General features: G+C 36.5%; 1 protein-coding gene and 1 pseudogene across 2 annotated transcripts; both read left to right on the top strand.

Annotated features, from left to right (window-relative positions):
• Nucleotides 1-25795: 25795 nt before the first annotated feature.
• LOC143533611 (AP2-like ethylene-responsive transcription factor At2g41710) lies at nt 25796-29980 on the top strand. Its single transcript, XM_077028328.1, has 10 exons — nt 25796-25982; nt 26054-26300; nt 27236-27318; nt 27468-27476; nt 27572-27660; nt 27754-27827; nt 27919-27969; nt 28188-28252; nt 28920-29539; nt 29625-29980. The coding sequence occupies exons 1-10, from the start codon at nt 25871-25873 to the stop codon at nt 29688-29690; spliced, it is 1416 nt and encodes a 471-aa protein (XP_076884443.1). The 5' UTR covers nt 25796-25870; the 3' UTR covers nt 29691-29980.
• A 9730-nt stretch (nt 29981-39710) lies between these two features.
• LOC143533610 (ABC transporter A family member 1-like) lies at nt 39711-50068 on the top strand (annotated as a pseudogene). Its single transcript, XR_013135390.1, has 38 exons — nt 39711-39908; nt 40553-40632; nt 40851-41022; nt 41195-41277; nt 41420-41636; nt 41736-41912; nt 41990-42049; nt 42134-42220; nt 42294-42526; nt 42601-42715; nt 42793-42882; nt 42970-43169; nt 43261-43373; nt 43444-43550; nt 43623-43685; nt 43835-43921; nt 44011-44109; nt 44179-44363; nt 44454-44508; nt 44605-44676; nt 44771-45654; nt 45732-45942; nt 46016-46099; nt 46180-46318; nt 46409-46536; nt 46623-46728; nt 46812-46958; nt 47041-47295; nt 47382-47517; nt 47604-47683; nt 47774-47881; nt 47981-48131; nt 48226-48362; nt 48918-48992; nt 49072-49372; nt 49451-49584; nt 49664-49721; nt 49795-50068. The product of XR_013135390.1 is annotated as an ABC transporter A family member 1-like (transcript).
• Nucleotides 50069-58752: the final 8684 nt, after the last annotated feature.

The raw sequence follows: 58752 nt of genomic DNA, 5'->3' as shown, positions 1-58752 counted from the left end.
TGCCTTTTCATATGCTTCCTCAAGTGTCTTTGGTCTCAACAAGTTAACCCACCATTCAATTTCAGGTTTGAGACCCTCCACGAATAGCCTTACAGCATAATCCTCACTTAGCAACACCTTAGTAATGAGGAAATCAAATGAATTACAGTATTCTTGAAATGAGCCTGTTTGTTGTAAGTTCTTGATGTCATCCATGGATGATGCAGTATTTAGAATTCTTGTTTCTTTATATTTGGTTTTGAATAAGCGAGGACTTCGTTTTCCCCACGTTGATGATCCCATCCATTCATCAACACATCTATAACCACTGTAAAGTTCCCAATCAGTTGGTGGTTTTGAATAATCTGGTATGTAACCACGACAATGGCCCCTGCCTTCGTATTGTAACCAACCACAAGAACACCTACGAGTCACACAAACATGAACCTTGTTCTCCCATATCAAACCCCCACATGAACACAAGAACACCATTGTTACCTTGATTGTTGCCGTCAAGAACCTGTTTTGCCCTAATTGCAGGTCAATGAGCCACCCGCTGTGAACTGATGATGTTGATGTTGATTGTTGAATTGCTTGTTAAATTGTCGCCTGTATTACCCTTTCAATTGTTGAATCGTCAACAATCGATGGTTGCTCAATCAATTGTTGCCTGTTGTTCTTGAATCGCTGCCCAGAACGAATCGAATTGTTGCTGTAAATTGTTGATCTCTAATTGATCGCGCTGTGAATTGATTGACGGAAGAGCATCCGAGAGGTTCGAACTGCTCTGATACCACTTGCTACGTATCAAATGGTAATATGATCGATTATGAGAAGAAGAACACAAGAGAAGAAGAAGTTTTACTCAAATCATCGATACCATTCTCATTCACGACTCATGTATATGTATAGTAACATATTACAATTCTAACCCTAAACTAATAGACATATACACTTTAGTCCTATACTATTTAATACCTAACATAGTTGTTTGTTAGGCCTTCGTTGTGAATGCTGCAATCTAAGCTATTGTGTATCTAAAGGAACAAAGAAGAGTTACCCTATCTGAACAACATATTATTAACTGTGACACAAGCAGTAAGTTCAACCAAGGTTTTGCTCCGGACAATCCCTACAAAGCGGTGAAGTTTATTTTAGAACACGACAATTACTTATACCTTCAAATAAACCATCTACAATTATTATATCACATATGCACTTATAAGACAAGAAGACAACATCTACCAAATAAAGACAAAGGATAAAATTGTACATGGCAGCTGGAAGATCGTGCATGGACCACCACAATGAAACAACTAGAATATATATGATAGCGACACTACATGGTCCCCCGGGGACCACTAAAGCATAGTACGATTAGGTAGATGCGATACATCCTCAATAAATAGAAAGTTTTATATAGTAATGCGATATGAAATATCAGACTTTACACCTTTTATTGTGCATTCTTACATTTACTCAATATCTTTCATAAATCTCATAATTAATTATAACCTAGAAGTCAATCAAAAATCCAATGTATACCGGGTCAGAATTGCTTTAACACTCGAATAAACTATATCCCTATGTACACCACCAAGAGAAATGTGCTTCGTAAAGATAAATTTTTAATAGCTTGAATTTGATTTAAGTTCAGTTTATTATTATGATTTTGATTAAGTCATGTAATAATTTCTTTGAAGATCTGAAAGCATTAAAAGCTTAAAAACGAATACATGTAACGAGCACTTACGAGGGCTCGAGCGCAAGCTCGACTTGTTTCGAGTTGGACTCGTGAGTTGGTTTTTCAAGCTCAAGCTTGGCTTTTGTTTACTTTGAGAAAAACCTTAAGCGAGTCCAAGCTTGGCTCTAGGTCGTTTAGTACCTTAAATGGGCCAAAAATCGGGTCGAGCTCTTCTGTGAAGTGTTAACTTATTGTTTGTTGAATTCAATTTAATTAAGGTATATTGGTTTATAATAATCCCAGTTATCATCTTTTGGTCGTTGTCGGTTACAGCTAACGAATTGGCTGCTGATGGTCCCATCTTTTAACGTATTTGTTTTCAATTGTCCGCAACTAACAGAACTCTAACGTCATTAGTTGCAGGTTATACCTTTTTTTTGCTGGAAAACTCAACCTGCACACCGCCACCACCAACAACTAACTCACCGCCAACCAACCATCACCACTTGAGCACCACCAACCGATTCCGACGATGATTCTAGGGTATTGGCGACCTCAATAATTAGGGTTTTTACTAGAAAAAGGTTCCTTAAGATCCGATTCAAGGTTACAAAAATGTTTGGGATGATAATGTTGAGTATTCCGGAAACAAAAAAGTGAGTTTTCTGGCCAAAATTGATTTTCCAGCGACATGCAACAACAACGTTAGAATTCTGTTAGTCGCGGGCCGTTGGGAACATATATGATAAAAGATGGGATAATTATCATTCAATTCGTTAGATGGGTCCGGCAATGACCAAAAGATGATGGTTGATATTAACAAAAATCAATACACTTTTAATTATTTGCATTTAATAAAGAACCGGGTTTTGAATTTTTGTGGATGCAACGAGTGGCTCAAATTGTAGGCCTTGCGAAAGTGAAAATGGAAGACGAGTCGGCCTTAAAAGAAATGGTAAAGAAGCAACCGGTATTGTTGCTACAAATCTACGCTATGAACTCAATCTCGGAAAGATAAAGACAAAATAAAAGAAAATTAATATTCGTACATTTTTATTTTATTTAGGTTAATATAGTGTTGTTTTTGTCATCAGGGAATTGTGATGTACACCAAGAATTTTGATAAACAAACCATTCTATTGTCATTATTGGAATCGGGCGGGTGTGTGAAACCGAATACTGATTATGTAGGAATAGTTGGGGAGCCAAATGGGGAAATGATGGTTATTTTCGTCTTGAGAAAATACGGTTGATACTCGTAGAACCCGCGAAATCACACTTTGTTGATTTGCTCGTATCTTGTCAGTGGGGTTAGTTGGTACTTTGATTTTAATACAATAGTATGTATGGTTGTCTGTCTTTTGACAAGTTAATGATAAGGTTCGATATTTATATGATTTTTCTGTTATTGTTGTCTGTCTGATTAAACTGGACCTAATTCAGATGATAACAAACAACCATCTAGGCTAGAATCCCTAATGCATCAATTATCAAATTGTTGGAAAATGCTAATTTAAGGAACAGAATCTTAAATTATTCACTTAAGGGGAAACCGAACATGACCCACAACCCTTATTAAGGGAACACCTATGAAACCCTGATAAGCTATTAAAATTACCGGTTTAATTAGACTCAATTACGGTCGCTATTTTATTTTATGACAAGTACCTCTATAAGAAATCCTACCTTACAACGCGGAAATAAAATGTAGTTTTAAACATTCACTAGACTAGATAAATAATGCTGATAAACCAAACCTAGATGGACTTCTTATGAAGAATTAAATATAGCAATTCAAACAACCAAGACATATGATATAATCTATCACCTTACAGCTATTTAGATTAGCAACACACTTATATTTAATTGATTAATTAATATCATTTCTATGGTTTTAATGCATATCAATCACAAACTAGTCAAAAACACACAATATTTTATTATATGACAGACAATCACCAAATAAACTGTGAAACAATAAAATCTTATCAATCAATTCTAAGTGCACACACACATAAAATGAAAAAAAATAAATAAATTGTTTACTTGATCATAAATCCATAAAATACACAAAATCCAAAATCAACAAAAGTTATCATAAGCCTAGGCGTTTAAGTTTAGACAGCAACCATACTCAAGAACAAACCAAAATAAATAAGTTCAAATAGTAAATTCATGACAAAAACAAAAAAATGGTGTTGAACCAAAACGCTCTCTGCTCGAACCAACGACATTTTCTCTTCCTTGCGATGACTAAATCTCAGGGTGTGTTTGGGATTGCTTATTTGAGTGAAAAAGGACTTTTGATTAAAAGGACTTATAGACTTATGAAATTTTGAAAAGAAGTTTTTAAAAGAATGTTTGGATTAGCTTATGTGTTGGGAAAAACCAAAATGACCAAAATAGACACTCTTTTTTAAAAGGAGTGTAATGGGGTTTAAGGGTAAGAGGGGTGTAATAGGTAAATCAAACTCATTAAGTTAATAAGTTACATATTCATAACTTTTCAAAACCCCTCTATTTTGTCTTCACCATAAGTTAAAATCCATAAGGCCTTATGGTTTGCCAAACACCTTATACACCTTATTAATTTTTCAAAAAGTTTATAAGTTATAAGTTGATGAAAATAAAGAATCCCAAACACCCCCTCAATATAAAACCTTTTGTTCGAAAAACCCAACTCTCGCCGCACACTGCTCCAAAACTTGCGTCCCAAGCTCCTTCCGTAAGGTTTTTCTTTTTCTTTGATTGAACTCTTTGTCCCCTGCTTCCTTCAAATTGTGTTTGCCTCCTGCTGCCCTTTATGTTGTTTTCAAATTTCATGTGGGCTTATGGTCCATGCTTACCCTTGTGTGCCATCTTCATACGAGATCGTATGCTGAAGACATGAATATGTTCATGTAAATAAAATCTTATATTCAACATACACACATCAATTAACGTTACATTAAAATATACTATTGTTATTTAAAGAAAACCCATGAGCATTTTAAATTAGACGTCATTATAATTGACAGCAAAGTAAACCATAGATAATAATACTAACATTGTTAACAAATTACCACTATTCACTATTGTTCGTTCGAATATCACTCAATCTCACGATTTTAGTATAAGTAATTTGTTTTAGCTTGTTGTCTCTTAAAAGCTTAAAAATCCAAATATAAACTAACTAGGAGTACTTAAAAGTATAAGAAATGTGAAGAGGTAGGTCCCAGCAGAGCCCAGTTGGACCCGCAAGACTCACCTTGAACAGGGAAGTCTGCGCAATGACCAACTGCTCCAGCAGGACCCACCATGCTCACAGAACCTTACGCGCAGTACGCCAGCTGTACCCGCAGGGAAAGCCTCCCAATGGTGAAGTACCCCGCCTGTTCCCGCAGCTGCGGATACAAGCCATCAGGGAAGGCTACCCGCACTAACAGCAAGGCTACACGCACAAGGCATTAGCTACTTCAGTAGTCACATGAAGGAATGAGCAAGGCGGGAATACTCCCGCCCAAATGAGCCAGTCCGTATGCTTCTGGAAGGTCTTTCGTACTATACCTACTAAGGTATGGGCGGAACAGACAAATTGACCAGAGCAGCCCATGAACCAATCACAGGGTGACAGCTCACCGACAACAATACGAGGAGGAGCACCCTCTAGTACTGTTTGTCACTATTAGCCGCTGCCTACTCACCAACCCTTACGAGGGGACGTGCGCAGCCTACAGTTGGTGGAACAGTGCGTAGCCGGCAGTAAAGGAACAGTACACAGCCGACCTTTACTGTTGGCCGTAGCCTACCCACCAACCAGCATGGCCTGTGCGTAGTCCACTGTTGGTGGAACAGGAATACTATTCAGCCGGCAGTACCTTCTAGGAAACCTACCTTCGGCTATAAATACTCCAACACCTTGGAATGGTAAGATCATCTGATATCTCAATCTTATCTAGCAATCTCTTAATATACACTATATTCAGAGCAATCTAGTCTGATTCTCACGCCGGAGGGTGGTCACAAGGAGGAACCCCCCCCCCCTTCTCAGTGACGAGCTTACGGTGTCTGTTTTGCAGGTCCCCTGAAGAACAACTTTCTGCTAGACCTCATCCTCGTGGGAAACATTACTTAACCCCCAGATTATCTATAATCTGTCCAGGGTTCACTTAGTGTTTCTTCATTGGCGCCATCCGTGCATAAAAAGCTAGAACTAATTCTTAGTCTTTTCAAAGTTTCTGAAGAAATGGTTAACGTTACTCCGGTCCCAAGACCAGTAAGTGACCAAGAAACCCCGGTGACCACAACCCCAGTAACTGGGAACACCGGCGGTTATACAAATCTTACGAACACTACCCTGGCTACCCAAGCCGGGGCAAGTGCAGTAAATATTCCACTGGGGTTCACTGATGCCCAGTTGGAAAAATGAACAAGGGTCCCTCGCCAAACACTAGATCAAGTGAAGGCGTGGGCCGAAGCACGTCAAAGAGAGTTCCAAGCTGAATTGGATGAACGCTTGCGTTCAGTTCAACAGGCTGACGAATTCGGTAGTACTCGCCAACACCTCAATATGAACAGTGAGTGCGAGTACTCAGACGACGAGAGGGAAGAATCCGATACCGACGCAAACCCTCGCCATAAGGTGAAAGGGAAGCGTAAGGAAACGGACTTCCAACCAAAAAGGAATTTTGGGGAAGCTTTTAAACCAACAAATGCGGAGAGAAACCTGCGTGACTTCTCCAAAACCTTTAGACCAACTGCTACAAATGCAGGAAAGTCAAAGTTCGCAAGGGACATTGCGGAAGCAATCGCCCCGAGAAGTGCCAAACAAATGTCCAACATTGGCACTTATGATGGTCTATCCGACCCAGACGACCATTTGAACAGGTTCATTGCGGGGGCAACCGTCAGTAACTGGACGGAACCCACGTGGTGTTACATGTTCCAGATGACTCTGGTCGGAGCGGCCAGGGCATGGTTCGATCGCTTGCCGGTCCACCACATTTATGATTGGGCGGACTTCCAGAATAAGTTCAGCCAGCACTTCAGCCAACAGAGGAAATATACTGAAGAACAGTGGACGATCCTCAATTGCGTTAGAGAGGATGATGAATCTTTACTAGACTTCATCACCCGTTTCAATTCCAAAAAGCTAAGTCTCGGCAGCATAAGTGAAGATCTTGTTCGCGCCGCTTTCATCCAAGGCGCCGAATACCCAGAGCTTATCCGCACACTGACGGGTAAGGATGGCATGCCATCAACATGGGATGCCATCATGACGGCGGCAAAGCGCTTTGCCGAGACGGAAAAGCAACTGGGAAGAGATCTTCCCCAGAGTACACACCTCTACACGCAGAGGACAAGAGAGAACAAAGTCCGGATCGCCCGGCAGAACAAAAAGAGGAAGCTAGGTATCTGGCAGTCAAGGGTAAACTTTGACACCTCATCCAGCTCTCACCCTCTTGTTGGCGGAAGAAATCACACACACCCTTCAAGCCAAAAGCACAGCTGGACGCCACTCACCAAAAGCGTCACGGAGATATTCGCCACTGAAAAGCTACCGTGGCCAAAAGCTCCAATGATCCGGCAGCGACCTAATGCGGATCAGAGTAAATCCTGTGACTTCCACGGGACAAAAGGTCATGGTACGGAAGAGTGTACATCCTTGAAGGATATTATTGAAGCATTCGTCAAGGATGGAAGGCTGGCACACCTGGTGGCATCAATCAAGAAGGGAGGAAGAAATGACAACCGGTACCGAGGCAACGGACGAAAGCCCGTTGACATCAGCATCAACATGGTTCATGGTAAGATCAGAGGAAGGAAAAGGCGAACGACAGAACCATGTGCGTGGAAGGAAGCTGAGGTGCGCTTCCCGCGAGTGCCAGGAGGACCCAGCAAAGAAGGCCCTATCGTCATCAAAAGCCAGCTGGGGCACTACATCACTTCTCACACTCTTGCTGACAACGGCGCCTCGTCAACGGTGATGTACAGGCAGTTCATTGACAAGCTAGATGACGAAGACAAGGAACGCCTGGAAACGATCTGCACCTCGATGGAAGGGTTTGATGGCAGCACAAACACCCCCCTGGGTATCCTATCTTTCCCCGTCACTCTTACGGACGGGAAACACTCCCGCACAGAAGATGTGGACTTTGTCGTGATGAGGAAGCCACACCACACATACGACATTCTCTTCGGGAGAGATGGGAAGGCAAGATTCAACGCCGTGGTATCCTCAGTCCACGGCATGATGGGATGGCCAACAGCTGAGGGTGTAGCGATGATCACCGACATTCCCCAGGTATGCATCGCATCTGTCTCATCTAAACCCAAACCAAAGATGGCTAAACCAACCATCACCGAACCAGAAAAATGGGCCTTCAATGGCAAGTACCCTGACCAGGCCGTCACCATTGGCCCGACAATTGTTGATCCCACACGCACCCAACTCAAGCGCTTATTACAAAAAAACGCTGACATCTTCGCGTGGACACCAGCTGACATGACTGGTGTACCCCGAAGTAAGGCAGAGCATAAGCTCAAATGCGATCCGGCTGTTACGCCGATCGTACAAAAGCGCAGAGTAATGGGGCCAGAACAAACTAACGCGTGTAGAACCCAAGTCAAGGAACTCCTTGACGTAGGTATCGTACGCGTTAGTAGATATCAAACTTGGGTTGCAAATCCCGTTATGGTACCGAAGAATAACAAACAATAGCGCATGTGCATAGATTTCAAGGACTTGAACAAAGCATGCCCCAAAGATTGTTATCCGTTACCCGAAATTGATCTTAAGGTGGACTCGTTGGCACCGTTCCGCCTTAAATGCTTCCTGGACGCGTATAAGGGGTACCATCAAATCCACATGGCCGTTGATGATCAGGACAAAACCGCATTTCGGACGCCCGATGGCACATTTTGTTACCAAATGATGCCATTCGGACTTAAGAATGTCGGGTCCACATACCAACGCCTGATGGACAACCAGTTTCATGCCCAAATCGGGAGGAACTTGGAAGTCTACATGGATGACTTGGTCATCAAAAGCCCTGACCCAGAAGCGATGTTGAAAGACATCGAAGAAACTTTCAACAAGCTCAGGAAGATAAACATGAAGCTCAACCCGTGCAAGTGTGCCTTTGGAATGGAAGAAGGGAAGTTCTTGGGGGTCATCGTCACTAAAGATGGCTTTAGAGCAAACCCTGAAAAGGTCGAAGCCATTATCAAAATGGAATCACCTACTACCATCAAACAGGCTCAGACACTGAATGGACGACTAGTGGCACTTAATCGCTTTTTGGCAAACCACGCAGAAAAGTCGTTTCCTTTCGTGTCAACGTTGAGAAACTGCTTAAAGAAAACGCACTTCCGCTGGACACCAGAAGCGGAAGCAGCTTTTCAGGAGATTCGGTCACGCTTGATCGAACTCCCAACGCTCACAGCGCCTAAAGCGGGAGAGGAGTTAATCCTATACCTTTCCGCAACAGATAGAGCAACCGGGGCAGTACTGCTAGTAGAGCGAAAAGGCATCCAGATGCCAATCTATTATGTCAGCCGTATCCTAACAGACGTAGAAACCCGGTACTCTACCCTCGAAAAATTAGTCTTAGCACTTATACATGCTTCACGCAGGTTAAGACGATATTTCCAGGGTCACCCAATCACTATTCTCTCCAACTTCAAACTTGCAAACGTCCTAGGCAAACCCGAGTTATCGGGACGCCTAGCCAAATGGGCAATCGAGTTGGGGGAATACGCGATAAAGTATAAGCCAAGACCAGCTATAAAAGGCCAGGTTCTGGCCGACTTTATTGCAGAAGTGCCTGCATCGCGGGAAAAAGAGTGCCAGGAAGAGGCCCAACCCTCTCCAGCACAAGACATCAATGACGTCTGGCGACTCTACACTGATGGAGCAGCCAGTAACGAGGGTTCAGGCGCAGGGCTGAAACTAACCAACCCAGCAGGCCAAGAGTACACTTACGCTATTCGACTGGATTTTCCAAGTACGAATAACGAAGCCGAATATGAGGCATTCTTGGCTGGGCTGAGAATTGCGCGTAAGATGGGGGTGAAAAACTTGGAAGCCCACGTGGATTCCATGTTGGTAGCCAATCAAATCAACGGAACGTACACGGCCGTGAACGACACAATGGCCCTATACCTCGCACAAGCAAAATCCCTTATGCGCGATTTCAATGACTGCAAAGTCATACACGTCAAGCGAAGTGAAAACAAATCTGCGGATGCGTTAAGCAAGCTTGCATCATTAGCCTTCACCCACTTAGGAAAGGATATCCGCATTGAACTCCTCGAGGCACCTTCGGTCCCGCACAAGGAAATTTGTGTCATCCAAACCAGCTCGGAAACGTGGATGACACCGATAATAAAATACCTTGCGGCAGGTACACTACCAGAATCCAAAACACAGGCAAGAAAACTACGCTGTAAAGCACTGAACTATCAACTCATCGATGACATCCTTTACAGACGTAACTTTCTTGGCCCACTCTTAAGATGCGTGGACAACCAAGATGCTGACTACCTCCTAAGGGAAGTACACGAAGGCATCTGTGGAGTACACGCATGCCCCCGCGCTGTTGTAGCTAAGCTAAACAACGCGGGATACTTTTGGCCGGGGATGCATATGGATGCACTGGCATACATCAGAAAATGTAGGTCTTGCCAGCTTTACGCACCCAACACGCACCGCCCGAAGAATGAACTTGTTCCAGTCACTTCTTCATGGCCATTTCAGAAGTGGGCCATCGATGTGACAGGCCCATTTCCTACAGCAGCAGGAAATGTTCAGTTCCTAGTGGTAGCCATCGACTACTTCACCAAGTGGATAGAAGCAAAACCTTTAGCCCAAACAACCGCGAAACATATCAAAAAATTTATTTGGGAATTTATTATTTGTCGTTTTAGACTTCCACAGAATTTGGTGAGCGATAACGGCACCAACTTTGCTGACAAGAAGCTACAGCAGTGGCTAAAAGAACTTCAAATCACCCACACCTTTACCTCAGTGGCACACCTGCAAGGTAATGGTGAGGTGGAAAGAGCAAATAAGAGCATCGTCGAAGGCATAAAGAAAAGACTCTTGGAACACAGATCCGGCTGGGTGGACGAGCTTCCGCACGTCCTTTGGGCAAACAGAACGCTGAAAAAGGCCAGTACGGGAGAAACCCCGTTCAGTCTCACTTATGGCACTGAAGCCATGGTCCCGGTCGAAATTGGTTTACCCTCACCAAGGGTCTTGATTCAGCCAGAAGACAATGATGCGGAAAGACGGTTAGACCTTATGCTAACCGAGGAACGCAGAGACTTAGCCGCAGCGCGTGAAGAAAACTATAAGCGACAAATGCAAAAGTACTACAACACGCGGGTAAAACTCTGCAACTTCAATGTAGGAGACTACATATTGCGTAACAACGAGGCTTCAAACCAAGAGCGCCCAGGAAAGTTGGCCCCGGTCTGGGAAGGGCCATACATCATCAAAGAAGTCCTGGGAAAGGGTGCATACCGGCTCGAAAGGCTCGATGGCACTCTCATCCCAAGAACATGGAATGGAGCTCAATTACGCAAATGTTATATGTAGATCAATTCCAAACTTGTAAAGAAAAGGCCTAGAGCCACTTCTAATGGAAATGATTCTCCTTTCACAATGTGTTGATAGCCTTACCTTTATACTTATGAACTTCCCACACTATTATGCCGGTATTCACCGCATAAATATGGGAAGAAGTAAGTCGTTACGTGTGGAAGGAGGCAAAACCCGCATAAACACAACGCTAAAAATGTTAAAAGTTTAAGGAAAACCTACACGCAGGTCAGATGTAAGTAAAGTTTAGCCATCCTTGTAAGTGCAAGTGACGGTCTTACCCGCACAATCACGAACAAGGAAGCAAAACTTCAACCTATCATCTACCACGTTCAAAGGTTAACTTATTCTGAACACTTAGAAAATTTCAAAGGAAAAGATGAAGAAAACTTCCACGCAGGTCAGATATAAGTAAAGTTAAGCCATCCTACTAAGTGTAAGTGACGGTCATACCCGCACAATCATGAAAGAGGAAGCGAAACAAACTTATAATTTACCACGTTAAAAAGTTAAATGATCTAAGTACTAAAGAAATTGCTAAGTCAAAACATGCGTAAAATAAACAAGACAAAGAACAAACACAATCTTTATTTCATCAAAATTTAAATATTACAAAGAGTTATACAAAAGCAAAAATCTACGCTAGTGGTAGAAAGGGATCTTCAGAATCAAGCTTCAGGACCACTTCCACTTGGACCCGCTCCATCAGTAGAGCGTGGTGGTTCAAAGAAAGCTCTAAGGATAACAAGCCCATCATCAGCAGCAGCGACTTCGTTCACCTTCTCCACCACCGGATGCGGGAAGGCGGCATACTGGTTCACTGCTTGGTCATAAGCAGCTTCAGTATCCACATTATACAAAGGGAAGTTGGAAGGCGGGACGCCTTTCTCAACGAACCCTAGACCAAGCAGGAAGCCGGACCGTTCCCCATCCTCGTGAGAAGCGTTGAGGGCTGCGCTCATAGCATCGTCGTAAGATGTCTCTGAGAAGACCCGATGCACAACCTACAAGAAAATATACAAGTATCAGAACCCTTTCTATTTACAAAGAAAAGCGTAAAGACAAGAAAAGCTTACCTGAGACAACGCTTCTCGAAGAAGCCATTCCTTGGCAACCAGAGCTTCCTGGAGGGCAGCTTGAGCTTCGTTACGGGTGCGTTCGGCTTCACTCTTGTTGAGGTTGGCAAGCAACACTTCTTTAGCCGCAGCCTCTTCGACGCCCTTTAGCTTCCGCTCAGTATGGTCAAGCACCCCCCTCTGGTCCAAGATCTCCTGGAGCTTTTTGGCGTCTTCCATCGCCAAGGCATCATGAGCCTGCTGGAGAGCCTCTAATTTGGCTTTAAGTTCTTCATTCTCCACGCGTAGAGGCTCAGCAACAGCTTCAGCCTTGGTGGCCCTCTCGGTTGCGTTCCTCGCAGTTTCCTTAGCTAGCCGAAGCTGTTCATTAACAGCTTGGGCAGCCTTGGAACGGGCCTCGAGTCGAGCCTGAACTTCAACCTCGAGGGCCTTGAAGGCCTTCTCCTTCTCCGCAGCCACTGCGGCAAGTTTTTGGTTCTCCTCCCGGACAGCCCGCGCCTGAGCTACTTCCTTAAGGCGAGCTGCTTTTAACTTGTCGTTTTCGCGACAAAGCAGCTCGACGCGCGGCTGCATCCGGGCCAGGAGAACCCGAAGCTCATTGGTTAGCCTACCCTCCTGGTAGCTAGCCATGGCTTCCCCCAACGCACCACTGGGAGCAGCGTGACGAGCCCATTCCACGCACTCCACAGGGGTGCGAAGGGTTGTTCCTCGGCGAATGTTCCATCGTGGAACATACACTTCATTGGAATCCGACACTGCAAAAAACACAAAGCAGTTAGGAAAAGATGATAAAATATATATATATGAAATGGGCCAAAAGAACCCTACGCACCTGTAGGGTCAATAACAGGCCGATAGCCGCCGAACCCATCGCCTGAACCCAAAGGAAATCCATCCAAGAGGTCAGGCAGATGGGAAGGTGGCAAAGACTGGCGAGAAGCCCCATGCGTACCTGATGGTCCGGCCGTCGTTGCCGATGGCGGAGGCACGGTAGCAGCCGCCGCGGTCGCCGCCGCGGGATCCGCAGCAGTAGTAACCGCCGGCTCGGTGAAAGATGCTGTAAAAATAGCACTCACAGCCGGCGGTGACGTCATCTCTGCTGGAACAGTCGGCTCAAAGGAGTGAGCAACTGGACCAGCGGAAGCAGGCGCAGGCGCCTGGGTCGTCGCCTCAGGTAGGCTGACCAAGCCTACCGTCATTAGCGGGGAGGTACTACTCGGCGCTCCACCCTGGAATGCGTCAACATCCACGCCTGCGTAAAGAAGAAAAGTGTTAAAAGATATTAAGCTATGAAGATAAAAGCTAAAGGAAAGTTGTACTTACGGGTTTTCTTGAGCCTAAAGGTACGGAGAGGCGGGGACGGACCCGATGGAGCCGGCCTCTTTGCGCCGGTCACCGTCGTCTTCTTTGGCTCTCCGGAGGTGACAGTCGCAACCTCCGGAGCTGTGGTCTTATCACCACCGGGATTCCCCGCCACCTCTTCGCTCTCGGTCTCCGAATCAGACCGAGGCGCTGGATCGGCAGTAGAGGCCTTCTCCTTCCCCTTCCCGCCGGCAGCCTTCTTCTTCCGCACCAACGGAGGACCATCTGCGGATTCCTCATCAGAACATACGATTAAAGGAATTCCAGCAGAGGTTTCAACATTGAGGGGTCGAGGGTCGAATAGCGCCTTACCTGGCCGACGGGCGCTAAGGATCTCATGGCCTAGCGGATAGACCTCCACGAACCGATCCGCCGTTTGTTCTAGGATGGGCAACTCGTTCTCGTCTAGAGCGCGAGTACCCATCCGGGCGGGACAGTCAGCCTCCCGCGGATTAAGGAGCGACTGCAGGTCGTTCCCCTCTGAAATAAACAGGAAAAAAGTTAGAAGCAATTCAGAATCAACAATAAGAGACAAAGCATACCGTAAGGAACAGAGTTCGAACCGTATTCGAGGACGATTGGGATCTTTTGCGCATCGGCAGCCTTCCACACTCGGCTCATCCCCAGCATCACCATCCCGGACTCCGCAAACCGGTAAACCGGAGATTGGACCCGAGATATCTTCGCAAACCATTCCGCCTCCTGGTAGTTGGAGGCGTGAAGGCTGGGAAGTGCTTGCCCGTTTTTGAATTTCATGGCAATGGGGATGGCGCGAGCGGATATGAAGAAAAACTCCCTCTTCCACGCGCGAAGACTGCGCTCGGTCGCGCAGATCTTTAAACCCTTAATCCGGGTTGTCAACGTATACCACCCCTGGATGCACCTCCACGTATAGAAGGTCATCAGGCGGTCAACGTAGGGCTCAATGCCCAAAATCCGGCACACCCACTCGAAGTGGCGAATCTTGGCGATCGCCATGGGGTGCAACTCGGTCAAATGAACGCCGTGCCTCTCAAGGACACGGTAAACAAACTTTGTCAATGGGAACCTAAGATTCCCATAGACAAAGAATGCAGCATAAACCCCGATCTTGCCTCTGGGGGCATCGTACACCGTCTGGTGGGGTTCAGGAAACTCAGGCTCGAGAGACTCGAGCATGAACTTCCTGACGACGTACCGATACAGATCGCCAGGTAGAGCACACTGGCACTCGCCAGCAGTACTCTTGTCGTCAGCCGTAGATTCGAGATCACGAGACATCTTGTAAAAGAAAGAAGAAAACGATTTCGGGAGATTGCTTGCCTGAAAAGGATGAGTATTCGCCGGAAATCGCTTAAAAGATGAAGAGAATACTGAAAGTGTGGATTACAAAGAACCCTCTCCCCCTTTATATACTAATCGCAATTAATGCGATGAAATTAATGCGGAAGAGAGAGAAAACGAAGGTGCAATGAAACTATGACACGTGGCGAAAAGCAAGCTGGCAACAGCTGTTGACAGGACGCATACCATTAATTTCGCGGCCACGAGCCCGAAAAATCGCGCCCACGCGCCTGAAAAAGCGTCTGGAATGACCATGTACTGTCACGTCACCATAACTTCCTGCACGTCCTGACACAGTCAGAAGAAACCGTCGCACGACGTTTCAGATGTTTGGACTGTTCTTATCCTTTCACCAACTCTTCGAATTTCAAAATTCAAAATTCAAAAAAGATTCAAAAGTAAGCGGGAAAATACCCCTTACCTTGGCAACCAAGTAACCATAAGACGGGTGCGGGTACAGTGTCAAGGCAAAACCCTTCACATACTTAGCACCCGCAGGGAATTGACGCCAGGAATACCTTGGAAATAAAGTAACCGTAAGACAAGTGCGGGTACAGTGTCAAGGCAAAACCCTTCACATACTTAGCACTCTGCAGGGAATTCAAACCAAGAAGGATCTTCTGGGCCATGCTTGCAGAAAGGGAAATAACATCCCCGCATGACGGGAACGTCGAGAACTATATTGTTTGAAACTCCAAGATGAAATTGGTGGTTTTAGCATAATTGATCACTATGTTGAAAACTACCAAGACCCCATGGAGAATCCACACAAGTGGGACTCAACGCTCCTGACGTGCGAGGAGGTTACAAACCTACCCGCTTCATACCCAAAGATCAAGCAGAAAAGTCGGGAATTTCTGCGTGACATCAGGAAAACCGCGGGAAGAATCACCACGGAAAACCTAAAAACTAAACCCTTTTCAAAACCCTTAGCTAAGTCCAAAAGTTCACCTCACTTATTAATAATTCATGAGAAGAACATTGGACTGGGGGGACTTGAAGAGGTAGGTCCCAGCAGAGCCCAGTTGGACCCGCAAGACTCACCTTGAACAGGGACGTCTGCGCAATGACCAACTGCTCCAGCAGGACCCACCATGCTCACAGAACCTTACGCGCAGTACGCCAGCTGTACCCGCAGGGAAAGCCTCCCAATGGTGAAGTACCCCGCCTGTTCCCGCAGCTGCGGATACAAGCCATCAGGGAAGGCTACCCGCACTAACAGCAAGGCTACACGCACAAGGCATTAGCTACTTCAGTAGTCACATGAAGGAATGAGCAAGGCGGGAATACTCCCGCCCAAATGAGCCAGTCCGTATGCTTCTGGAAGGTCTTTCGTACTATACCTACTAAGGTATGGGCGGAACAGACAAATTGACCAGAGCAGCCCATGAACCAATCACAGGGTGACAGCTCACCGACAACAATACGAGGAGGAGCACCCTCTAGTACTGTTTGTCACTATTAGCCGCTGCCTACTCACCAACCCTTACGAGGGGACGTGCGCAGCCTACAGTTGGTGGAACAGTGCGTAGCCGGCAGTAAAGGAACAGTACACAGCCGACCTTTACTGTTGGCCGTAGCCTACCCACCAACCAGCATGGCCTGTGCGTAGTCCACTGTTGGTGGAACAGGAATACTATTCAGCCGGCAGTACCTTCTAGGAAACCTACCTTCGGCTATAAATACTCCAACACCTTGGAATGGTAAGATCATCTGATATCTCAATCTTATCTAGCAATCTCTTAATATACACTATATTCAGAGCAATCTAGTCTGATTCTCACGCCGGAGGGTGGTCACAAGGAGGAACCCCCCCCCCCTTCTCAGTGACGAGCTTACGGTGTCTGTTTTGCAGGTCCCCTGAAGAACAACTTTCTGCTAGACCTCATCCTCGTGGGAAACATTACTTAACCCCCAGATTATCTATAATCTGTCCAGGGTTCACTTAGTGTTTCTTCAAAATGTTTATATAATAATATGCATATTTTAGATCACATCATGTTTTAAAGAAACGTATTATGATAGGAAGTTAGGAACCCAATTGATGTTTCATTCAACTTGATTTTGTTTTAAGTATAGGAAACTAGATTGAGGCTTGAGGAGTGGCGAACAACCTTAGAGACAAAAGGTTTAAAGATTAGCTGATCTAAGACAGAGTACCTCCACTGTGATTTTGGTGGGATAAACGACAATGAAGACACACAGATCACAATTGAAGGGCAGGTGGTCCCGCAGGTAACGAAGTTCAAGTATTTAGGATCATTTGTACAGAGCGATGGGGAATTAGACAGTGATGTGACCCACCGAGTTCAGGTAGGATGGTGTAGATGGAAAGCAGCCACAGGTATATTGTGCGACAAGAGTTTCCCGACTAAACTAAAGGGAAATTCTATAGGGTGGCAGTTAGACCTGCAATGCTATATGGAACAGATTGTTGGGCCATCAAGAAGGCACAAGTGCGGAAGATGGAGGTAGCAGAAATGAGAATGCTACGTTGGATGTGTGGGCACACAAGGCTAGACCGAATAAGAAACGTTGTGTTTCGCGAGAGATTAGGGGTGGCGAACATAGCAGACAAGATAAGAGAGTGGAGATTGAGATAGTTTGGACATGTAAAGAGAAGACAGACGACGAATCCTGTTAGATCCGTAGAAAACATTACTATAGTGGGGAGGAGGGGTAGAGGACGACCGAAATTGACTTGGGATGAGAGGATTAGGCATGATTTGATAGACCTAAACCTCTCCGAGGACATGGTTGAGGATAGGAATTCGTGGAGAAGCAGAATTAAAGTTAAGGATTTTTAGAGAGAATTGAATACCTTAGGGCTTAGACTTAACTTATTTAGGTCACATACCATAATGGAATTTCCCTTACATATATTATTATTATTATTATTATTATTATTATTATTATAATTATTATTAGCTTTTATATAGCTGTCAAACTGTGATCTTATTATTAATATTATTATAATTAGTAGTAGTTTTTATATAACTGTTAAACTTTGATTTCCTTTATTTTGCTTCATACACATGTTCTTAGAGCCGAGGGTCTCTCTGGAAGCCACCTTTTTATTCCTTTGGATAGAGGTACGGTGTGCCTACATCCCACCCTCCCCAGACCCTACTTATAGCTTTGCTGTCGGTGGGATTTTACTGGGCATGATTGATTGATTGAAACTAGATTGATATATGAATGACATGCTCTATATTCACAAGCAAATGTTTTATTTGTATTAATTTGCAAAGTTTATTTGTTAAGAGAAACTCTTATACGGGTAAATTAAAATACAAGGGAGATAAAATTGAAAAGTGTGAGAATGATTTATGACCATACAAAAAACTCCTTAAAAATAAATTCAAAAAATTTATAAAAAAATCATAACTCAAAATATAAATAAAAAACGAAAAAAATTAAATAACTAAAATGTTTCTGCAATCATTCCCGTTTCCTTAAAAAAATACAAAAAAATTGACGAAAAGACACAATAGTGAGATCAAATACACAATGACGAAAATGAACAAAAGAAACAATAGGTCGCAAAATATAACACTATGCCGAACAAAATATAACACAATATTGAGTAATATAACCCAATATAAAGAAAAAAGACACAATCAATTACGAAATAAATACAAAACACAATGATAAAAAAAAGACAAGACATTTTTCACTTACCATTGTGTTTTATTTTTTATTTTTTATGAGAACGAGAAAGACGGTGAAAACATTTTTGTGTTTTTACTTTTTTCACTTTTTTTTAAATTTTTAGTTATGATTTATTTATTTATTTATTTAAAATAATTTTTATGGGTTTATTTGTGTAACTAGAAATTCTTCTCACTATTCTCATTTTTATTCTCCTTTATAGAATAAATTAACCATTCACTTTGAACAACCAACTAAATTTTAATGTACACGCATTTAGTAGAATGCTTTTGATGTTATATCATAGTCTTAAAAATAAAATATGTCCCTCTCCGCTTTAACCAATGTTGTTGAAACCGGACCGGACCGGGATTCGGGCCACCGACCGGTCCGGTTCACATAGTTCGTTCGGCTGACAAGGAACCGGCCAGCCCGAACCGGTTCGGCCGGTCGAACCGGAAACCGGACCGGTTGAACCGGTTTTCTAAGAAAAAAATATTAAAAATTATTTTTTAAGCTTGATCCGTCATTTTGACCAAAATTGTTCGGCCGGTCTAACCAGTTCGACCGGTTAAACCGGTGAACCGGTAGGCCATCCGGTTCGGTGTCCGGTCCGGTTATGAAAACATTGGCTTTAACTAAATTACTGTTCACTTTTTAACCCTTTTCAAAGTTTTTTTTATCTTTTGTTTTGCATTTTCTATTTGGCCAATTAAAAATTTAGAAGTTAACACATGTATAGCTTATAAGATTTTTTTTGCTTATGTCTTTTAAATACGATGTTTTATAAAATTCTGAACCTACCTTTACAATTTATTTATTTTATCTACGTTTTGATTTAAGTTTCGTTATAACGGAGTTTTGTGTGTTACTGTACAAATCATCTACGCATCTATGTACATGTCGTTAAAGTTGCACACATATTCGACTAAATTTTTCTATGGTTCAACGCTCTTGTCGCAACGTGATATGTGGGTTTACATAAAGGTTTTAGCACACAAATTTTAGTTATTACTTTACTTTTTACTATGTTTGTGCTAACAATTTGAAGTTTTAACACTCCACAACGAAAATTTTAAGGAAAGGGGTATTGGGGGTGGTAAATCAAAGTATCCCGATTCGCATGTTTAGTTTTTCCAATTTAACTAGATAAGTCATTAAGAATAAATTAAGTGAGTTATTATAGTGTGTTCAAATGACACAACTCAATACAAAACTTAGATAAAAAAAAACTTGAAAACTAAAGTGTCCATTAGTCAAACATTACATCTCATGAACTATTTGCATAATACGAACCAATTCAAACATGTTGTAAGAATCATTATTCTCAATGTTAGTTTGGTGAAATTCATAGTTCTCAATAGTTATTTACTGTAATTTTTGCATGAAGACCATATTATCTATTTTTTTGAAATCAAAATGTTAATTCTACTCTGTTTTACATCAATAACTCTAAACTACTCCATTGACCAGCTAGTTCATGTCTCAAAACATTTATGCTAAAGACAAAGCTTTCAATGCACTTTTTTCCCTTATACACCAAGACATGAGGCAAACGCGTAACAAGCTACGTCAAAAGCCCCTTTTGAATTGCAAAACCTAATCTTTTTAAATTTATGCTTACAGATCTTGAAGTAATAACATTACTATGTATAATTTGTTGGACTCAGCTAATCTTCAAGACTACCTACCACTTGCTAATTTTTTAAACTCAAGCATACAATATATGGCTTATCCAATTATGTTGAGCCTGAGCACAAAGTTAAATGATCCTTTGGTCATTCATGTTCATGGGGACGGTTCCTTGATTCTTAAGCAAGTGATCAGAGGAATTAAAATTCATTTAATGCTTACTTGGCCAAAAACGTGAGCTTTCAAATTCATTAATGCTTTACTTCAAAAAAGGAGCCCCTACCAAGAAAAACTCGAAACTTTGAAGTACTCAAAAGAATGTTTTAAATATTAGTATTTTTATTTGTTTACGTGTTGAATAAAATGCTCAAAAATTGTTACTAGCATTTATTATTAGTGTAGCTAGAAAATATTTCCCAGATTTGAAGCTACGGAATATCGACAACGACAAGTTTACTTTTGTTTGGTTAGTTTTCAGACATTAGTTGTCTTATACACGTGCGACGAAAATACTTAAAAACGTTAAGTAATAACTGACAGCCTAATAGCCAAACAATAGGAGATGAACATGTAGGGAGAAATATGGAGATTTCATTAATATGTGTGTATATTACAATGAGATACAATAGAATATTATATAGAGATGGGAAAACTTGGAGAAGAAGTCAAATCTATTTTAGGTGTTGATAACCATAATAACTATTATTTATAAAACTCCCCCTTGGTTATCAATTTCATACGCTTCGGGATGCTGCCCATTAAAAACCTTGCTAGGAAAACCCATTGGGACAAAACCGTAGCTAAGGGAAAAAGAGTGCAGCGCGTATTGTCTCCCCCTGATTTATATATCATTTAAAATAGTAAGTAAAAATCATATGTGAAAGCTTCGTAACTTTTGTACTCAATCATTTGCGTCTTGGTCCCATGACACGCGAATCTTGAAGTTGAACAATGTTGCATAATCTTCACGTGAAAACTTCTATCACCTCATCTCGTAAACATATACAATTGTATCCATGACCCTGTTGTGTTTCTCTGTATCTACAAGACTAACCAAACTTGTTTTGGTAGATTAGTAAGATATAAACTCATATATTTCATACCTGTAATATATGTATTAACTATTCTGATGCCTCCCAACTGGACACATGCCGATAAATATAAATAAAAGATATAAAAATCATGTATAGTTAGCATCGCATATTAATGCGCATATGCATTTAGTTATGATACTTTTGAACCAATAATGTTTCATATTATGATAGGAAAAGATATAGAGTGCATTGTTGGACATTCTTAACGTACTCAAACAATGTATCTTGTCTTTGGTAAACTGTCTAAACATTTTTAGATGGACTTTAATAGTTTGAGGATCAATGATAATTCATTCCAACTAAATTCATTTTTCAACTGCCTTCTATCTCCCCCTGATGTTGGGAACATCGATTCGCTAAAGTGAAAACCAATGAGCCATAAGAAAATATCTTATTAATGGCTCTAAGTATATAATCATAAATAATATTTAATACCGACATAAATTCCCAACTTCCTTTGTGACCTCATCTTTGTGTTTTATGGTGGCTTAATTTCAGTATATAACACACACGAAATATTAGATGGGAATTGCTTGGTTACTGACCAAAAACCAATTATAATGGGGAGGAAGTATGAAATAACTTGTTGGCTTGATGTGAATTAGTTTCTAAGACATGTAAAATCATATGTACTCAAATTCAAACATGAACCTTTGTTCTTGTGATATTGCATTTGCAACAAATTATAGACGTTGAATAATCGTCTTTTAACAAAACAATTTATGTAAGAACATAATCTGTTATGAATTTCAACACTTATTCTAATGATCATTATTAACTTGGGAATCAAATTCATTATTATAACTGAATGTAAATATACCAATATGGAATAAGATGTTTGCTATTTTATTATCTAAGCCATAGATCATGCAAACATAAAGTTGCGATCTTGATAACCATTTAGACGATGCATCGATTTTCAAAACACTAAATGGTATCATGTTAGGATATGTGTATCATTTTCTCAATTTCACAACATCTAGGGATTCAAACCCTCCTTCAGTTGGTAAATAAATGACTTCAGTTGAGAGCAATATTACATGTATAATGAAGAATATTTTGGTTCCTCAATAAATTTCACATCATTGACTCAGTGTGGTCTAACCGGTCATGCCATAAGATACTCATGATCCATAAACTTTAGGTTTATGATCGTATATGTATCAATGCTTCTTTAGTACAAGATTGTAAATATGAGTGAACATTGTATTATCGTTTCAAACGATCATGTGATTTCACTTTTGTATTTCCAGTTTTGTTCTCATATATGATCAATCTCTTTGCCACATGTGGTAGTCGATCTCATTATTAGCATGGGCATCATTATATATTGATGATCGTTCTCATTATTAATATAATCATCATTACAATTTTCTCAATTATGTCCATGATTGCAATGTTCAATACGTTGTCAAATTCACTTCAGGAATGGTATAAAACCAAACCATTTCCATGGTTTATTCAAAGCTTTCTCCAGCACAGATACTAAATCACTTCAAACGTTTCATATGTTTTAATGATATGCTACTTCAGGAGCATATTTGAGGTTTGACAAATAAAAGAAATTGTCTTATCCGGTTTTCCTCATAACTAATCGTCTCTTCACATTATATCAATAAACAAATTATTACATGACACTTCAAGTGTAAGATTTATGGTCTTAAATCTTACAATCTTTAATTAATAATGAATTAGGAGTATGACACTTTGAGTGTCATATCTAAGCATATTTTATTTTTCTATAAAAGTTATAATAAACCACAACTTAGATTCGGCTGTTATATTAAATACTCGCTATATAAATAGATAACATACAATACCAAATAGTAAAATGTCATTTTATAAAACAAATTATAATAAACTTTTATATCTTTTTTTCCTTCAACAAATTCATTGACATATACAAGTAGGAAATATAATAAATACCCCCATAGCCTTAGGATGGCACCAATACGTGCTACATCCTTCAAACTAGAAACAAATCTATATTTGTTTATGAAAAAAAAAAAGATTTTATTAATTAATCTATTGAACCACCCAAATATAGAACATCATTGCTAACCAATTCAAATCAAATGATAAATCTATAACTAATATAAATTAGATTATACAACTAAAACTTTCATATTCAAAAGATTTTATCAATAGCTTACTAATTATTAGTTTTCTTTCCTCGTAAACTTTATAAAGCATTGATGCACAAGTAATAATCTAAAATTGATACAGAATATAGGATGTTCAGAATGATTTTGAATCGTATAATCACATCCATTGTTTTAAATAATCCTTTAGATGAATTAGCAGCTAGCGACGTATTTATAAAAAATGGTAAAAGTACATTGTAACTTGACGTAGACCTATCAAGTGATTTAATTGACAAAAACTATATACCTTTTTTCAAATGCTTTCTTGACCTATATTTTATTTGTTAAACATCAGTTAAAGCTACTGAATGAATATATCTTTTTTTCCAAAAAAAAAACCTCGGTAAGGTTTAAATAGGCACAAAAGAAAATATATTATGTTCTCAAAAAGGTTTAAACAAAAGACTAAATATAACATATCATAATAACCATATTAGATAAATATGAAATACCATTCAAATTTGGAAGCCCAGAGAGGTAGAATATTCATGTTCATGAAACAATTAAAACTATTAAATAATATTGCTATCAAATTAGCATATTTAGCATAATTGAAAACCTAGTAAACAAGAATAGCAATCCACTTTACTGAAACTATGAAGAGATAGAAGATTAAAATTAAATAAATATATCATATATTACTATAAATTTAAATCTCTCAAACATACGACGTTAAAAGGAGCAATCAAATATTATATTCACAAATTATAGTGTGCATATATAGCAATCAAATGATATACAAAAATATGTTTTCAAAATTGTTTGTACTTATACAAGAAATAAAATAACACACATGAATATATTTATATACATATTAATTATTGTATTGACATAATTGTTTTAGAGAATTGATAATTGATATGAGGAATGAAACTTATATTTTAATTAGATGATAGTTTGTAAAAGCACTGTTTAAATGCGTGAGGGCATATAAAAATTTATTAAAAAAAATCAATGCTGCGTTAATGAACATGACTTGATTACTAACAATCAAAAATTGATTTATGAAAATACTTTGATATAATCTAAAAACTATCGACTTTTATATCATTGTAAACTAATAAACTATTAAGTATGATAAAGAGAGACAAAGTTAAAGATTGGAGTCGTACTCCTGTTGATATTGAAATAAACGAGTGAGTAAGTTCACGTATGACATACCTTCTGTTAGCTGAACAAGATTTTAGTGTAAGCGATTGTAGAAGAGTCCGACTATTTGTGCTCACAACTTTATGATATGTTATCCGACTTCACAAAAGCAATTCGTGCTGATAACGTATTTTGAAACCAGCCTAATAGCCAAACAATAGGAGATGAACATGTAGGGAGAAATATGGAGATTTCATTAATATGTGTGTATATTACAATGAGATACAATAGAATATTATATAGGGATGAGAAAACTTGAAGAAGAAGCCAAATCTATTTTAGGTGTTGATAACCATAATAACTATTATTTATAACATTGACAAAAATATAGAAATTGTTCAAATAGAGTATTATTTCTAAATTGTAGTTCATCAATTTAAAATTTCATTAAAAGTTTATATATTCTCTACATTTTTATTCACACTACATGTTTCGAGTACAATATATGCACTGATGATTACACTACTATAATGTTTTAGAGATATCGACCGAGTCTCCGTCGTAGCTTTTGAACATGTAATGCGTTTAACACGCTTCGCCACAAAGCACAAGTAAAAGCACTTGTTCTATACTTATATATTGTTATAGTTTTGAACGTGGACTGTGGACAGTTCTATTTCTTTATTGGCTATGGAGAGTGATGATTTTCTTTCTAACTCGATATCTCTAAACTTTATCTTCTCTACTTCCCATCTGTTGTCTGGAAATTAATAACAATATACACGCAGATACACGATGGCGTAGGATAAGAGGGATTGGGTGTGTCCCCGGTCACCGTCGTTTTTTCGCTTCGTAGTGTAAATTTTAACTATTTCGTTAAAAAAATTTTATAGCTATTGAGTTCGGTCACCCCTTAGTGACTTCAGTCACCTCTATGACTTAGATGCATATACATGTTCGAAACTTAGCTTCGCCACTACATGCACATATATTATATGTATGTCGAAAAACACGGTAATATTATTTCTAATATAGGGGTCGGTAAAATAAAAAAAAAAACAAAAGGTAAAATATACATAGATCTGCATCACGAAAACTCAAAAGTACGGTCAAAGAAAGAAAGTGGCCTAAGATTCCAGTCTGTGCATTTGTAAAACTTTTGTTGGGTGTATCATGAATATCATTATCACCTGCCAGCCTCATGAGTTTTATTTAAAAGAGTCCAAATTACAATCATACCCTCTCTAGCCGTTATGCAGTATTTCTACTCATCACTCGAGGCCACTTTCGTCATTTCACACTCTCCTCCATCTTTCCTCACTGTTGTTTTCATCCTCTTGCTGACGCACGTATTATTATTATTATGTATGTATACATATTCACACACACAGTTATATCTATATCTCATATCTCTAATTGTAATTTCTCTCTCTTAGGGTTAGGGTTTGAAATGGCTACTGCATCGTCTTCTGATCCGGTCATGAAATCGGAAGGCGGCGAGACGAAGGGGAGTGGTAGTAGTTATTATCATCATCAGCAGCAGCAGCAGCAGTTGATGGTGAAGTACAGAGGATTGAAGAAGTCGAAGAAGGAGAGATTAGGATGCACGGCCAAAGAGCGAATCAGTAAGATGCCTCCCTGTGCTGCCGGTAAACGCAGCTCTATCTACCGTGGTGTTACTAGGTATTACACCTAATTAATCGCCGATTTTGATTTTTCTGTGTGCCTTTTGAGTTTAATTACGTAGGCGAAGTCAATTTTAATGGAATTGGAAAATTTTATAAAATTGTGCATCAATTTATTTGTGTGTTATGTGATCTAGATCCAGTGATCCACTACAAAACATTGGATGATGTTATACAGATTACAGATTGTGTTAAACTAGAAGCATAAGTCTACTAATTGGATTGAAATGGTTGCCGGTATCGATACTGATTGTTGCGGTCATATGTGATATGGATGTGAGGCTTACGGTTTGGCTTTAAGCTTGATTTTTGGAACGGTTATTAATTAGCATGTGAATTTCGTATTGCTGACGAATCGTTCCTTCGTTTCCTTGCTATCCGCATTGGGCATAGTCTAGAATCTAGCTCGATTGTATATTGTATTTAGTATAAGTTTACTTGTATAGAAATACTGTTAAGTGGTTGTAGACAGGTAATTAATTAATTAATTAATGTTTTTAGGAAGATTTAAAACATGAGATGGACCCTCTTCTAGCTTAGTCGCGTAGTGTTTAGAACGGATAAAGATTAATTCAGAGTTGTTATGACTCGAACCCTTGACCACACGGTTCAAAGCCGCATGCTCTGCCGACTTAGCTTGGTCAAGTCTTTCAAAGTATCTGGTTGATTGAGTTTAATGGATATGATCATATAAAGATATGGAAATCACCTTTAATTATTGATGAAACAGATATTGTATTTAGTAGCATTCAACATATAAAATAAGGTTATTGCTTCTCACATGTGATATCTTTTTATTGTGCAAGTGCTGCTGGTTGCAACAATTGTCCAAACCCGCTTTTTAACTTTCTCCTTTTAAGATTATACATCATGCACTCTTACAGAGTTCTCATTTTCTCACTTTTTCTTTGTTGGAATCTGTAATGATACTAGGCATAGATGGACTGGTCGTTATGAAGCACATCTATGGGATAAAAATACCTGGAATCAGAATCAGAATAAGAAGGGCAAGCAAGGTTTAATCCTCTCTGTCTGTATTTTTGTGTTTGTATATCTATGCGCATCTCTGTAGTCTGTATCTATATATGTTGCAATGATACCTAATCTGATTTCTGTTTTCTTTTGTATGGATTATGGGCATGGATTTTGGCATCTATTTCAACAGTTTACTTAGGTAAGAATCTAGTTGATCATTTACTGAAATCTGCATTTATTAATACTATAATCTCTTCTTTCATTTTTATTATCTTACGCTAAACATATCTTTAGGTGCATATGATGATGAGGAAGCTGCAGCCAGAGCATATGATCTTGCTGCCTTAAAGTACTGTGGTCCCGGGACACTTATTAATTTTCCAGTGAGAAATCATACACTCTCATTCTATTGTTTCATTTTATGAAAATTGTATTTCATTATTTGATTTTGTTTTTTGATCATTTGTTGTTGACAGGTCACAGATTATACAAGAGATCTTGAAGAGATGCAAAACCTATCAAGAGAAGATTACCTTGCATCACTCAGAAGGTAAAAAAACGCGACTAATAGTCTAATAATGCATGTGTATAATTATTTCTGCTTTATTTTGCTAACTTTTTTGGACATGGAATTATTGCAGAAAAGGTAGTGGTTTCTCAAGGGGAACCTCTAAATGTCATGGAGTTTCCAGGTATTTAATTATTAATAATTTTGTCCAAAAGGGAGCCATGTATACTTCAACAAAGTATTGTTAGTTAATTCCTACCCTTTTTAGCTAAAAGCATATCATATCACAGATGTGAATATGTGATATTATTTGGCACATTCCCATTCAACCACCTGGCACATTCTAAATATGATTAACTAAAATTATTTTATAATATTATTTCGCTTTCTGTTGTAAAACAGTGCTAGATGGGACTCGCCTTTGGGCCGAATTGCTGGAGCTGATTACCACAGCCGCATGCATCACGGTAAGCAAGATTTTTGTTCCAAATACAAAAAAAATTTATCTAGATTATTGTTTAATATCTTTGTTTTTCTAATAATAGTTTAACTCACTTAATACCTAACACATACCTGTTTAGACCTGTTACCCAACTTGCCCAACCTACCCACATTACAATTAGGCTTGTAGAATCGAACAAAACCGAACGGAGCATCGTTCTTTTAACTTGAACCAAACAAACAATTGAACACGAACAACTGTATGAACAGGGTTTTCTTGTTCGTGTTCATTTGTTAAGAGAATGAACGTGTTTGTGTACGTTTATGTTCGTTCATTAACTAAATAAACAAACGATTAACGAAACTGAAAATAGGTGAACGAACTTAACCGAGTTAAAACCAGTTAAAAATAAGTTGGGCTGAAAAAGTTATTAAAAATAGACGAAGTGTAATGGACCTTAAAAATTTTAATGAACATAACGAGCGTACCGAACGTAAATGAACGTTCTTAAAACAAACGTAAAATAGCGGACGTCGATGAGCAAATGAGATGTGTTCGTCCGTTTAACTAAATGAACAAAAGTTATTTTGTTCATGACTTCCCATCGAACGCTTCACTGAATGTTCGGTTCGTTTACAAGGCATATACCGTTGCCAAATTATTTGTTTGTGTCCTAACTTATTACACTGCAGGTGACGATGCAACAACCGAGAGCGAATACGTTGGTGGATTTTGCATGGATAGAAAAATCGATCTTACACCATACATTAAATGGTGGGGCCCCAACAAATCCTCCCAAACTGAATCACAAGGAAAAACATCAGAAGAAACAAATTACGGTAGCTCCGAAGACATTGGAACCGAACACAAAACACCAGAATGGGTAACCGAATCCACTGAACCGTATCAACTACCTCGTTTGGGTGTGTCACATGAACCAAAACAACACAAACGGTCGTCAGTCTCTGCCATGAGTATACTATCAAGATCTGCAGCTTACAAAAGCTTACAAGAAAAAGCTTTAAAAAAGGAAGCTGAAAAGGATGTTGAAAATGATGAGAATGAAAATAAAAATAATATCAATAAGATGGATTATGGAAAAGCGGTTGAGAAATCAAGTGATGATGGTGGCGCAAGTGAAGGGTTTGGAGTTGGATTAGGGTTGGAGATTGATAGGAACACGTACCCATTGACTCCTTTCTTGTCTGCACCGCTTTTGACCAATTATAATACCATTGACCCGTTGACCGACCCGATACTTTGGTCAACCCTTGTCCCATCTCTCCGCCCAAGACCTTCTCAGCCTGTGGAGGTCAGTATCTGTTTGATCATTTGTTTTATCTTCTAAACTATTATTATGGAAATTAATTTGTGGCGTTTTGAATATTTAACATCATGCTACAAAGACCGAGACGAGTTCAGATTATACTTACTTCCAACAGGAGGACTTGCTACCTACATGATACAAGTAAAATGCGTGTTATTTTGTCCAAATTCTCTTGGAAAAACTTTTAGATGCATGGTACAATGTTTCAGAGGATCGATAACGACTATCTCGTACTGCCTTAGAACAAGACAAAGTTGGTATGTTACCTTAGTTTTGATATAGAGAGAGTTGCAAGATATACATATACATGTATATGCATGCAGGAATGTGTAAGTAGATGTTTAATAGCAAACATATTACTATCATAGAAGTTTCTATTTATAAAGGGTACACTATTATATGAAGTATAGGAAAGTTGTTTTAAAGTTTTTGAAAGATCTTGTAACTTGTAAGTTGTGCACCAGGGCCGCAAATGAGGTTATTCTGGCTCGAATTGAGATCTTGAAAGATCTCATTAGAAGAAGTATATTTACCAAATCGTAAGTACGTTCTAGGAGTATTGTAGCTTTGCTGTTAAAAAACAAATCTAAAACAGCAATGGAAGTCTATTAATTGCTTCAAGCCCGTTACACCTTTATCGTTTAAAGGAGCGTTGCCTTGGTGATTCAATTCTTTAAGATGATTTTATAAACGTTACATGGACACCTTTGACGTGTCTCCTTTCTCTCATCCATCCAATCACTTATTAGTAGACTTAACATATGTAATGGAATGCTTTAGAGTTGAGTTCTTCAACTCATAGAAAGTGTCGTCATTTTCATATACAAACTAGTGGATCTTTTCAATTTCAACACTGTTCATGTAGTTGCATGTTTTAAAACACAATATGCAGGGGCGGATTTAGGAGGATTGAGGGGTAGTCCGGGTTACCTCTCAACTTTATCGGCAAAGGCAGATAGTTAAGGTTTTCAGCATTTTCAGGATCCTAGTATTTATATTATGTTTAGCAGTTTAATAACATAATCTGGAAGTCAGAGTTGCTATCAAATATCGCTAGAAATTCCCTGGACTTTACCTACGCGGGTTCGAAAACTGCTATCCACATTATTGCTAAACCTTACATAACTTGGGTTAATGTATCCTAATAATCATGTAGAACTCCAACAACATTTGGGTGATTAGTTTTTATTTGATTTTGAGAGTTGGTGAAAACTAAACGACGAAACAAGGTTCCATCATTGATGATAAAATATCTGTGAGCATGTTTTTGTCACTTTCGAAGCAAAGAGCTTGTTTTTGTCACGTTCGAATTTTGCTCGATCAATATTCTTTACAAGTAGCAAGATTGTTTTTTGTAAGCTACATATATTTTCCTTACGTAATTATGTACTAATGTAATAAAATAAGGTTTTGATTTCTTCTTTCTGTTGAAGGCTGATGGATTTTGTTTGGTAGATTTAATTTTGTTGAAAATATGCATTATTAAGTATCTCTGCTTATTGGTTGTATATTAGAAAAATTAATAGGAGGACGGAGTGATGTAAGTTACTTGTAATTGGGTGAGCATTACAATCGGCGTTTCTCTATATTGCACACTAAATCCATACACTGCTTCTCATCACATTTTGTTTATGGTGTTGGTTTCTTTTATATGGTATGTTCAATTGCTTGTGCCACCATTACTCCTGGTATGCTAAATATAAATTACATCATCTTATTAAACAGAGCAATGTACTGGTTACAAAGAATTTGAAAAAAAACTACATATGAGGCTCCGATGGAGTTTACCTTGAAAAGTATGTGGAAGAGTCCAAATCGGACAATAATATATATTGAATGGTTGGCGATGTTTCTTATAATTCCTTTTTAAAAACCATGGATTTTAATATGTATGACATTACTAGATTTCACTTCTTTTTTATTTTTTATTTTTTTGCAGGCACTGTTTTGGAGAACCGGTTCTTTGCAAAAACATTGGCAAATGGATTCAAGGTAATTACCATTTTGGATTTCATTTTGTTGCTTTCACGTGGGAAACTCTAATTTTTAGTTGGATTCTTTTATTATATCGATTCACTCATTTTATATTTAATTTAGCTTTAGGTAGAAAGAGTTAGAAATTCTTTGGCATATGGTACGCACAAATTATTTTAAGAAAACAGGTTTGTTTGGACTATTAATTTTATTATTGGCGACATTAATATTTTGTAAGTAGTTTATATGTCATTGACTCATTTCTAATGAATTTTGACCCCACCCAGTGCTTGATTCTCTGTTTGAAAAAAACAGTCGAACATAACAGCAATGGAGAGTTTAAAGTTTTTGGTGTCTTCACCATGCATCGGGGTTTAGCCACACTGGTAGTAGCCTACTGTATTAGCATTAATGTTGTTGGTGTGACCATGTAAAACTTGATAGTAGCCTATTTTATTAGCATCAATAATTAATAGATCAAGCTGAAAGCCCATGTAAAGTATTAAGTGGTTGATTTTTGGGATTCATTCATGCTTACTGTTTTGTGGATGCAAACAAGTTGAAATTGAGCTCACGATCGGCTTCTAAATCAAGCCTGAAGTGTTGGCCGGGTCAGAATGGATTTTGGGAGACATGTCAAAATGAATTCGGATCCAAAGGGTTTTGGTTAAACGGCATCTGACGTTTTCAAAAAGTGTTAACTTGGTTTGGGTGTAAATGGCCCGTTTTAAAAAAAGTGTCATCTTGGTTGACCAAAATGGACAAGTCAAAACGGGCTCCTTAATTATTTTTATGATTTTTTCCCTTTTTTTCATAAGTTGAAATTTTGTTGCCTTATGGATTTTAGGTAATTTTACTTCTTTATTTTATTCTTTCTCATCACATTTAGGGTCGTGCGCAAGTTGGTCTGGTTTTGAGCTGAATTATTTGGTTAAAATAGTTTAAAAACTGATTGATTTCGGTTAACGTGGTTTTAGTTAATTCGGTTTTGAGCATTGGTTCGATTTTCGTTAACCAAAAAATGACTTGAGACAAATATTTGACTGGAAGTTATAGTTCACAATAACAAAATTGTTAAAAGCTGAAAATTCATGGAACTTGGCTATCCTTTCTACAAATTTTATATGTTTGTATGTCACTTTGTTTATTATTTATTATTGATGGGATTTTAGTTTAGTAGCAAGGATTATTGTCTTCCACTATAGGAACCATCCTCAAATTATATCTTATATAGATCTTTGTTCCCACTTATTGGTTTGTATTTCTTAGTTTTGGTGGTATGAACTGAAATTTGTAGTATTATATTTTTTTGTTGTTTTGTTTTATTACAATCTCATGTAATACACAAGTTTTAACTTACTGGAGTTATAAATATCTGCCACTTTTTGGTCTCGAATAAGTGTTTTGAAGTAGATAAAACCTTAATTTTTAGGTCTCGAATGAGTGTTCAGAAGTAGAAAAGATTTGCATGTCCACTCAAATGACATTTATATGTAATTATAAATGAAACATTGTTAAATATAATTTTTATTTATTTATCATACATTATTCTTAATTTCAGAATGTTCGATATCCAGCCCCGTGTGATACACGGGTTATAACCTAGTTTAACATTATATATAAATGTTTATTATTGTGTAATTATTTATCTTCATGAGTAACTATGACATGAAAGAAATTAGTCACCTTTGTAGCCATTTAATAACTGTATTTTTTCAAAGTATCGATTTAAACTATAATTTGAAATGTTCGATTTTAAATGCATGCATTATTACTCAAATGAAAAATTGTTGGAAGTATGCAATTTGTCATATGATAACAAAAGGTTGAGTTGGTACAAAAATCTATACTATATGTAAATATATATAAAGCATGAGTTAAAAACCTCTTAAATTTCTAAATACACTTACAACTTTGGTCCTTTAGCTTCACTCCTTTTTTGGTAAATTTTAAAAATAGTTACACAAATACCCCTTAATTCAAAACCAACTACACCACGACTTTTTAACGACCATAATTTTTTCACACGTTATTATTTTTTCAAAATAATTACACCATAAAAACGAGCATTTTATTCTCTTTAATTTGAGTATGATATTGCTATAGTTTTTTTCATTTTTTAAAAATCAACATGTTACATGATTAACATTTAGAACCGGCAACATATCGAGTCGACGAGCCCGGGCTATTTATAAAACTGGATAGAGATGTTCAAAACGGTTTGGGACTAGGAACCGGAACCGGTTCCTAACCGGTTCCTATATTCAAAACCCCCTTTTAAACCGGTTCCAGGCTCGAACCGGTTAGGGAACCGAACCGGTTCTCCCACCCTCTGACCCCTAACCTATCTAACCGGTTCTTACTGGTTCCTAACCCGGTTCCTGTACCGTAACCGGTCAAAAAAACGGCTATTTTTGACCCCAACGGTCAAAAAAGGGCCAAAAAAACAGTTAGGAACCGGTTCCGGTTCGGTTCCGGTTCCTACCCGCCCCCACTCAGAAATGCAAGAACCGGTCACGGATCATCGGGTTGAATCAGATAGGGTCCGGTTCCTACAAAAAACGGGTAGGAACCGGTTCGGGTCCGGTTCGGGTCCATGAACCGGTTTCGTTGAACATCTCTAAAACTGGATATGAGTCGGAACGAGTCGATACAAAAAAGGGTTAATAAGGTTTGGGTCGATAAAAGTTCGAGTAGTAAGGGGCCATGTCAGAATGTTGTCGAGTAGGAACGGTTTCGGGCTAAAACAAGTTGGTTTAAAAAACGATTTATTTGAAATTATTGTATGGTTACGCAAATGTTGTTATTTACATGTACCGAGGCCGATAAATGTGTGTCCAACAGTGGTGAAGCTTGGACTGGGGCACCGAGGGGGCTGAGCTTAAAATGTATACAAAATTTCACAAACGAGGAGGGTCGGGCTCAAATTTTCGGCTGAAAAAGGCTAAACTTACACTACGTATAAAAATTTTCGGCAAAAAACGAGTAAATTTACACTACTACGCAAAAAAACAAGAGGGGTCGGGGCCACTCCGTGTCTCAATGAAGCTTAGCCCTTGGTGTCCAGCACCACGTAACACACATAGTCCAGTTTTGAAAAGCGCTTAACCCAGCGCCCCGCGCCAGTAATTGGCATGAATTACACACCTGGTGTTGGTTAAGCATTTTTAATTTCGGTAATGTGCTTTCCGGTCCGGTTATGCATGTTAATTCTTTAGTTACACGCAACAGGTCTTGTACGAGCTATGCGCCAAATTTCGGTCTACGCGCGCACTATTATTAGGTGACTTGTGTATTGGCAATGATTATGCATTCGATGTCGAGTTGAGTGCACACCTCACCGCATCGCGCGGGCATTTAGCTAGTATGTTATAAATAGAATAGTGTGTGTTGTCATTTTGACAACGTTTCCACCGCCCCGTCACCATAAAAATTGACACGTAGATGAATCATTCATCTCCATATTTCGTAACATGAAAATGACAGAACCAAGTGACAATTGTCAATCATGTTCTTATTTTTTAAAGGTTATGTATTTGTTCCAAATTGCAATATAGTAATTAAAATTTATTATGAATATAGTAATTAAAATTTTTTATGAATTTTTGAATTTTCCTTAAGAGTTATATGCATGCATATTCAAGTAGGGTTAAATGCAACATAAAAGATGTTGACTGTTGAGTTAAATAAAGTGCACAATCTTATCTTACTATGCATGACAAGTTTTTAAGCCGTAATCACAACTTGCCTCATTAAAACTACACAAACACCTTTAGATTTTTTTTATCTTTTGAAACGACAATTTTTATTAAACACAACTAATAAAGAGCTAGAAGTGACAACAAACATAATAAGATAACGTGTTAATGGACGACGTTCTATAATTTACTTAATCGTATAAGGCAAGTTGTTTTATAAGCCAACAAAGGCAAAAGAAATAGCATATAGTTACCCATATGGAAAACCTGTATAATATTTGATAGGTATCGTTTTAATTTGACCCAAATCTTGTCAAGAATCGGCTATATAATAATAATAATAATAATAATAATAATAATAATAAACATCCGGCCCCTCACTCATGTTCGTCCATATAAGCCATCAATCGCTATTGTTAATTCACAATAATTTAAAAAATAAGAATTTGAATATCATTTTTTGCGTGTCTAACTGAACTTTAAAATTAATAAATATAGAACGCTAATATTTCCTTCTTTTTTTATTTTCCTGACTCCTGAAGGTGATAAGATAATGACGTCCTTATTTGATGGTCTACTTCTATTATGGCATCTAATAATATATTATAGTTTTTTCTATAACGGCTAATATGATTAACATATTATTTTTTTTTCCTTTCGTTTAGTTGACAAATTTTACTTACAGAATTGTAATGTTATCAAAGGCCTTTGGTACGGTAGTATCTAAGTCTTGAGTTGAGATGTCTCTCTTTGATTCAAATTATGTGGTGGATATAATAGAGTTTGTTTGACATGCGATAATGAAACGAGCGAGAGAATTAAAAAGATAATGAAATTAAATAGATCATTACCATTCTATTTTATATTTAGTTAACTTATAAGAATAATATAAACAATTACTTTATATTATTTTGTAGACTAAAAAAACAAAAGAAATGAAAATTATTTTTACTAAATATAAAAATTAGTAAGCGTCTGTTTGGTATGAGGTAATTGATGACGATAAATGTAATGAACAAGTGAAAGAAATTAATCGTGACTATTATGTTGTCATGCTTGTTTAATATATGAGAATGAAATGAATCGTTACCTTATCATGTTTGTTAGGTATGAAAAAAACACATAAATAAAATACAGATGACAAAAAACCTCTACTTTAAAATAAAAAAATTACTAAAATAAAAAAGTTGTGATAGTGACAGCAGGAGTGGTGGTAGTGGCGAGGATGGCGGTGGCCTCGGGTGGTGGAGGTGATGACAGTGGTGGCGGTGTGACGGGGGTGGGACAACAATAGTGATGGCGGTGGCAACGGCGGTGGGTGATAGCAACGATGATTGTGGTGGTGGTTAAGTGGCGGTGGCAATAGAAATAGAGATGGTGGTAGTTGCTACGTTATGCTATTGAGAAAGTATGTTTGAATGAGGGAATGAAGTAAAAAGGGGGGGGGGGGGGTGGTGCAGAGCAATAGTTTTAATGTTTTAGGTACAGTAAGATTCTTTGTGTAATTAGTGATTCTATTTCACTGACCAACCAAACATCATTTTTTCTTTATTTTCTATTATGGATGATTCCATTCTGCTTGTCATTCTTGTGTAACAGACACTACCTAATGGTGGTGATCGTGATGGTTGTCGTTGTAGTGGCGGTGACGAGAGAGCATAGTGAATGAAGGAATAAAATGAAAAGAAAGTCAGGGACGGATGAATGATTTTGATATGTTTAGAGGACGATAATCCTTATGTAATAGATTACTCTTTTTTGAAACTATTTTTATTCTTCACCTTTTGTACCTTTTGTCTTTTGTGAGTCTTGAACTCCAGCCTTTGTTAAATAACACTAACACTTTTACCATCAAACCACATTGAGTAAGACTTAATAGATGATTGTATTCGATTGATCAACCAAATATCATTTTTGTTTTCATTTCATCAAAATAGTATATTCCATTATTCATGCCATTTATATATATATATGTTTGAGTGTTGCGCTCTAAAAAAATTGTCTACTAACAATAGTGTAGTGTAGTATACACTTTTAAGTATGGCTACTAAGGTTTATCAAATAATAAAATAAAAATGGAAATTAATAACTTAGAAAATAAAAGTAAAAGGACATGCAAATGCAACGTCAAGCAAGGCTGCTCTACCAAGGTTAGAACTTTTCAAACCAACGACTTCTCTGGGTATATTTTTAGAACACGGAAAATGCAAATTTAATATATAAAACCCATTTAATAATAACTATATAATTTTTTATTTCTTTCTTCTTAGTTTTGCACACACATAACTTACTTTATTTTCTAAACAAAAGATTGAATATGGTTTAAATACTGATTTTAAAAAAAATCGAGAAAAAAAATAAATGTTGATTCATATTAAATTTAATGAGTATATTTCATACTTCTTATTTTCATTGGTTAACTCATAAAAAACATTTTTAAATATAAATAAGGAAAACACAAGTGGATGTGAATAAAAATAAGAAAAAATAATAACAATTTTTCAGTATATAATGATTAGTTTAGGTAAAGTTAAGGAGAGAAAAGATCAAATAAGAAGTTTGATTATCCTAAGAAGAATAGAAAGAAGGATATTTTTGTCTAATACTTTAATATTGAAAACCTATTTAATTTAATTTCAAAAACCCACTTAATTAAAACCCACTTAAATTTTCACTTATCTCCTACAACCACCACCGCCCACCGCCACCCACCGCCACCACCTTGCTGGAAAAGTCTTCGGAAATTTCGTCAGAAAATAACACTATGAAAAACACAATGAAAAAGACACAATGTAAAAAACACAATAGAATAAACACTATAAAAATAAAAACACAATAACAAAAACACAATGAAAAACACAATTAAATTACACAATGTAAAAAATACAACTCAAAAAACACTATGAAAAAATAAAACACACTTGTATAACACAATTTTGTAAAACACACTTTGTAAAAAACCCACGAAATTTATTTTTATTTTTATATAGCAATACAGTACTCATATAAAAGATAAAAAACACTTGTTATTATGGTGAAATTATTTTGAAAAAAAAATGTCGTATAAAAAAGTTATGAGCATTTTAAAATGATGGAGGTATTTGACATGTGCTTTGCATGTGGAGAGAGAAAGTCAACAAATGTATTATCTCTATTATGCCCTTACCCTTGTTTTATACTTTATGATCTCTCTAATCTAATCTCAACCATTCAATTTTAAAATAAATGGACAAGATTATTTCCTATCCTTATTAGAAAAACTAATATTCTTATTATAACTCAACCAATTAAAGGATATATTTTGCTAATTATTAAAACAAAAGTTATTATAGTGGGGGGTTGGAAAAGGATGTTCTATTTTGAATTTCATTAATTTGTCACTTAGTTTTTATAGTTTTTTATTTGTTAGGAATAATATTCATGTGTCAAAGACTCAAAGATGACCCACCAGCTGCCACTAGCCCTACCCACCAGCCACCCTTCTATTCTCGTTCTTCTAGCCACCCTAAAATATCAAGTGAAGGTTAAGTGCAAATGTTATTTTTTTTAATTCTTAATTTCTTATTTTCTCAACTTCTATCATTCTCACACGTACAATGTGGCTAAACTTTACGCGTACCCTCAAATTTGTTTATACTTTTTTCTTACCACAATAATAATAATAATAATAATAGATAGGGCCAAGGGGATTACATAATGAGTCCTTATAAATAGGCTTTAACGGATCTATAATTTTTTTGCCACTAAGGAAAATAAAAAGGACCAACTAAGATAGGTCATGTCAATACTGATCGAATTAAATGAGACAACTAATTAACTTAAACCAAATTTGAGTTAATAGTTAATATTTATTCTTACTTTATAAATAATTTATAAATAAACGTTCACATTATATACTTACTATAGGGAAAAACCTATAAAATCATAACATCAACAAATAAGTCAAAATTACATTAGAATTAGTCTAACCATGTTTTGTCTAAAAACTACCCTGACGGAAATCCACACTCATTCCATGAACCGTCAATAATTCATTCAAACACGCTAGAAAATCCACAATCAATACATAATAATTCCGTAAATCAAACGTCTAGTCATCAAAGGATTTCAAGTCTTACATAAAAAAAGCTCCTAATCGACCCAACACAATCCTTATAATCATAAATCCAAAACTCACTTTCCTCACTATCTCCATCTCCATTCATCTTCATCTTCGTTCTAAATATCGAATAACGTTTTTTTTCCCGGGAAATATGTAATAAATAAAACTACCTTAATTAGAAAAATACAAAAAAGTGGTTAAAAAAAGAAAAGAAAAGAAAAATAACAATAAAGGCCACTTTAGGAAAGAGTAAGTTTGACGGAACATTGTAACGTCGACGGAGGTGGTGGACAACGGAAACACTCCTCCGTCAACAACTTCCTTCCAAAATTCACATTTCTAACTTCCACCACACCCACTCTCTCTCTCTCACACACACACACACACTGGCGTCTTCATTGAAATCATCTTCTTCAATTTCCGTTAACACCTAGGGTTTTAGCCTCTAATGGAGGACCGAATAATAATAAAAGGAAATAAGATGATGACGAGCAGAAGAAGTTCATGGAGACAACTCAAAGCCATGCTTCGGAAGAACTGGCTTCTCAAAATTCGCCATCCTTATATCACTCTCGCTGAGGTCCTAATTCCATTCAATTATTATTCTTCAATTCACTCTATTGCTTTCAATTCATCGTTTCATTTCACTAATTTGACATCGATCGTCAAGTTATGCGTTTAGTTATGTTAGTTTGTTTTAAACTTAGGGTTTTCGGATCGAATATGTGCTTAATTAACATGTATTTGCACATTTTGTGTTCACCAGACCACAAGGATGAAAATAAGTTAATATGATCAGAAATTATGTTTAGATGCTTAGTGCTTACACGTCAAAGGTTTATTGTAGGATATATGATGATATGTTAGTTATTACAGAATGCTCCTCATAATCATGTAGTTCATCTTCAAAACTGAATAATAGAGGAATTTCTATGTAACATTGATTGATGATTTTCATGTATTTACCTACTATTGGCAGAAAGGCTTTGTAAACTAATAATAATTATAAAACTACATTACATCAAACTGGTAGTTAAATTGGAACGAATAAAAGTGTTGATACATTTTAAATGAATATTGAAATATTTGAGAGATATTTGGGGCTAGTCATGATAATTTCGCTCTTGGTGCTAAAACTAGGATACTGTTAATTTATCTATGCAATAGGCAGAATTGAGAAGTTAGAACTGAAGAATGAGATTATCTTCTTTTATTTATGGCCAGATTCTGCTTCCATTGGTGGTGATGCTGATGTTAATAGCCATAAGGACACAAGTTGATACAAAGATCCACCCTGCTCAATCGTATGTTTTTTGTGCTCTATTTATATCATTCATTTCTTCTCATTTACAACATAAACAGAATTCTGTAATTGTCTAAATGCTTTGTATTAATCAAATACTTTTTGGGATAGTTGCTCAAGATAATAAAAAATAACCAAGTGAAATGATATTAACATGTTTAACATGATTGCATTGAAAATAATCGTTTTGATGCAAGTTTATTTTGCAAATCCTTACAGATACATTCAGAAAGATACATTTGTGGAAGTGGGGATGAGCGATATATCCCCGACTTTTAATCAAGTCCTGCAATCATTGTTTGCTAGTAATGAGTATTTGGCCTTTGCACCTAACACGAGTGATACAAGGACGATGATTGACATTTTGTCACTTAAATTTCCCTTAATGAAGGTACACTGAACTGATAATTTCATTTTCATATTTTTGTATTAACTTTTTGTTTTACCTCTTCATGATTTTGTTACCATTTAGTTGTTTTCATATGTTTTAACTTTTAAATATAAGTTCATGCTTGAAATGATGTGATGGTTCTCAAACTTAGTTTCTCTGTTGATATTGACAGCTGGTTACAAAAGTATACACAGATGAGTTAGAGCTTGAGACCTACTTAAAATCAGATGCTTATGCTGCTTGCGATGAAGTAAAGTGAGTAGTATCTTTCGTCTCTTTGTGCTTGTATATGGTTGCTTTTGTAATTGTCTCCATCCCCATGGAAAAACTGTCTTTGAATTGTATAAAAGGGTCCGTGACTCCATTCAACTCAGTTATATGTTGTTTCGTGATACAGGAACTATTCGAATCCAAAAATAAAAGGAGCAGTAGTGTTTCATGGTCAAGGCCCTTATTTGTATGATTATAGCATTCGGCTCAATCACACATGGGCCTTTTCAGGATTCCCAGATGTTAAAAGCATCATGGATATAAATGGACCTTATGTAAATGACTTGGAATTAGGCCTCAATCAGATACCAATTTTGCAGTACGGCTACAGCGGTTTTCTAACTGTAAGTTCCAGTTTATAATCCTGTTTATTTAGTCCTTAACTTGAATTTTATAGGATAGAATAAGTTAACATTCATAATTGTTTTTAAGCTTTTTTTCAGCTCCAGCAAGTCATGGATTCATTTATTATCTTTTATGCACAACAAAAGGCGCCTAACTCGGTTAAGATTCCATGGACTCAATTCACACCATCAACCATAAAGGCTAGCCCCGTTTCCGACTCGTGAATATACGGATGATGAGTTTCAGTCCATTATCAAGGATGTTATGGGAGTCCTGTATGTATCTAACATCTTATTTGACCTTGTTTTACTAGAATTTTATATGTTTTATTTGACCTAGTCGGTAATGCCAGGTACTTATTAGGGTTTCTTTTTCCATCTCTCGCCTAATCAGCTATTCGGTTTTTGAAAAGGTTTGATATACTTATTTTTAGTTTAACTCTATGATATATGTCTCTTTGGCTTACCAATTAGTTATTTGCTACAAAACGTTTCAGGAGCAGAAAATAAAAGAAGGGCTTTACATGATGGGACTAAAAGATGAGATATTTCATCTTTCTTGGTTTAGTACATATGCTTTACAGGTGATTTATATTTTAAGAAGAATTTCTGTTCTTTTAACTGGTAGTTGTTTCTTATGATTAATGGTTTCTGCAGTTTGCAATTTCATCAGCAATTATTACTGTTTGCACAATGAACACGCTGTTTAAGTACAGTGATAAATCATTGGTGTTCATGTATTTCTTTCTGTTTGGGCTCAGTGCCATAATGCTATCCTTTTTGATCTCTACTTTCTTCACACGAGCAAAATCAGCTGTGGCAGTTGGAACTCTTGCTTTTCTTGGAGCCTTTTTTCCTTACTATACAGTCGATGATGAAGCTGTTTCTATGTAAGCTATCATATATGCAGTTAATAATAGTTCTTTTTGATTTTATGATGATTAAAATGGCTGTTTACTTGTAGGGCTTTGAAGGTGCTGGCTTCTTTGCTTTCGCCTACAGCATTTGCTTTAGGATCAGTTAATTTTGCTGATTATGAGCGTGCACATGTTGGGCTCCGTTGGAGCAACATGTGGCAGGTAAGTGTTATTCGTTTTACATCTAACTTAATTTTATTGAACTTTTTTTTCAAATGTACTATCTTTGTACATTGTAGTCATCTTCTGGAGTGTGCTTTTTAGTATGTCTAGCTATGATGGTGTTCGACTCCTTATTGTACTTTGCAATTGGCCTGTATCTTGATAAGGTACATTTTCTGTTACGTCACCATCCTTTTGTAAGTCCTAACTAGTTTAACTGATTAAAGGCTAACTTTGAACATTTACATAATCAGGCTCTCAACAAGGAGAGAGGGGTGATGTACCCATGGAACTACATCTTTCCAAAAGGATTTTGGAGTAAGATAAATATATTTAAACAGAAATATTCCAGTTCAGAAGTTAATGGTGATAATCACTCCAAGGAGAAATGCACATCTCAGTCAGCAATGGAAGCTATAAGCTTAGACATGAAGCAGCAAGAGTTGGATGGCAGGTGTACATTTTTTATATGAATTTATATTTACTCTATATTGCATATATTATATATACATGCATTATTCTTATATACATGTTTGTGGTTACAGATGTATTCAGATTAGGAATCTGCACAAGGTGTATAGTGGTAGCAAGGGGAATTGTTGTGCGGTCGATTCTTTACAGCTTACATTATATGAAAACCAAATACTTGCACTTCTAGGTAACTGAATCCATTTTTCATGTAGAGATATACAAGTATATGTGGTTTTTTTAACAAGTTGATTCTGCAGGACATAATGGTGCTGGCAAAAGCACAACAATTTCCATGCTTGTTGGCCTTCTTGCTCCTACTTCTGGAGACGCCTTGGTTTTTGGACAAAGCATTTTAACAGACATGGTAATAAACTATAATTTCTGACTGAGTTGCTTTTGTTGAAAATTATTTTCATCTGTTTTTTTGTTTCTGCAGGAAGACATTAGGAACAATTTAGGTGTTTGCCCTCAATATGACATCCTTTTTCCAGAGTTAACGGTAAGTAAGTGCATTCGGTTGGTTCTTGAGAAGTTAGATGTTAAAAGTTTTCATCTCATTATTACTTACTAGATACAGTATTATTTCACTCCTATGGGTTTTATTTTTTATTTTGAAGACATCCAATTTTTTGAACTATTAATGTTCAGGTGAAGGAACATTTGGAAATTTTTGCTAATATAAAGGGAGTGTGTGTGGAATCTTTGGACAGCAGTGTAACTGAAATGGTTGATGAAGTTAGTTCCTAAACTCTACTAAAATAGTTTCTTAAAGTCTGCAGTGTATTATTCGTCATGATCTGTTACTAATATTGTTTGGCTATTAGGTGGGATTGGCAGATAAACTTAATACGGTTGTTAATGCTCTTTCTGGAGGCATGAAAAGGAAGTTGTCTCTTGGCATAGCATTAATTGGAGACAGTAAGGTAAGATTAGAATACTAGAATCAAGTTTATTTGTCGATTGGTTATTCATTTTTCTTTTTTTTTTCTTAGGTTGTTATTCTTGATGAACCGACTAGTGGAATGGACCCATATTCAATGAGGCTGACATGGCAGCTCATCAAAAGAATAAAAAAAGGCAGAATAATATTACTAACCACCCACTCAATGGATGAAGCAGATGTGCTTGGAGACAGGATTGCAATTATGGCTAATGGTTCTTTGAAATGCTGTGGAAGGTTGTGTCACCTCTTCATGAATTTGTAAAATTTTATTTTACATAATTTAAGTTGAGGTGTAATTATTTTTTTCATTTTTATTTTGAGCAGTTCTCTCTACTTGAAGCACCAATATGGAGTTGGCTATACTCTTACATTGGTGAAGGTGTGCTTTTTTTGCTCAACTTTCTTTTTTTAATTCTGGAAATTTTTCATTATATTATTCTCACATTTCATTTCATTAACTGTTTCTAATTTTCAGACTTCACCTGGGGCCTCTGCAGCTGCTGACATTGTGTACAGACATATTCCGTCAGCAACATGCGTGAGCGAAGTATATCTCAAGTTTTGCTTGCTTACTTAGAAAATGTTTTAATGTTACTTGTGATTGGTCAATCTTGATGCTGATGTGTATTAATTATTTACAGGTTGGGACTGAAATTTCTTTCAAGCTTCCTCTAATATCTTCCGCTTCCTTTGAGTACATGTTTAGGGAAATTGAAAGCTGCATAACAAAGTCAGATCCTAGCTTGGAGCATGAGGGCCCTACAGATATAGGCATAGAAAGTTATGGAATATCTGTATCAACCCTAGAGGAGGTTTTTTTACGAGTTGCAGGATCCGACATTATTGAAGACGAGTATACAGAAGAAAAAAGTAATATTATTCTACCTGATTCCATTCCATCTCAAATCTGTGATGATTATGCTGAGGATAAAAGTAAAACATCTCGTTTCAAAGTTTTTGGAAGTTATATAACTGTCATTGGGATAATGCTTTCGGCAGTTGGCAGAGTGTGTACACTTTTTATCACAGCCGCCTTAAGTTTTTTAAACTTTGTAAGTGTGCATAGCTGTTGCCCTTCGTTTATAACACAGTCAACATTCTGGAAGCATTCAAAAGCATTGCTTATAAAGAGATGGATATCAGCTCGAAGAGACAGGAAGACGATTGTGTTTCAGTTATTAATTCCAGCAGTCTTTTTGTTTATTGGTCTTCTGTTGTTGGAATTAAAGCCACATCCTGATCAACCATCTTTAACCTTTACAACTTCCTACTTTAATCCGCTACTTAGTGGCGAAGGTGGCGGTGGGCCCATTCCTTTTGATCTGTCATTACCTATTGCACACGAGGTTTCACATTATATAGAAGGTGGGTGGATTCAAAAGTTTAAAGAGAGCACATACCGGTTTCCTGATCCTGATAAGGCTTTAGAAGATGCTATTGAGGCAGCAGGGCCCACTTTAGGCCCACTTTTGCTTTCCATGAGTGAATACCTGATGTCCAGCTTTAACGTGTCTTACGAGTCAAGGTTAAATTTCTTGCATTTGGAAGTTTGTTGTTACTAGAAGTAAATCACTTATCATTGTTATGTTTATCTTGATGCAGATATGGGGCCATTGTAATGGACCCACAGAATGATGATGGTAGTATAGGGTACACGGTTCTACACAACAGCACATGTCAGCATGCCGCACCAACATTTATCAATTTAATGAATGCTGCAATTCTTAGACTGGCTACACTTAATGAGAATATGACCATACAAACACATAATCATCCGTTACCAATGACCGAAACTCAACGCCTGCAACGCCACGTATATATCTTTGTTCACAGTAAAACATTTTTTTCTGGCATGTATTAAATGCTGAATTGTATGACCTGTGTAGGATCTGGATGCAGTCTCAGCAGCTATTATTGTGAGTATCGCTTTTTCCTTCATTCCCGCTTCATTTGCTGTTGCTATTGTGAAGGTATGTAATCACTTACAATGTAAACAAATAATTTATGGGATTTTGTTCTTTGGTTATAACATGGTACATGTTTTATGTAGGAGCGTGAAGTGAAAGTCAAACATCAACAATTAATTAGTGGTGTATCCATATTGTCATATTGGGTATCGACATATATATGGGACTTCATAAGCTTCTTAGCCCCTTCCGCTTTTGCAATGATTCTCTTTTACATATTTGGTACATCTCCAACTCCCATTTAATGATACCTTTTAAGGTATATTATAAGTGTTAGATTTGATATCTTAGACACTGTTTTCATATCTGTAGGCTTAGAACAGTTTATTGGAAGCGTATCTTTATTGCCTACAATGCTCATTCTGTTGGAATATGGTTTTGCAATTGCATCTTCAACATATTGCCTCACTTTTTTCTTTTCAGAACACAGTATGGCACAGGTATTACGAATGCTATCATGGCATCATGAAACCAAAAGTCCAAAATGTTACACACTTTTATGCTGATTGTTTTATTATGTTTTCAGAATGTTGTTCTCTTGGTCCACTTTTTTCACGGGGATCGTTCTCATGGTAATATCATTCATTATGGGATTGATACCAGCAACTCAAAACTTGAATTCTATTCTCAAGGTTGGTAATTAGTAGTAATTTGTCAATATAGATTATTTATAAGTATACTATTGATTTACAATATTCACTATGTTTTGGACCAGAATTTCTTCCGACTATCTCCAGGATTTTGTTTTGCTGACGGGCTCGCTTCACTCGCTTTGTTACGTCAAGGAATGAAAATCGGATCGAGTGAAGGATATTTCAGGTGGAATGTGTCTGGTGGATCCATTTGTTATCTGGCAGCTGAGGTGTGCTTCTGATTATTTATTATAATCGTTTATCAGTATTGCTAAATGGCATAAAAGTATTTAATTTTTTTATGTGTGACAGGGTATCATTTATTTTCTGTTAACACTTGGGCTTGAAGTTTTCCCTCTCCACAAATTAAACTCATTTGACATGAGTGACTTTCTGAAACGGCTCAGAAGAATCGATCCAACTGTTTCTGATTCATATTCTGAACCCCTTTTGACAAAAAACGCTGTTATTGATCTTGAGGAAGATATAGATGTGCAAACTGAAAGAAACAGGGTTCTTTCAGGCTCCATTGATAAAGCCATTATCTACCTGCGTAATCTTCGCAAGGTTATTTTACATTTTTAATTCATCATTTTATCTTCAAAATACGATAAAAGCAATGCAGTCTGTTTAACCATTTTGTTGTATATTAGGTATTCCCGGGAGGGAGAAAACATGGTAAGAAAGTTGCAGTTCATTCATTGACTTTCTCAGTCCAAGAAGGAGAATGTTTTGGTTTTCTGGGAACAAATGGAGCTGGAAAGACCACTACTTTATCTATGCTATCAGGTACATCAATTTTGGTCAACAAGTTTCGTGTATTTGACTAGTAGTCAACCTATTTCACTCTCTGAAACTTGTAAAATTACTTGCAGGAGAAGTATATCCAAGTGATGGAACTGCATTTATTTTTTGTCAAGATATGCGATTGAATCCCAAAGCTGCTCGCCAGCTTGTAGGCTATTCATTCTCTTACTCATTATTATATTTTAGATTAAATATATACAGTTAGTATATATACATATTTTATTGAATTGTGTTTCAGATCGGTTATTGTCCACAATTTGATGCTCTGCTAGAATTTCTGACCGTTCAAGAACATCTTGAACTCTATGCAAGAATAAAAGGCGTCCCAGAATCCATGCTGGACAATGTATGTCTTACGTAACCGTTTTCTATATTTTGTACCTGATTTCATGAGGATAAAATGTACATTTGTATGTCACACTAGCTAATGTTTCAAATTTGGCAGGTTGTAATGGATAAGATGTTAGAGTTTGACTTGTTGAGGCATGCTTCTAAACAATCATTCACTTTAAGTGGCGGGAACAAACGCAAGCTATCCGTTGCAATTGCAATGATTGGAGATCCTCCTATTGTTTTTTTGGATGAACCATCCACAGGTTATTTATATATAACTTATATATGATATTTGTATTTATTGTTTTCCTTATCAGAAGACATAAAAAACGAGACTTGTGTAATGATATTTCCCAGGAATGGATCCTATTGCGAAACGGTTTATGTGGGAAGTTATATCTCGTTTATCAACTAGAAGCGGAAAGACAGCTGTTATTTTAACTACTCACAGCATGAATGAAGCTCAAGCTCTTTGCACAAGAATCGGGATAATGGTATTAGTCTCTTTCTACCCCCCCCCCCCCTTTTTCTATAATAGAGAAAATTGCACAAATTGTCCCTTAGTTCAAGCATTTGTGAGAGGGTTGCACGTTTAGTCCCCCCACCGTTAATCCCAATTAGTTTTTAACGGAATTGTGATGTCATATGTCAGTCGTGTGAGGGTAATTGTGTCTTTTCAAATTTGAAACCCTAATAAAATACTCTTTCATCACCTTAGGGCAGCACAAATAGAATGTTCAATTTAAAAACCGAAGGTGATGAAGTTGACGTTAGGAGTTTTGTACTTTGAAAACTATTTTATTAGGGTTTCTAATTTGAAAAGAAGCAATCACCCTTACATGATGGTACATACTTTTCTCTTAAAAACTAACCAGGATTAATGGTGGGGACTAAACATGAAACCCTCACACAATTTTGGACTAAGTTTGCAATTTTTTAGCTTTGGGGACCAAACTTACAAAATGGTCAAACTACAAGGAGCGTTGTGCATTTTTTCTTTTGTAATATCTATGGTTACCGAAACTCTAATTCGGTCCATGTAATTTAAGGTTGGAGGAAAACTAAGGTGTATCGGCAGTCCACAACATCTAAAAACACGATTTGGAAATCATCTTGAACTGGAGGTAAAAATCTCTTGATTATATTCTTGTTTTTCTTTCTTTTTTTTTCCGAAAGTAACCATTTATGTATTTCTATGATTAGGTGAAACCTACTGAAGTGAGCTCGGGTGATTTGGAAAGACACTGTCAAATGATTCAAGAAAGGCTATTTGACATCCCGTCTCATCCAAGAAGCATTTTTGGTGACCTGGAGGTTTGTATTAGAGGGACAGACTCCATAACATCTGAAGATGCTTCTGCCACTGAGATTAGTTTATCAAAAGAGATGATAATATTGATCGGACGGTGGCTTGGAAACGAAGAAAGAGTAAGAACTCTTACCGATAATGTCGGCTCTAGTGGCGTCTTTGATGAGCAATTACCTGAACAGCTGGCCCGTGATGGTACCTTTTCTTTATGCATGTTCACATAAGTATGTATATGTTTTGTGGATTTTGACTAGTTGGTGGTTGACATGCCAGGTGGTCTCCCGCTACCAATTTTCTCAGAATGGTGGTTAGCAAAAGAGAAATTCTCGGTGATAGATTCGTTTGTTCTAGCTTCGTTTCCTGGGGCCACATCTCAAGGTTCCAATGGATTGAGTGTTAAATATCAGGTACATGCTTGCTGTTAATCAATTTATACATATTATATTTAGTTTTCAATGGTTGATCAGTTTATTAACATTTTTTTAGTTACCACGTGGAGAGACTTCTCACTTGCCGATGTTTTTGGACTCATAGAGCGAAACAGGTGTATGCATATGTGTATGTATGTATGTTTTTTATGTTATATGATTCTTCTAACTAAATAATATGTGATGCAGAAACCAACTAGGAATAGCAGAGTATAGTATAAGCCAGTCAACACTTGAAACTATTTTCAGTCATTTTGCAGCCAATTCATGAGTCTGAGTACACAAATCCGTCCAATGTTGATGATGAGCGGGCGTGTTGATCCGTTTTATTTTTAATGTATGAATTTGGCATTTGAGCCGATTCAGTGAGTTATTAGTCGATAGCTTTACATAGTTGCATACGCATACACAAACGGAAAATGTATGCAAATCATGGGTGTATTATGATTATAGTTTTATTGGGTTTTTGTCACTGATGTACCTTGCGTTTTTACAAATCGGTAGGTTTAACATGAATAGATACATGTTACGATTGGGATCTTTGTTAAAAAATGAAAAAAGAGAAACGATTGATAGGACTGAAAATCATGTATACACGTATACTTCATTTAATTTTACATCAATGTAATTCTTGTAAACTATATTTACTTTTAATTTTATCTCGTGTTTTCATTTTTCTTAAATAATTAGTGTTAACTTATTTACAAAGATGAATACACAAAATCAGTATTGGTGTTATCACAACCGGTACTAGTTATGATTTTCTATTGATGTATAACATGTGTCGATTTCATTTCGGACACATCACGACTTTACTTTTTGGGTTTTATCTTTTGGTTGCTATGGTGAATGCCAATACCGTAATTAACCGAACTGATACCAACCAAATTCATGTCACTTTGTGTGGAGGAATCCCACCGGTTATCTATAAAACAAACTATTATTTATAAATTTTAAATTTATATTTGACGTATTATTGTATTAATTATGTATAAATTGTTAAAAGTGAATAATAGAAGTGCTAGCGTGTTTACTTATCAATTCACTGCAAAATTTTAAGGAGACTGTTGTAAAATGAATGGAACGTGGGATCTTGAACATCAATTGCAACAATTGAATATTGTATATTCACATATTCTGGCAATGTATAACAACTTGGTTAAAAATTGGATTCAAAACAATGTCTAGTTTGTTGTGAAACAAACTTAATAGCTAAATAATATGAAAGAGACGTAAGGAAAAAGGTAAGTAATTTAATATTAATCTTGTGTATAAAAACCAACTCTAGTAGATAAAAAAAACAATTTGTTATTCATTCTTAATCCTGTTCGTTTGTAGATATTTTTGGAAAAAAAACTATAGAAGGAAGTGACAGATATTTACTTCTAAATAACAATTATACATGAATAATAAAAACCAATTTTTTTTTCATTTAATTCTAACATATTTGTAATGGTGTCAAAGAGGACGTTAATTTCCTTCACGTTGATTTCCATGTGTAGACAAAAGTCTTTAATTTTTGTCAACGTTCAACGTAGCAGTTCACTAAGAAGCATCATTGAGCTCATATTGGACTATTATGTTCTTTGTTAGAACTTATGGTTCGATTTTTCTGTTAGCGGGTCGCTAATTGCCGACCCATTACTAGTTCGGTTATCGGGTTAGGCTAATTCCTTAATCCTTGGTTCACAAGCTTGGTGAACTAAGGGAATTAGGAGAATTACTAATTAAGTTGGATAAGAGTTCAAGTTAATTTCAATTTCAATATTTAGATAAAGATATGTTTGTTTAGAGGAGTTTGAGTCTTAACTAGAATAGGTTAGATTATATTATTCTTTGATCAAGTTTTTGAGCTATTTTTCATAATCAACAACATTTGGGAGTTATCCAATCTTCTGGTTTGTGCTTTGATTATCTAATTCGGGACTTGATTTTCTATTATTAGCTAGGGTTATAACTTCCTTGCTCGCAAAAGTATAACCGGTTCCTATGTTTGTCTAATTCTCCGGTTTTAAAATTTAAATTCACTTTAAGCCCTAAAAAGATTAACCTGTCTCAACATGTTCAAAATATTGTTCAAGAGAATTAGATTTAAACTTTTTATGTTACACGTGCAGGTTATATATAGAATTTTAAGATATATTTGTCAACCTTTTGTTTAAATTTATAGATAAAATGATTTTTATGTTCCCTAGTACACAATAGGCAAGTGCATTTATCGTTGATGTAGTATGGAACTTGTAAGATCCAAGGACACAGTATCTCTTAATTAAAATTAACATAAAAGTGAAAGACAATTAATCCAAGCGAGGCATAACTTTGGCTCTGAATCCCGTTAAAATACTACTTTAACGAGACGATTAATGTGCTTGTCTTTTATATTTTCTAAAGTGGAAATACTCCCTGATCAGGACATTGAATCTCACAACTTGTTATTAAGGCCAAATGGCCAAGCCCTGCCAACCCGACAAGTTGTAGTTAAATCCATCTTAAAGCATAATTAGACTCAAGTGTAAACGTGTAATACATTCCAAGATTCAATAGAATGATATTTCAAACTTATAGTTGGGTTTGGAATATATCAATATTTCCCAATTAAGGATCAAAAGAATGACATATTATACTTTACAATGGATCTAAATATAACATTAACTTAATTAAACAACATAAAGTTTTTATACTCCCAGAAATATTATCTCTCCTTATCATGCCTAAGCTTCAGATAATATTAGTTAAAATACACTAGTTAATAAGTATTAAGCATAAAAATAATAAAAAAAAAGCAACCATACTATTGATTAAAACATAAATAGGTAAAATTTCATTGTGGACAAAGTGATACCAGAAGTTTAGTCTTGAAAGATCATATTAATGACACTAGAACCTAGTTTAATCATGTTTATTAAACTAAGACCAAGTAGGGAATTTACTTCTTGAAAACCCCTATTGACGATGAAACACTCTTGAACTCTCCCGAACCCTCTAAATCAAATCTATTTAATGATGTACGGTGTGTGGAATGCAGTGTGAAATTCTGGAAATGGACCCTCTATTTATAGGAAAATTTTCGGCGGATTATGGCCATGCCAAGTCGCCAACATATAGGCACGATCATGCCATTATTATGCTCCCTTTGAAGCTTGTACAATCTTGTATGAGGCTTGTACAATCTGGTGGGTTTCGTTAACTCTTATTTAATATAAGTATTGCTTAACTAGTATAAGCAACATAAATTCGAAGCTTGTATAGTCTGATAGCTCCCACCCGTGCTTATATCGTATTATCAAACATAACATTATATTAGTTATATTAATAAATTGTGGCTAAAGGATCCAATTATTATATTTTCTCCTTACCCTTTTGTCAAAATTTAATTTGTCTAGTGTATATTAGTTAAATCGTAAAATGTGGTTTGAAGGATCCATTTATAATATTTTATATTTGTCCTTTGGTCCAAGTTGAATTTTTAAATTTGCTTAAACATCCATGATCCATCCGTTATATCTAGGGATTAAAAGGCCAACAATTCGAGTCCGTACCTAAAATTTAAAATATTCTAGACAGATTTAGTTGAATTTAATGGGTATGAGATTGTTTCTAAAATTTCCCCGAATATGAAATGATTATTAGATTAGATGATACCCAAAACAATTACTCGAAAACATACCATTTTACCATAACCATATAACCAAGTCACATATCGGGTAAACTTTTAAATAATTTATTTTACTTTAGCCCAATCTTTTAATACTTCATACAAATAGGTTCATTATAAAAAAAAGTATTTGTTTTTTTATTTTGAGATAAGAAGTTGATTATATATTATATATATTTTGCATGTTAGTTTTTCTCTCTCTCTCTATATAGAGAGAGAGAGAGAAAGTTAACGTACAAACTAAAAAAAATGTGTTAACTATTTGAATCAAGTAGTCTAATTACACTATTTGATTTGCATGGTTAGCACGTTAATTTAATTTGTATTTAATTCAATCACCCCCATCCTCACCCCCACCCCCACCCCCACCCCCACTCCCACACATATATTGTTTATTTATGATGATGTTTATATGCATATAATGCATCATATTTAATTTTTCTACAATTGTTATATAAATAAAAAATTATAATCATTAATAAAGAATTGTACTTGGAGACATCTTATTCTAACAAACTAACAGGTGTATCTGATATCTGACAAATAATTACATGATATATATATATATGCGGTGGGTATTAAAATGGCTATGAGACACAAATCTACAACCGGGTACGAGATTCAAATTACGAATAACCGAACCATTGTCATTCAACCGCGCTTTATTGCCAGCATCCTCGTCGCTCCGCCTCTCAAGCTCGAACTTTACTTTGCTCTTTTACTCGATAACCAACCTCAAATAAGGGTCTAGTTAATGACTTTGGGCTGAAGCTATGGTTTGCCCTTACACGTGACTCCAAGTCCTACGTTTTTGGTGGTTCTAGAATTTTGGTGGTATGCTCAAGGTCTGTTGGACCAATTTTGACAGGACTTATAGGCTTTTGGATAAAACAAACCAAACTGGCTGGATCGGCTGAGTCGGTTGGATCAACTAAATTGGTTTGCTTTTTACGTTTCGGGCAATATTTTTAACATGGCATCATACGATTTTCAGTGTTTCCAAGATTTTTAAAAGTTTGGCAAAATGGTTGGCATAAAAATAGACATAAGTGTCGAAGGAGCTTATGAAAATAATGAAAAGAGAACTTAAGAGCATAATAGGTTGGATTCATAATTGTTCGATTTATATTAATTTTACTAATTTTGTAGGATTCAAAAGTATATTTTTTATTTTTTATTATTGTTTACCCCACTGATTCCGCTTTTCAAACCGTAAACCAAACAGTGATACTCCCAACCCGTCTGAACCAGCCAATGTAACTCAATTTAGATAGTTTGTAGGTTTCAACAGATTGTAGTGATTAGTATACATACGACAACGTTGTAATTAACAACAATGAACATTCTTAAAGTCTGTTTATTTGAAGTAATGGAAGAGAAGAGAATATGAAATGGACTCTATCAGAGTAGGGATGGGCAAATTCGGTACCAAAGTTTTGAGTTTCAGGATCGGTACGGTACCGGTATTTCCTGAATTTTTACCTTTAATATCGGTGCCGTCCCAGTACCGAACCGAATATTTCAATACCGGTACTAAGAATTTGTGATTTTCGGTATCGGTACGAGAGAGTACAATAGACAAGAGAATGAAACGGCTCATTATTATTATATTATCTTATTTGGTTAATTTGTGGTGATGAAATGAATCATTACTTTGCAAGTTTGGTAGACAAGAGAAGATGAATGAATGAAATACAAATGAAAAAAAAAGATAAGGGCGGTTTGGTGGCAGGGTGGTGGAAATTGTGGTGGCGCGGTGATGATGGTGGCACGGGTGGTGGTGATCGTCTTGTGGCGGTATCGAGAAAGTGTGGTGATAGAGGGTCAAGGAGGGGAGGGGGCACATTTACCAACCATAAATCATTTTTTTTATTAACTCACATTGATCCATTGCATTTCGTTTGTCATTCTCATGTATTAAACGCAACCTTAGTTTGTATTGATTAGAATACATAAAAGGATTTAATTAACAACAATGATTTAGAAAATACATAAACGATTAGAAAGCTTAACAAAGAGATGGGTGTTTATTTTAGGAACTTTATTTTCGTTACAATTATTATATTTTGTCCTTATGCTTTTGTCAAAATTGAATTTTCAAGATTACATTTGTTAAATAAAAAATTATGGTTGAAGGATCCAATTATTATATTATATTTTTATCCTTTAGTCAAAAATGACTTTTCAAATTATATTCCTATTATACTAAGCAAATAAATCTTGACTGATATTATCATATAAAACCATCCGTACATAGGGTAAAGTTATTTTATAAAGGAGAACAAAAATGAGAATAATGAGAAGCCATAATTAGTTGATATGTGTCATGTAGGAACCAAAGGAAAAAATGTATAAAAGTAATATTACACATTTTCTCTCTCCACATGCAAGTCACAAGTTAATTCTCCCATTATTTTTAAACGTCTATAACTTTTTCATATGATATTTTTTTAAAAAAATAAATTCACCATAATAACAAACGTTTTTTTACCTTTAATATGAGTGTAATTTTGTTATATAAGAATAAAAAATAATTATGTCATTGTGTCTTTTTGCGTCATTGTGTCTTTGTGTTTGTTATTGTGTTTTTCGCCATTGTGTCTTCCATCTGATCATTGTGTTTTTTTTTAAATACTAATAACACCGTTGTGCAATAGTATATATATAATGAAAAATACTAACAAATTATCTAATACATAAAACACAATGATGAATGCATATAACACAATGGCCTGAAACGTAAGACACAATGGTAAATGCTTATAACACAATGGCCTGAAACGTAAGACACAATGGTAAATGCGTATAACACAATGGCCTGAAACGTAAGACACAATGGTAAATGCGTATAACACAATGGCCTGAAACGTAAGACACAATGGTAAATGCGTATAACACAATGGCCTGAAACGTAAGACACAATGGTAAATGCGTATAACACAATGGCCTGAAACGTAAGACACAATGGTAAATGCGTATAACACAATTGCCTGAAACGTAAGACACAATGGTAAATGCGTATAACACAATGGCCTGAAACGTAAGACACAATGGTAAATTCGTATAACACAATGACCTGAAACGTAAAACACAATGGAATCTATATATTACACAATGCATTGAACGTAATAAACAAACAACATAATACTATTTTTCTCAAATTAAGTGAATATTGATCACAATCACTAAAACACAAAAGATAAGTATAAAGACAAATGTTGAGCACAAAGACACAATGACGCACAAAAGACACAATGACGTAATCTTTGTGTTAATTTTTATCTTTCATATGAATATCAATTGAAAAACATAATTACCGAAATATATAACACAATGCATTATAAAAACCCAATTAAAAACACAATGAACAACCAAATAACACAATATAAAAAAACCCACCAACTTTTTTTATTTTTATATAACAATATGATATTCAAATTAAAGATAAAAAAATGCTTGTTATTATGGTAAAAAAATTTTCTAAAAAATAGGTCGTATGAAAAAGTTATAGACGTTTTAAAATGATGATGGATTTGACATGTGCATTGCATGTGGAGAGAGAATGTCTTCATAAGTGGGTTATTACCTTCATGCACTTCTCATCTATTTTTATTTAATTTTTATTCTTGAATTAATCTCCACCATCCAAATCGAAGATCAATGGATTAGATTCCTTCTCATCCTTCTCATTTTTGTTGTCCTTTGTATTTTAACTTTACCCCGGTACATGAACTAAATAATTCAGAATATATAGTTATAGTGGAAAGTTAATGTAAAAATTAAATTACCGTGTTAATCATTAAAATCAAGCAATGTAATTGCATATACAACATAATGTAATTATTGTGTGGTATAAGTATACTACGATGTAATTACATAATTACATTAATTGTATATATAATTACATTACTTAATTCTCATAATTAGCACGTTAATTTAATTTATATTTGATTCAAACCTCAAACTTATAGTTAAAATATTTAAATGAAATATATGGATAAAAACGAAATAATATGATTTTCGTTTATATTAATAATCATGAATATAAAAAGAAATAAACACAAGTACGAAAACTATTAAGGAATCAGTAGCTATCACTCATAACTACAAAGGAATGAGTCCAAGCAAACGTATAATTGAAGTAAGGTCAAACACAAGACCATTCCGTTCATATTTATGTTCCTCACATGATCAAAATTCTTCGATTTGAAAATAAGACACATTTAACTTAGACTTTGATTAAATGCACACATCAGCGGGATATATCTATTTTGACATAACAAACGCAATTACCACATATATATATATTCATATAGAACGTGAAAGTTAAGTCTTTTATTTAGTCATTAGACGCAACCATGGATCAAACCCTCAATGAAAGAAAATCATCAAGGTTTATCATTCCCATCTCGGTTGTTGGCACTAATGACACATACACTTGTCTTTACAAGTTTTTCCAGAAAGAAATGATACTTATTTAGAAGTAAATGATAGTGACTTAGACAATTCATCAAACCTTTACTCGTCGATATATCCATCCTTAAACTTGCCGTATTAGAATTTTTGTTTGTTCAATTTATTATGTTCGTTTATGGTGCATTTTCTCTTTCTATAACCACATGTGCTCATCCTCTAGCGGGGTTTAGATCAAATGTGAGTTGATTAACTCGATACATTTTTATTTTACACTCTCATAATATGGCGTTGTTTCTTTTTCTTGATTTACCTTTTTATATGTTTTATCCTTTAGTTATCTAGTCTTATGTTGGTGATATTAGTATTATCAAACCAATTTTCATTAACCGGATTAACTTAAAACCAAGGAGGAATCATAATAGATATCGATACAAGTTATGTGACGTACACGCTTGTTCGAGACTACAATAATTTCTGGCATCAACAAACCCGGTGCTTCAATCCCCTAGTGACCATGGGCAACGCCCCAGACATTGTCCACTGAATATAAAATTGAAATCCTAAATGAGTGATCTATGACTATAGTTTTCGACCGAAAGGGAATTGTGGAAGCGTCTTGTGAATTGTCTTCGGAGGTTGTCGAGGGTCGGAATTACGGTGAAGTAAGGTGTTCAAATTTCTATTGTTCTTTCAATGGAGTGGATGTGAAAACGATGATGTGGATTTTGCTTTTTGGAAAGTGAAAAGAGTATATATAAGTGAAGGACACGATACACTAATCTCTGACCATGCAAAGTATTCTTATCGTACATAATGCATGCGATGACATAACTATAATGTGAAACCATAATTAGGCACAAAATAACCCGAGCCATCGGATTCAAATATAGCACTTAGATGCATCTAAGCGCTAATCTTTTTCACCTGCAAAATGTAATTAAAATACGTCAGCAACGAATGCTGGTGAACACGCTGACGCTAAAATATTTTCTTTTACTTTATTATCCCTAGAGGCTACGCCTGCCTTGGCCCACGTGGCTTAGGAATAACAAAGTTAAAACTTGTGTTTATAAATT

Source organism: Bidens hawaiensis, unplaced genomic scaffold (genome assembly GCF_021521415.1).
Source record: "Bidens hawaiensis isolate Kalapana, Puna unplaced genomic scaffold, B.hawaiensis_p1.1 tig00009824_1, whole genome shotgun sequence".
NCBI lineage: Eukaryota > Viridiplantae > Streptophyta > Magnoliopsida > Asterales > Asteraceae > Bidens > Bidens hawaiensis.
The sequence above is the reverse complement of the archived record's forward strand: the minus strand, read 5'-3'. Positions and strand labels throughout refer to the sequence as shown.

Excerpts from the sequence above, each read along its gene's own strand:
- LOC143533611 (XM_077028328.1), top strand. The coding sequence starts at position 25,871 with ATGCAGTATTTCTACTCATCACTCGAGGCCACTTTCGTCATTTCACAC. Across the intron at positions 26,301-27,235 it reads ATCTACCGTGGTGTTACTAG|GCATAGATGGACTGGTCGTT; the intron begins GTATTACACCTA and ends TAATGATACTAG. Across the intron at positions 27,828-27,918 it reads TACCTTGCATCACTCAGAAG|AAAAGGTAGTGGTTTCTCAA; the intron begins GTAAAAAAACGC and ends GAATTATTGCAG.